This window comes from Leuresthes tenuis, unplaced genomic scaffold (assembly GCF_036924035.1).
Source record: "Leuresthes tenuis unplaced genomic scaffold, fLeuTen1.0.hap1 SCAF_12, whole genome shotgun sequence".
Classification (NCBI taxonomy): domain Eukaryota; kingdom Metazoa; phylum Chordata; class Actinopteri; order Atheriniformes; family Atherinopsidae; genus Leuresthes; species Leuresthes tenuis.
The window spans coordinates 25,074,170-25,146,258 of NW_027325366.1; the positions used below are offsets into that span (position 1 = coordinate 25,074,170).

Consider the following 72,089-nt stretch of genomic DNA (forward strand, 5'->3'; position numbering starts at 1 on the left):
GACTAAACTATATGGCATCCATCTTTGAAAGTCGAGGAAGCATTTTGAGATGTTTCTGCTTTGTCAGCCTACTTGTGTTGACTAAATTCTAAATCTGTTGCTTGTAGACTGCAGAGGCATAATTATTCAATCTCGCTGCAGCTTGAGTAAATCTGTTAATATTAGATAATATAGAGGCTGTTAATTTTTACTTCGTAGCGCCAGTGGCTCACTTATCTTATCACATCCTATCCACAATGAGCAGATAATGAACTGTGAAAATAATGTAGCAACACAAAAAAAACAAACTAGAAAGCTGAGTCAGTGAATGAAACTGCTTTTACAGCTTGCTGAATCCATGTAAAACACAATTTCTTAAGAATAAGGCTGATCAGGAAAGACCGTATTCATGCTGCCTCAATGGAGCTTATCTTCAGATGGCCTTGAGCTGAAAAGCTGTGGTTTAGAACATTTCAGAACGAAAGCAGATGATTTCTTTTTTGAACATAGTGAAAGCCTGACACTATTGAATACATCAATCTCTGCATATACATACTTGGCCACACCGAGACAAACTAAAGAACATTGCCCATACCGTTTGTCTGATACACATTTTTGCACAATCATAGAGAAAAGCTTTTTTTCTGATACACAGCTGAGAACACATCAGTGCAGCGGTAATTATCATTTATCTTTCTTCACAAAGTAATCTGCATACTGTTAGTTTATCTTCCAAGCTCATTCAAGGATAAGGAATGTAGAACTGCATTTTAATTTTAATTCTCTTTAAAGACTATAATCATACGAAATGAGGACACAACACGGTTCTCTGGTTTACTTGACAGTATAATTTGTTCAGGATTAGATTTCTGGTTTAAGTCTATTTTTCAGTCATTGCAGCATTATGTCTCTTTTTAGCATTGAGCCAGCTGCACCACTATTGTTATAAGTAGTGAAAATGAACTCTCTGAAGTAAGTCTTGTATAACAGCTGTTTTCAACTCCAGTTCTGGCATTGTCACCAGTGCATAGGAAAAGTTATGCCTTCAGTTTTTGTGTACAGTAAATATAAGGGATTTCTTCCCAAAAATATATATTCACTTCATCTTTGTTTCTGCATTTTTGTTTTTACATGAATTATTAACAGTAAAAACATTATTTCCCTCATACAGCAAAGGCTTTGCACCAAGCAAAAAAGATCCAGGTGACTCAATGTGACTAAGAGATGGCCAGCACCCACGTCATGATTAAAGTAGTAAAACAAGATTCATCATATACCTCTGCACTTATCTTTTCAGATTGCCTGACATATAATTTAACTGTAATGATCTCACCAAGTTTTATCATCTTCTGCCTGAAACTCTTTAATATCAGACACAATATCACACCAGTAAGCAACAACTATGGACCAGCAGTTCTCTTAACTCATTCATCTGTGATGTGGCCTTGTTGCCCTACCCACTCACCCACATTGACCCCAAACTGCCTCCTTGGAATTGAACATTATCAATAGAAAACTTTTCTTGGAGTTTGGATGCCTCTGCCACATTAAATAAAATCACTGCACTTCTTGGGTTTCTATAGCAACAGTTTGCTCTCATGTCTTCAGGATATTGAACAATGCAGAGGGAAGGAGAGCTGCAGTGACAGTCATATCTGTGTGGTTTTATTAGAACACAGTGACTGTATGAATTAATGTACAACCATTAGCTACACTTAAAAAACATAGGTGTGAATGGTGACTTTTTTAGATTTGGTCTGCTGGAATTGGACGTAGATTAAGGTTAACAGATTTATAATACTCTTATGTCAGTTATTTAATTTAGCATTTATTTTGACGAACTGATGTAAAAAGCTTAATTATTATACTGAAAAAGAAATTAGAGATACAGTGCTGCTGAAAATGTAGGTGAACCAACCTAAACTCACCAACCTAAAGTCACACAAATTAAACGTGTTTAAAGACAAAACAACATACAATCACCAGCTCAACTGCATGTGCAGTGATGCCTTTTTATAAAGATACAGCTGAGACAGTATATCATAAATGCCTTTTGTATTTTCACATGAATAATTGATGTTTTTTGTGTGTGTGCGTGCGTGTGTGTGTGTGTGCGTGGTGTGTAAGTACTAAATAAATTCAGAGAAAGTGCACAGTCATGGGAGTTTTACTTTTGCTTGGAAAACACTCTTTCGGGACTTGATGAATTGTCATATTGCCAGTCAATGTTGTCTTCTCCACAAATGTACATCAAGTGAGATATTAGTATAATGTTTTTCGATAGAGGCGTTTGTATGCGTCAAGCAAGGAATGAATAGCAGTCTCCAAATCAACCATTTATTACCAATCATGGGAGACTAGACTAATTAAAACCAGACCTTAAACATACAAGAACTAAAACAAAGTCTTTAAGACAGAGGTTTTAAGTGAGGTATGTAAGCGATATAAAGCTGAACACTAAAACGTGTGAAACCTTTCTGTCAGAGCGCCAAAATACATTTCTGAACTTGTAAGAAACTTGAGTAAATAAATATGAAATGGAACAGTTAAGTAGGTATTGTTTTTTTTTCTTCAATCTTCTTCATCTTCCCTTTACTCACTCCCTTTCTAACAGTTTCCCTCTCACTTTACCTTTGTCCCAGGTGCTGAGTGACAGAGTTGAAGTAATGGCAGATCTGGCAGGCAGTACAGATCTGAGGAGACGGTCTGCTGCACACTGAACCAACCGGGTGCAAAGGCACCTTCAAGTGTAGATAGGTAGGACAGGATTACTACATTCTTACTTTCTGGTTTCTGGCAATTTGATGATATCCATCCATACATTATCTTTTGCTTATTTGAGTTGGGTCAGAGAGGCAACAGATCTAAGAGGGAAACCTAGACATCCCTGTCCCCAGCGAGGCTCTCCAGCTCCTCCAGGGAGATCCTGAGATGCTCACTGGACAGAAGGGATAAATGATCCCTCCAGCCAGTTCAGGTCTCCTCCAAATTGGACGTGCCTGTTTAAAAGGATTGAGTCTCTAAATTTCATGACAGATTATGACCAGATAACTAAACATGCCATACACACATATGTTCACACATCTGTCCATTAAGCGGAAAGGGAATTTTGGAAAATAAAACTTTTTCCTGACCTAACTTTATGTCTAATTCACAACCGTCTTTCCATTTTCTTTGCAGAATGGATTTCTCCAATTGGACTGAAGGAGCATTTGCCACAAATGGCAGCAATTATGACTCATTTAACACAGCTAAACTCCCTCCCAGTAAAATCCTTCTTACCCTCACCCTGTCTGTGGTCGCCATCCTAACTACATTCTTCAACTGCCTGGTGATCACAGCTATTGCCGTTACCCGCAAGTTACACCACCCAGCCAACTACCTCATTTGCTCATTAGCAGTGACCGACCTGCTGGTGTCTGTCTTGGTTATGCCCTTCAGTATCATCTACATCCAGAAGGAGAAATGGGTCATGGGTGAAGTGGTGTGCACCATCTGGTTAAGTGTGGATATCACCTGTTGCACGTGCTCCATCCTACACCTTGCTGCAATTGCCATTGACCGTTACAGGGCAATTACAGATGCAGTGGAGTACTCTCGCAAACGCACAGGGGCCAGGGCTGGTGCAATGGTGGCAGTAGTGTGGCTCTTGTCCATCCTCATCTCACTTCCTCCTCTACTGTGGCGGCACTACAGTGAGGATGCAGAACATGAAGACCAATGCATCATCATCCACCACCACATGGCCTTCACGCTTTATTCAACCCTTGGAGCATTTTACATTCCCCTGCTGCTCATTCTCATTCTCTACTATAAAATATACCAGGCCGCTCAGACCCTCTATATGCGCAGGGAGGCCAGCAGAGCCAGCCGTCACTCATGCATGACCAATGGAAGCATGATCCCTTCATCCTACCCTGCTGGAGACAGTGAAGTTGATGGTGGGCCTCGGAGTCCGGAGCCCATAAGCCCAGCTGACAAGTCATTCTCTGAAGGCTCCACTGAGGAAACGCCACGTGAACGGATACGTGTATCAAGAAAGGCTTTGCAAAACAAGTCACACAGCGAGTCTCGTCGAAGCCAGTTTTACCAAGGACCTCGGATCTCAGGCTCACGGGAGCGAAAGGCGGCATCAACGTTGGGGTTGATAATAGGGGCCTTTGTCATCTGTTGGCTACCATTTTTTGTCAAGGAAGTGATTGTCAACACCTGTAGCTCTTGCAATACTTCAGTGGAAATGGCAGACTTTCTGACGTGGTTGGGCTACCTTAACTCTCTGATTAACCCCCTTATCTACACAATCTTTAATGAAGACTTTAAAAAAGCTTTCCAAAGACTTGTTAGGTGCAGCCATTACCTCTGATAGCAAATTGTGTATGATCAAACCCTCTCGCCATTTAACTTAAGTATGGAACAAAAGATGGACAAAAGCAAGGGGCTTAAGGTCAAATAATGCATAATGAATACTGACCTAATGTGTCTGAGAAAGAATGCTCTCAAAGAGGAACAGACTGGTGCCCATTTTCAGACACTCTGTCAGACATTTCAACAGCCTAAATGGCATAAGCTCAGCAGTGATCTTTGCACCAAAGTTCCATGTTGAAATCTAAGCTCTACTATTAATAGAAGAGCCTAAGATCTCCTTGATGTTAATTGGTGTATTTGAAGGGAGACTGGCTTGTTAATTTTGAGGAAATAGGCCAGTGCTGATCTTTTTGAGCTATGAGTTCTGAGCACGAGTGATCAACCCCATTTAAAGGTATTGAAATAGCTGACCAATATGTCTGTTTCATCTAATGACTTCCATTCTGTCAGGTCAATATTGCTGACTAAAATATGGATCATGTGTAAAATACTATAGTCGTGTGTAAAATACTATAGTCATTATTTTATGACTTCTGACTGTTCTATTAATCATTAAGAGTAAAACAAAAAAGAAAGAAATATAACATAAGTCCTATCAATGTTATCTATCAAAAATACAAGAGAGACAAGCATTTGTTGGTGCTTAAGATGGTTGTCAGCTTGTTTTATAAGGCCTCAGAATAACCCTATCAGGGGCAAATCTTAGCATCCATCTTGGAAACAACTCCAGACAGTTATTTCAAGTTAACAAAACCTGATTTTCATATGAAAGAAATGAGAGAGAACCAAAGGTCACAAGAGCATAAAATCACCAGTCAGATATGATTCTAAATGTTCAGAAACTTTATGATTTTGTCCTTTTATACTTCAACAGCACTGGTACAAGTTTTCACAACCCCATTTTAGGGCTGAATTAAGTGGGATTTGTGTATGTATGTATAAGAGGAAGGTTAGGGAATTCATTTTAACGAGTAAAATTATGACTGTACAAAACTATACCAAGACCTGGACTGTACAGGGAACCCTCTGCTCTGAGTGGGGCAACGAGCGGATGACAATGAAATCTTTCAGTATCAAATAAAGAAAGGTGGGGTTAGGCTATATCACTAAAATAAGGCATGATAATGATATGCATGCATTGCTGTTCTTTGACCAGTCTTTTTTAATACCTACATTATGAGAAGTAGTAAATACACACCATTTAGAAAATATAAATAAACAATTATTGTATTTTAGCGAGGAAATTGTCAACACAGGTTTTCATTACTGATCTATGCTGGAATTTCAGTTGGTCTGTCAGTCATGTTCAAACTGCACCTGCTAGCTTGTCAGTTTAATCTTTAATTTGACCTTGCTGGTAAGCTCAGTATAATGAATTTTGTAACAAGCAGCTTTATATCTTGTTAAATCAATACATTAAAATGAAAATATAAATTGACATAATTTAAACAAAAAAGTAAGATCAATTTACATTAATGTTTGAAAAAAAATAGAGCCTTGAGTCACTTTCTGCCTTATTACCTTGCAATCCATCAATTTGTGCAATGTGTACTGTGACTGACAAATGAGCAGGTTGATCTGCAAGGTGGCTTTAAGGAAATCTGTTAATTGTATGAAGGGAGCACATGAGTTTTGCCAATTGCTTCATTTGATATACTTTACAGCTGCAATTAGTCTGAATCTATTAGATTTAAAAGTACAAGTGACAACATATTTTAGGCATTACATTAATTATATTACCAATGCATGTACCAGATAATACAGGCTTGTCACAGTACCACTGATGATGGAAAACAAGAGGATTAGGCTTGGGCAGTTACCTAACTCTTTAAGGCAAAGAACTGAAAAAGATTCCAAACATTAACTCAGCACTTACTTGACTGTCTTGGTCTTGACACAGCTTTACTTTGGTTACAAGCAGTTTACACAACCAAGTTTGACATAAACTGTACCAACTGCCTGTATGCTGCAACTGGAAAAGAACAGACAGACAAGCTCAAGCTGTGCTTTACTTAGCTTAATCATGGATGGTCAAAGCTGTTACAGCAAATGAACGTTATGGTACTGGGTTCATATCTTGTGAAAGCAAGAACAGATGTGCAATATACTTGTTATGAAATCAAAGAACATGTTCAGGAAAACTGTACCTGCGGCGATTTCTTAGAACAGTGAATCACCACTTGCCAGAAAATGCACATAACTGAAGAATGATGTGGAGGGGTTGAGTGATTCCCAATGACTCTGGAAGGTGAATGTCTGGGCTGAACTCTACACAGCCCTGGTGTCGTGTATCCCCGTAGCCCAGTGTAACTCCTGGCCATTGCCAAATGCTAATCTTCCATGGCAATCCTTTACATATGAGTAATATCCTCGTTGCATGCGTGTCATAACTTCTGCCGTGCATGTACACAGTCTACTTAGCTGACACTGACATGAGCTGTGTACATGTGTCAGTACATAATTGGCATAATTGACAAAAGCATGTTTGGCCAGACATAAACATTTCGGGGGCGAAGGCCTTCACATGTACCATGGCATAACAGAATTTAGATTTTTTTAAATACTGTAATGGGTCTCTCCCTTGTAACGTTCTAATGTCTGGATATGGAGAAATTCTTTTAAGATCCAGGGTTAACGGCTATATAAGATGCTGTCTTTTTTATTCAGTGTCCTAGACAATCGTTTATCTTTTTTTCAGCTATTTCTTAAGGTTTGTAGCTATCTATTTTTTTTTTACTATTAAAAACCCCATCCTTCTTCACTCTGCACCATAGGTAGCATTAGGTTAACTGAATGTAAGAGTCATTGGTGGAGAAATCCCCATTTTACTCCCACTCAAATACTTGGACTAGAACTCCTGTTTCTTTTCTGTCAAGAGAGCACATGGTATATTGATTGGAATACTGTAGTTGAGTCAACTGTGAAGGTGTAATGTATGTAACTGAAATAGTATAAGGTGTGTGATATACTTACACACATCTCTGACAGTGTGATCAGTAAACTCTGTCTAAATAATGATGAGATGTTACAGCTCTTCTCTGAGTTAAGTAAGTTGTTCATGAGATTATATCCGTATATCCCTGTATAAATGAAAACTGTGGTACTGTAACAGCAGAAATTATGTTTCACTGATAAGCCGACTTGATAGAGTATTTTTTTAATATTCTGATGCGACGGAGCCCTCTTGTGGTAAAAAGAAAGACTACATGCGTTCAAGTTGTGACGACCTGCTACACTCCGCTTCACAGCCACAGCAAAGAGATTCGTGAATCTGGATGTGTGATAATGTTAAATTAGCCTCATCAATCAAACAAATAAAATAAATGAAATGGTGTGTGTCCTCTCTGCCTCAAACATTCATTAAAAATAAACATTAAAATCACAAGAAATATCCTAATGCAAACATTTAACCAAGTTTTTTTTTTAAATGTCTTATATGGACATGACAGTATTAATGACTATAATAAGTCCATGTTAAAATGTCTCACCAGTATGGATTACACTAAAATATATATCTATATAAATTACATGTGTTCTCTGTGTCTTCCCCACTTTCTTCATAGAATCAGTCCTACAATTAGTTGTTTTCAGTTGCCATTGTTTGAAGCAGATTTGGAAACTTAAAAAAAGTAGCGTAGAAACCCTGCATCCACTTAGTAGCCAGTGACCAACTTTGTTAAAGGTGACTTTATAAAATGTGCATTATTCCCTTCATCCTACTACCTCAGACACGTGTCAGAAGAAAATCCTCCAGTTCTGCCAATTTCATTCTCTGATTCTTAAAACTATTGAATAGCTACCACTATCATGATTAGAGTCTGTCAAGGCGAGTAGCAATGTTGATGTCACACTTAGTGTGTAAAAATACAACATAATTTCCCATAGGAATAGTATAAAAAGTATAGGCATCAGACAGAAACAAGGAGGCTCTGAGTTGGCTTGTCTTTGACTTGCTGTACAAGTTAGCTTCTATAAAGCCTTCCCCTTTTATGGTCCTCTATTTTAAGGGCACCCCTAGAAGTCTATCCCCTCCTGTTCATTGTTCTAGCAACATAGACCCATAGCTTTCATACATACTTTTGGTAAAATATGTGAGGCCATAATTATTGCTATTGCAATGCTGAATATATTCACAAATGTTTCAAAAAGCCTAGTTCCACAGATGAGTGGAACCACATTGTACAGAAATACTGACTTTGTTCTGCTTTGATGAAATAAGACATTAGATTTTTTTATTTTTTTTATTTTGCTGCTCAATGACTTGAAAAGAGAGGTTTTCATAGTCATCTTGTCATCAGAAAAGCCAGGAGAAACAACATTAGTGTACTCTCCTCTCAATGCTTTATCTATTTTCTTTTTTTAAACACCCACATCCCATGAGTTATTTTTCTCTTAAAGTTGTCTTTTGATTTTCAGTACACTAATGTAGTCTTGCCATGCTTTAAGTAAATGGGAACCATGAGACATCTAACCAAAAGTAATATCTTCTTAGTGCTCTTAGAAAGGGTCATCTGTGCTTTTATCTCGTCTTAGCTTAAGTGCTGCAATTTCATTTTGCCAACAGGCGAAACATGAAGAGACTGCAGGTGATACAAAAACTGAGAGGTGTAAGAGAAGCAGTCAAATTGCACCCACTCTTTTAGCCCTTCACTGACAGCACATTTTCCCCCTCTTCTTCTTCTTTCTTAAACATTAAATCTTGTTTTTTTTTCTTACTTCATAATCCTTTATATTTGTCCTTATTTGTGAGTGTGCATGCCTGATTGTTTTTAATCTCACATTTCAAGTTCATAGTTCTCAATTAGTACTGCATGGACAATACAAATCTGCTCAAGTCTGAAGAGAAATAGACTGAGCGGCGTTCCATCTGGTTCTTACCTCATTTGGCTGTGCACAGTCCATCACAGCGGTTGCCATTTCACAGAGAGTTCACCTTTACTGTTGAAATGACTGTTGTACATTGTGAAAGGGGTAATAAAAATAAAACTGAAAAAGAAAATTGTAAATAACCGTAACTATCAAGTTGCCAGGTTGATATTGTCTGCTCATGGGGGATAGGGGTACACCATGGAACAAACCTGGCAACCGTGACTATGCGCTGGATACAGCAGACAGTATGGCGGACAACGACAGTGATTTGGAAACAGACGGGCTTGAATTAGCTCTGGACACCCTGTGTCTTAAATACTGCAGCGATGCGTCCTCTCTGAACAGCAAAGACTATTGCACGGAGTTTTGTGAGGTAAGTTAGATCAATTTTGTGTGCTGATCCACCGAATTGGTGTCTGTTTATTGCTAAAGCTACTAGCTTCAGTAGCTAACGTTAGCCTCCACACTTGCTCTGTTTATGCCGTTATGTCGGCACAGCCTGTCCGAAAGTCATCATGAATAGTCGACCAGATTTTAAGAGCTTCAAACCAGGCTCCTGGCTGGGTAGCTTGAAGTAGAAACTGTGTTCTCTGCCTCACATTTGAAAACGTTTAGCTTTATGGCTACTCAGTTAAGCTAAGCTAATTAACCCGATAGTATGAGGTTAAACAAGGTTTCATGAATGTTGTTCATACTGCACACTTTGCTTCAAAGTATTAAGAGTTTAGATCAACGATCTGGTTTGGAAACAACATAAAGGCTTTGAAGAGCTTGCTTTAACCGCCAACTTCAGTAACGTTTCTTTTCTTCTTTTGTGTACATGTGTGTTTAAAGGTGCACTAGGTGCTCTGAACAAATATTTGACAGCGCTTAAATATTATTTTCCTGGCTGATTCTTGAAGCTTTCCGCAACAATTGCGTCCAGCGCAATATTAGTAGTGGTTATGATAATTAAGCTGCATTAGTAGGGGTGCTCAGTATCATCCTTTGATCACTTCATAGTTTACCTACCAATTTATGATGCACCTGGGTTTTTGAGGATGTTTCAACTTTTTCTTGTAATAATCGTGACAAGACAAGATTGGCTATAGCAGTATTTAGATATTTAAATGAGATATTTTAATGTTATTTGACTACCCTAATGTTCTTTGTCCTTCTTGCACAGCTGGTTGAGGAGTACACAGGACAGTGGCAAGTTCCTCTCCCTCAGCTCAAGGTGCTGAGGACTGCACTCAGCAGTTTTACCAAAGCCACTGCTGCCTTCCCAGATGACTGTCAGCACATCCAGTATGTTCTCAGCAGTCTTGCCTTGTGAGTACTTTGTTTCTTGGGAACCACTTATTATTTTTTGATGAAGAGGGTTCTCCATTTTGCTCTCTTATTTTAGGGAGAAAACATGTTAGATGTCACCTTCAACGAGGGAAATACCGCTGCCACCTAGAGCTATGTGTTTTGTAGCTGTTGCAATATGAAGTCCTCATCTACATTTTGCAAGTAGCAAGGTTGTAAGGAATAGAAGTGAGTGTCTTACTGACAGCAGTCAGAGTGCTCTTAGTTTGGAAAAAGAGGTTTTATGGGGAATGAGCTGAAGCTGAAAGTCACCCTGAAGAAGCTTCTAGTTCTCCAAACTAAGAGGGTTCTGATTGATGTTTAATCGTAAGTACTTCACACAAACCTGCTTCAAAAAGAACTCCAAATGGCCTGATAATCTGAATTTACTGATCAAAGCTTAATTTTATGCTTGCACGTCAAAACGGCCCAGAACCCATGGCATAGCCATGTACTCTACGTTGTACTCTCTGTTGTAACTAAGTAGACTGATGCGTGCCTTCCAGAAATGTAGCTTTATGTCTTCTCTTGTTTTCTAATCTCTGCCAGTCTTGGCGTAGTCTCAGTCTGTTCAACGGTTGTACGCATCATCTACTCCACTGTCTTCCCCCTTTTTTTCATTGATTCGGTTTTGAGTCACCATTGTTTGCAGCAGATTTGGCAGCTCAAAACGTTGGGATAGAAACCCTGCAGCTAAACAACATAATTGGAGGTCTAACCAGACATCTGTGCAGACACACCATTGCTCAATTGTTAGTTCTCACAACGGCAGTTGCCACTTTAGTTCACATCACTTCAAGCTTTGCTTTGATCTAAGAAGGAATTAAGCTAAAAATTCTGAAAGAATCATTAATAAATATGTGTTCTAAGTTTGTCACATCACGATAAAATGTGTTATTACACACTCAGCCAAACACAAAAAATATAAGTCAGTAAGTATATAAATCACAGAAGAAATGTGTCATGTTCTCTGCTCTGAGATGCAGTTTTTTTGTCCTGACTGAACCCAACAGCTCTGACGTAACATTATTTAAGCAATGATGTTCTAAGTGTAATTGTTACAGGAAAACCTGTGAATAAGCTCTACAAAGACCTTAAGTTCTTGTTTCAATTATTGACAGACTTATGTCCCTCCTATTGTCTTACAGGAGCTTCTTCGAACTGATGCTGTTTTTCAGCAAGGAAGAATTTGTCGAAGAGCCTTTAAAAGACATCCTTGATTCTTTTCAGGTGACAACAAATAAGCAGCCGTCCCATTCCTTATTTTCATTATTTACACATCACACTAAGAAGACCCAGTTGCTGTAAGTGCCATTAGTAAAATGTGCTCAGTTGGTTATATTAATCAACATCAAACTGAAAATAGAAGAACAGTTTGGTCTCACACTTATGTTTTATGATTTAAAATACCAAATACTACTCTCAGTTGTTGCTGTTAAAAGGCCATTTTGGACCAGCCCATCTTCAGGTGATTTGTTCTTAATGGAGGTTTTGAATGAATGACTTCTTTGCAGGGCTGCCACTCTCAACTCCTGAGACATAAAAACATCTACCTTCAGCACGTGAAGCAGATTATCAAAGGAGGAGGTCCATGGGAGAATCCAGTCCTGCAAGGAATTCTAAAGGAAGCAGATTTGCCTCCCAGTGAAGGTAGGCATGTGTCGCCTAAACTGGCTAAACTGGCTTTCACACAGGATGCATGGTGGAAGTAAAGTGCACCTGCGCAAATGGTGTCCAAGTTCTGTGTCAGCTAAGCAGGAACTGAAAAGATGTCCTGGATGTAGTTATCTTTTCCAACTTTCTGTCTTGGATGTGGGATGTATTCAGCATGTATGCTTCAGTTTTACCGATGCTGAGGAGGAAGAGATGAGCGGCTGCCAAGACAGTGTGGGTTTATGATATCCTCAGGGCAAGACATGACTTTTTTTTTTTTAAAGCTCATTCATGAGCTACACTCACTGACCGCTTACAGGGCTACTTCAAGTTGAGTTTAGGCAGCAGTTTGACAGCCGCATGGGGAGAGTCCTACCGAGTCACAGAAGCAGCTTCAGGCAGCTGAACGCAGCACGTTATACCATATATCTGACATGGGTGATATGTTGAGATCTGCCAGGTTTTGGTTGGAAGCGTCGGCTTGTTTGAGTGGAACTTGTTTCAACTTCACTAACAACGTCCGACCTTTGGCACTGCACAGATCCGTTTTCTCACCGCGAAACACATAGATGTGAATGGGTTGAGTAGCAGAGCACAGTGCTCACCGTGTAAAACAGGGATGTGAAACTCCAGTCCTCGAGGGCCGCTGTCCTGGAGGTTTTAGTTGCTTCCCTGCTTCAACACACCTGATTTAGACTAAATGGATCTCTTCGGAAGATTGTTAAGTTCTGCATAAGCCTGCCATTGATGCATTGATCTGAATCAGGTGCGTTGAAGCAGGGTAACATCTAAAACCTGCAGGACAGCGGCCCTCGAGGACCGGAGTTTGACATCCCTGGTGTAAAAGCTCCGTAACGCAGCATACGCACAGAGAACATCGCGTGGTCAAGCTGGAAACTCCAATTTATGTAATCAGACTTAACTATTCATAAGACCCATGTAGATTTGGTCATTTATTTAGCTTTTTACTCATTGGTTACAGGTTGAAGAGGAGTGGTGAGAGCACACAGCTCTGTGGGGGCTTCAGTGATAGAAACTGGCACGAAATGCCCTCACTTTGTGTTGATTACTATTGAACTATCAGACGACACTCCTATGTCTAATACAAATGTGGTCTGCAGACATGTTACTACGATGATTGGATTAAATCATTTTATTTGTCGTTCACCATAGTTTTAAAATTCCACTGCAGTAAGGTTTTCTGTGTTCCCAGAATCAGTTTTCAGGCTGTTAATGATTCCCCGAATCTAACACATCCTCTTTCCTCCAATACAGTTGACGATTACTTGAGTACAGAATTGCCAATATTTTTGGAGCTGCGGGTTCGATATCTGCAAGCCTGTGAACGAATGCAGGAGGCCATGGCCATGGCTAAAAGTTGCCTGGAAAATCATGAGGCTGGAAAGCATCTGTACTTTCATCAGGCCTACCTGACCTGCCTCTTCAAGGCCTCATTGTATGAAAACCTTCACAAAGAGGTAAGGTGTGAAGGAGAGAGCATGCAAAGTGGAAAGCATCAGTGACATGTGGTGCTTTGTATGATTGTGTTTGCCTATGAGATCATGAAAAGGAAGGCGCTATGTTTATATATCTGTACAGAAATCAAGTCAAAAACAGTAAAATGGCTGAGGTATTATAAAAGCAAAATTTAAATTCAACACATGGTTGAAATTGTCCTTCAAATGTCATACATTAATTTCAACCAATTTCAGTAGACTGTTATTGCACTGTTAATTCTATTCCGATAATCTTTAGATGGCAGAAATTGATGGCCGTGATGCCGTGGAGATAATCTGCAACACGGAGAGTGTGGAAAAAGATGAGCTTTTGCTGTCGCTGTGTAAAGCTTTCCTCACCCGGCAGCTGCAAAACGGAGATATGTATTACATATGGTAAGTTTGACATTCTTATGTGTGCAGTGCATGCATGAATGCTTACTATGTGTTAAATCCAGAGATTTTTTTCCACCGTACATCACAGTTCCATTACTTATGCTACTTTCATGTTCTGTATGTGATGCCATGTTTTCTTCCATATGTGACGTTTTTTTCATGAACATGACAGTAAGACGCACCCCACGAGTGGGAAATTGTTGGCCATATAAGCACCTGTCCAGATGAATATAACAAAAAAACAAAAAACCAATCAGTCCAGGCCTCTTACCTCCATTGCAGTAATGTCTAGTTCTGACACGTGTTCCCGTTGTTGGCACTTTCAGTGGTGCTGTGATGCTCTGCTTGTTCAACATGTGCGATTGTAAGGGGTGACCTGTAAGTTGTTTTTAGTGTTATGGCTGATGGATGTGTGCCTGAGTTTCCCACTATTTGACTTTCTTTACCCTCATGCAGGGACCTGGTTTTCATCTGGAGCAGGTTGTATCTTAGGGCTCATCCCTCCCGACAAGGCTTCCTGGCTGAGTGCTTGCAGCTGGCTTCCTCTGCTACTAATGTCAGAGCCATATTCTCTTTCATCAAACTGGTCACTACTGAGGTGAGACTCCCAGCACAGCATCACCTGAGACCCCAGCGATGGCTCCTCGAGACAAATAAGAAAAGACACATTTTCTAAAACTTTAATCTTTCAAGGTTACGCTCATCTCTATGTTTACACAAAGTTGAAACCAAACTGTTTGTTTTGCACTGAAATTTGGTAATTGTTTAATAGATTTGTTGTTTTTTTTTGTCTTCTATTGAATAATTTGATTCTGTCAGACACCACTTGACTTGCTTTTATTCACAAATGGTTGTCTTGTCTTGAATAGCTGGGTGCTGAAGGAGTCCAGGTCTGCGTGGAGCTCTGTGCCAGGGCCTTGCAGCTATGTGACATGCAGGCTGACACTGTAACCCAGTCTCTTGTCTGCAAGACCATCGCCTTCCTGCTGCCTCATGACCTGGAGATCTGTCGAGCGTGTGCCCTGCTTGTCTTTTGTCAGGAACGGAGCCTGGAGGCGTACCGAACTGTCTGCCTGCTTTACATGCATCCCGATCAGGAGCCACATCCCCACAATGACCCTGTTCGGACCAACGTTCGCTTCCATATTCTGCAGGTTGGAGGACCTATTTTAACATTCTGCGAATGAATATTGTTGTGGATATGATCGTGTTATGATTTGTAACTGCTATGTTTTACATTTTCCAGATGCTCAAGGAGCGCCTGTGTTTTGACCCTGAATTTTGGAACTTTCTCACTCTCAGGACTCATTGCTTAGAGTTAATGAGCGACAATGTCATGAAGGATGCTGTGCTTAGTGAAATGAAGGAGGAAGAGGAAAAGCAATGCGGCGTAGAGCTATTATCAAATAACTGTGTAAATGGCTCATGCATTCTAGGTATTAACTCCTGCCACTGCACTCAAGCGACATTTGCGAACCAAGACATGCCAGAAAAGCAAAATGTGGATGACGCAGGAAGAAAGTATGTTACACCAAATAATGGTCCTCTAAAGAGGAGGAATTGGAGGAGAAGACTCAGAAAGGAAACGCGGTCTCTGTCTGATGATGAGTGTGAGCTCGGTGAAGATCCAGAGATCAAATACAATTTCAAATCTGCCTCTGCGGGTAATAATAAGCCCACTTATTCACTAAGACGCAATCACACTAACATGGAGAATTCTGCCTCCGTTAAGCTTCCTCTGAACCGCAAAAGAGAGTACCTGTCTCGGTGTGTTAAGAGCCAAATTTTAAAAAGGAAAGGTCGGAAGAAGAGGTGGTTGCAAGGCCTTCCGAAGTTGGAGCAGGTGCAGACAGTTAAAGAGAAAAAGATGAAAATCAAAGTTAAAGGGAAGAAACGGGGAAGGAAGCCTTTATCAAAACTGGAGCTCTCTTACCCTGATAATGAAATGTACCTTACAGAGGAAGAGGCTGCTACTGAGAAGAAAATGGACAGGGAAGATGAGGAGCAGGATATGCCTTGTATAGATGGTGAACTTGAAAACAAGCAAGAACAAAAAGGAAATGAACTCGAGCATCTGAGTGAACCTTCAAGAGAAAATGGATTCACAAGCTCAGTCTGTGGTAGCAGTTCCAGTGAAAAAACCCAAGAAGAATCTCAAACACAGATTGAGACGAAGCTTTCTGAAAACCAGGCAGATGTCGCTGCTATCGAAGCTAATCCCGAGCTTGACGGTCCATTGTTGGAGTTAATGGATTGTCCAGTAGAACTGCTACACAGTTATTCCCTTAATTCCAAAAAGCTTGACGGTGAAAAACCTCCATCTCCAGAATCTCAGCCACCCGAGGAGGTTAATGGCAATGCAGAACAGGAGCCTCAGCCACAAGTGGAAACCGAAGTCCCAAAAACCGAGGTCAGTCGTTTTTTCTTCACCTATCCTAATGGGTATCATATTATCATATGTATAGAAGAAATGTACCAGTTAACAGGATCAGCTGAAGCATAAAGGGCATAGCACAAATTCAGACTTCAGTAACTCAAGAGAAATGTTGGCAAAGCACTAAATATGCCTCCACCCAAATTGTATCTGTCCATTAATCTATTTCAGCTCGCAGGAATGTGGCCACATCTTTGTGTGGGTTCCCCCTCAATAGGAATATTTGGTGCATTTGTTTTAAGTTTGGATAATTATGACCGCACTGTGTCATTATGTGCTTAAAGGTAATTTCCTTGTAAGTAAAATCTATTCTGAGGTACAAAGTCACCATTTCAGTCACACAAGTCCTCTTGTAGACACATTGTCATCTATGCCGTAACTCTTGTTGACTTGAAATGTTGAGTTTATGCTAATTTTCCCTTCAGTGTTTGAACTGTGTGCCATCCTTATTCTCAGTATTATTGTCTGTTTGACGGCCTAACTTTATTTAAGGAAAGAAAAGGAAAGTGAACTATTCCCTGTCGTTATTTTTTTCCTTCATGTGACTCAGCCATTCAGTAAGGGTGTCAAATTGCTGCAACCAATTGGTTTATCAAAACAGGCCTTGGTGCAAGCTGCAAGTAACCGAGGAAGCATCTACAAAGAACATGGATGCAGATCCAACATTTAAAAACTGTTATCTGTCATGTTACATAAAGAGAAACATGCAGCAGTTTTTTTCCCTTATCTTAATGATACTCAGTTGATGTTTTCTGTCTACTTGTTGCATAGATTGAGCTTTTTTCCCCCCCTCAGATGAAAGCCAAGAGAACGTGGAAGGACAGACTACTCCGCAGCCAACAATATGGACATTTGACACATCACTGCAACTTCTGCCGCAAAAGCTACAAGGGTTTGAATGTAATGAGGCATGCGCTCTCGCACCTTAAGAGCAGAAAACTAAGATGCATACTCTGTGGGAAGCGTTTTAAGCAGCTTCCTTTGGCCAAAAAGCATGTTTTGGAACACATTGATGAAATGTGCAAACAGAAACCCCCCGATAAGGAGCCTTGTGCAGAAAACACTCCAGCTGCTAATGGAATAATGGATAATGTGGTGACTCTGTGCCAGCCTCAAGATGAAAGTCAGGCTTCTGTTTCCGAAGATGAAACTCCCGAACAGAAGGTCAAAGGCAAAATTAAAGTGTCGAGCCTCAAGAGGGAAGAACGCATCATCAGGAACGTTCGCACCCTCCTGAAAAAGACTTCTGCGCTTCACAAAAAGTCTAAAAACCCGGACGCACACGTGGTCAAGCGGACAGACTTCAAGGACGAGCAGGTGGTCATTGCAGATGGGGTGGTGATCATAAAAGACTTATCTTTGGTGAAGACAAAGGAAGAAGGAGAGGGGAAGGAAACGCCAGCAGGAGAAAATGGCTGCAGTGCGGACCTCAAATACCACCTGTGCCCATCAGAGTCCTGTGATCGAGTGTTCCTGAGGATCAGCTCCACGCTGACGAGGCATGCTATCAAATGCCACAGCAATGAAGATAAGGTGCTGGAGAAGACTTTTGTTTGGACCAAGCGCAAGTGCAGCTTTTGCCTCAGGTAAGAACTAGAATTATCTGGAGTTTTAAATGCCCTGTGACTCTAATGGAGTATGAGTACACTATGGCTGAATTGATTTAATGTAAATCATTTTAAAAGATCTTTCAGGTTGTACTCATTTTTAACAAATTCACAAAGTGAAGAGAAAAGGATTGTGATTGTGCTTTCCTCCAACAGGCAGATCCAGTTTCTTCAGCATTATAAGGACCACATGAAGCTTCACAATGATCCACTACCACACTTCTGCTTCCATCTAGAGTGCACAGAGCGCTTCTTAACACAACAGGAATTAAAGGACCACATTGCTTCCCACAAGCCTTTCCGACCTCAGTGTCCATTCCCAAACTGTGAGAAGCTGTTCCCGAGTTTCCAGGGTCTCTATGACCATGAATGGAGACACTACATTCCAGCGCCGCAGAAAGACGAGCTGGAGCTGGGACCCACCAAACCGGTGCAGCCGAGCGCTGAAGCTCCCTGGAAGCAGAGGGTCAAAGTGGAGGAGATTTGGCTGCAGAATAAAAAGGGCCCGCGGGAGGGTGAAAACGAGGCCTTTGAAATCTCTCCAGACAATAGTCAAAATCTGTCTAGATTAGAAAATTGTTCTGCAAAAACTGTAAACGAAGAGCACATTGCAGCTAGTAAACCCGTCATCAACGGGTATGAGGACATACTGAGAGTGACTGAGGAGCTGATGTCCACTTCCTGCACTGCTTCTGCAACCCCTCCCTGCAAGAAAAGTAAAAAACCCAACGACTGGGATGTCATAAATGTCCGAGATATGGAAGATATGTCCACTCTGGCTGAGGGATTCCAGAAGAATATGGGAGAGCCACACATCACCGAGCACAAAACCTTCAAGCCTGAAGATCCCTCTTACGCGCCTTTTGTCAAAGCCCCCTTCGTCCGGCCACCGCCCTCCACTTACCTGGATGAATCTTTACTTTCAATGCGCAAAAGGAGAGCTGCTGATCTCCCCGCGCCCCCTCCTAAGAAATTTGCTTATTACAATAATAAGAAAAAGAAACAGCCTCAGGCAGAGAAGGAGCAGCAGGTGGGGGCGGGGGCATCGGAGCAGAAGATCAGACATCGATGTGACAAGTGTCTTTCCTCCTTCAGCAGTCTGGAGGAATTACAGAAGCATCAGGCCCTGAACACCTGCTCTTCACTCTTTGGCTTTGATTCAGACGATGAAAGTTAGCTTACTTGACTCACTGATTGAACCGTTACTGAATAAACTTCGAACCACTGGTAACCTTCATCGTTCCTATAGAGAGAAGCTGCTACCGCAACAACTTATTCCCACCACACTTTCTTCATGTTTGTTTAAAATACTAAGGGACTTGTGCCAAAAAAAAAAGTCTAATTGGTTATTAATATAACTTTTCAAAGCAATAATCGTTACGCCTGTAACCGCAGTATTCTTTAACCATCGCAGGTATTCGGATTGTCTCGTAGCACCTTCGGCGTCAAATGTTTTGGCATCAATCTGATTTAATTTATTTTATACTTCCTTGAAATTGGTATAATTTTATAAGCTATTTATTTTTAAATTCTGTTGGGAGTTAAGTGGGCTGGCATTCTGTATAGGGTTTTATAATGTTGTCAAAGACTCTTATTGGCAGACAGCTCTTCCACATTTGGCCCAGCTCAACCATAAAGTTAAAAATGATGCCAGAAATACTTACCAGGCAATTATGGAGTCTATGTACATCACTGGCACTTTGCAGTGTCTTATGTCCTGTCTGCTCAACAATTAGTCTTCCAAATGAATGATGATGTCCGGTTGTTGTGTCCTTACATGCTCTGCAATGTCAGAAATTGATCTGAATTCTGAAGAAATCTTCCGAATCTTCTGCCGCGCAGTAAACTCCGTCAGAATACGAGCCGTTGAAGCATAATGTGGACGCAGGCTGCTGTTCCTGTAGTTCGGCACGCTTGTCAGAGTTGGGTTTGTCTTCTTATCGCTGAATGACAGCATTCAATCGTGAGGATTTTTAACCAAATTATGTGAAATACGTACGTCTCCCTTCATACTGTCAAACATATTCTCTGTATAGCACATAAATTGTTCTTTTTTTTAAATTTTTTTTTTATTTGTGCCAAACCTGGGTCTGACGGTATACAGATGACACTCGACTTGTGTTGAATTTCAAATTGCATTGCAGTATGTAGAATATTCCACATTGGTATTTATGTACATACGTCTCAGATGCTTGATCAGTTTTGGAACTTTACTATCTTTTTATGGAACTGTGCACTTGAACCTGCTTATTTATATGTCCAAACGTTAGTAGACTGGTTTTGTAAAAGGTAAGGATAATTGCCCATCTATTTTTCTTAAAGAAAAAGTGATTAAACTTGTTTGAATAAACAAATAATGAAGAAACGTCTTTGTCATGGACATTCGTGCGAATGGTTCATACTTTTTTTTGTTACATTATTATCTTTAAAGAGGTTGATACGTTTAATTTAGGAGCTCCACATGATACACCACATTGCAGAACCTCTCGTTATCACCCATATCTTAAAGGTTTCATCGGCTTCAACTCATCAGGTTTGAGGCTTATGTGACATGGCGAAACAGACAAGTGAGGGAATAAAGAACCAGATCCCAAAGATAGAAAATATTTCTGTTAGTCAATGTCTTCCGTGTCCTCTGGGAGAGAATAATTCCCTTTAGTGTGGATTTTATAGCTGCAGATCTTTACATTTACAATGTGTGACACATGTAGGTTTACATGTAATACAAAAAATATGAATTATTGTGTTAAGACTGAGCAAAACTGCACTTTCACAATGCATTTAAACATGTTTCCCAGAAGTTGAGCTGGACTGACAGACCCAGATAATGCTGTTAGATGTGTGTAAACTCAACTGGGTCCAGGTTCTGCACATGCTCCGTAGTTCCATCTTTTAAAACAAACAGTACAGTGTAAATGTATAGGAATACAACCTAATTTCCAAGAAACTGCTCTCATTCAAATTTTGACAAAAAAAAAAGTAAAAATTGGCGCATTAAAGCATTTCCAAAGAGTCACTGCTCTAACAAAATCCTGATATTATAACTGCAGCATCTTCTGACAGAATTACCATTCAAATAACTTTAAGACAATATCTATGCCATGAATAAGACTAAACCTTCTACACCAATTAAAAGGTCAGGCTGACTAACCGTAGTTGATCTGAACTGGGCGTGTGACTGCAAAGCTAGAAAAGGAGAAGTTTTAAAAAGCCAAACATGGCCATTTTAAAGAAGCTTTCATGCAAGGAAACAGTAGATTAAAAAACATTAATACATACATGTAGTTCAGCATTGCATATTTACTGTTCAACATATTGCTTCACTGTTCACTTGAGGAAAAAGGAATAATAAAACTATTGGAACAACTTGTTTAAAAAAGTTTTTGCATCACATTTTCCTGATACATGAGGTAATTCTCTGAAAAAGAAGCACAGGGAACATCGAAAAATGCAAATAAAATCCCTTTCCTCTGTTCATGTTACCAACACAGTGTCTTTACCCTTTGTGATCAGCTCCATATTAAAGGTGAAGTTTAGCGAAACCAAGGTTTGAATTCAAAGAGAAATATACAGTGTATTGTAAAGACACGCCTCCAATATAATCCAGGCTTCAGTTCAACTATGACTGACTTTTCTAACAGTGTACTGGTACAATAGCATTCTAATACTGGGTCTAAATGACACATTAGGTCCATCTTGCTCTTATGGCTAAGCTTACAGGTTTTGAACAAAGCCACATAGGGTTTACCACAGTTCCATGCTCCGACACATGCTGATGCCACCATTTGCTTTGGTGCTGCTTGTAGCTTTAAGAAAAAAAAAAAAAACCTTCCTTTCAAACATACGATACTCTGTTTTACACAGACAGACACACTGCACAAAATAAGCAGACATTTTAAGACTAGAAAACATGCAGCATTCAGTCCATTGGTGACATTAAATAACCTGGATACATTAATTTTCACTGACCTGAGAGAATGTAAAATCATTCAAATGAACAAAATGGATGTATACACAATGAATCGTGATATATTAAGTGAAGAGTAGCCGTAAAAACATTGAACATTGGTCTGGTAAAAATCCAACAATATTAAATCTATTTTCTTCAACGATGTTCTGTAAACTTTTTCAGGTGGAGACACTTTGACGATCTCCAAAAGCAAGAAATAAATTGATGCCCAGATGATTAGAATAATGTGTTCTCATTTTGTCAACAGACATGCTGGAATAAATAGCTGAATAAACGCAGCTCAATATCGACATAAAAGACCAACGGCGAACATTTGTCTTTCTGAAAACAAAGAAAGCAGAAATATGTCTCGATGGTATTCAAAGCTGGCAATAACCATGCAAAGTGTCAAGAGTGCATTCCAAATATTGTGACTGTGCCAAAAACACAGCCGTAGCACTTCTCCAATTTCTAATGGAAGACCTGGATCAGGAAAAAAAAATGAATAAAATAAAGGTTGAGCATGCAGGCGTACAAGAGAGAACAGAATTACTTCTGGGGATAGGTGCCTCATCATAGGCCTATCAGCTGCGAGGGTAAGTTATAGCAGCAGTGTCCACAGAAAGACAGCTTACTACCAGTTATCTACACGCATACCTGGATCATTAGATGTGCAGAGAAGGAAGAGTTTAAAATGTTTTCTACAAAAGTGCCCTCGAGCCACACGCAAAGTTGTTTTTACATTAACATCCATTTTATGTTGGATACAAGACGTATATTCAATTTTCATTTGGTGTTCCAATCAAAAAGGCCATCACTTTCTTTTCCACAGAAAGCCGGATTAAGCCTTTGACATCTGCTGGCTGAAAACGTTGCTGAAATGAGGGACAGTATTTGTGGAAAAACTTCAGTCCGCTACACATAAAGCTCAAAGAGTATTGATATGGCTTGTCAAGGCAGCATCTGCGTTAATTAAATGTGCCACAGGAAAAACCCGACCAGTGTTGATCTGGGCGAGAACATCAGTAGTCTACTACTCCTGAGCTGCAGACAGGGAAACGCAAAGCCCGTAAAGTCACAAAATAATAACTTGGTGTGATTTTTTAAGCTGTCTATCAAGCTGCAGGAGCACAAACTTCTTTGTGTGCAATTTGATCTGTTATTATTACTATCACCCCTTAAGACGTGATGTACAGTTCATGCGTATGACATCCAATATGTGGTGCAGGAGCTTTCGATAAAACCTTGGAGTAGAAAGTGGACAGATGCAGCGATACAACAGTGAGCATGCTCAGTGGGAGCTGTTGGAGCCCCAGTCGTAAGGGAGGAAGCTGACTTTGGTCTTCCCAGCAGAAAGGACGCCCTGCAGGCTTGTCTTCTTCGGGGAGTCGCTCATGTGATCCAGCACCCATTTCAGCAGCTATGAAAAGAAATTAGAAAGACGTTTTTGCTGCCACAAGAAAATAAAAACTGAATCGGATAGATGTTTATTCAATATCTGTCTGCAAATGCACAACTACCTTCTCATCGGTGCCTCCAAAGTCAGCCTTGTACCACTTGAATATCTGACTGAGTCGCACCTCTCTCTTCCCAGAATCAACCACGCAGGCATCATCGTTCTCCAGGAAGGCTTCAGCTGCTGTGCGGAGCTGGCTGTCGATATCCTGAAGGGGTTCAGTAAATAATGATTTCTGACTAATAAAGCTGCTAGTATTACCTTATATGTCGTACAATGCATGTCAAGCTCGATAACAGCTTGATATGTTCCCTGTACTTATGAAGAATTCCATAACATAAATAAGACAACACAAGAACTGATATGTACTCACCTGTGGGGTGTATGTTTTGATAGGTGGGCAGCCCTTTGCACCGCAGTTCAAGGCAAAGTGAATGAGGGGCTCAGCGTCTGGAAGCGCCATCTTGTGGACAGAAAAAAATAAGGATGCCATTTAGTTCCTCTGAAGCACCCCCCATCACTGAGTGAGTGAAATGGTCCGGTGCGACTGAGCAGCATGTCTGAGCACCTGAAGCCGTGGGTCTGTTTTGGAGAAGGGCCTTCGTAGCTGTGCCACACCCTTTCTGTTCCCTCTGAGGACGCCGTTCTCAATGTCCTGCAATGTGAAAACTTCTCCTCCAATTAGGTAGCTCACGTAGTTGAAGAACTACAACAGGAAACAGAAACAAATCATTTTGATTTTATGCAATCCACTCATGTCGTTTAGCATCAACTGTGAAAATGCCATTTAAAAAAAATAAAACATCATGTGGGTTCGTGGATCGTAAAATAACAAGATGCTGTAATTGGCGTAAATTAGCACACATAAAACATTTTTTGGATGCCCAGCAACTAAATACTGTATCACTGGGACTGGTTAGGGAGTGTAGCATATCAAAGTGCAGCTGTGTTGTCCTACTCTGTATCTCTGCCACATGTTGGTGGGGGCCCCCATGCGTAGGTACCCGTGGATGACTAAGGCATTGTAGATGTTGATGAAGAAGGCCAGCTTCTCCTCCCGGCTCAGCGACATCAGCTCTACCCTCTGCAGCTGAATAGCCAGCTCACAGTATCGCTCAAACGCAGGGTTTGCAGACATGCCCTTGTAGTCCACAGACTGCAGGAGCAAGGACAACATGCAGAGTACACGCTACTTATTTTCTCCTTACATACACAAAGGCAGTAATCACAGAACCAAAAAGTCCTCTCTGAAGTCACGAAAGGCTTCAGAAATGTCAAAAAATGCACAAGCTAAACGGGTGTGTACTGAATTTGCAAAACAGCCACAAGCATAGACAAAAACCCACAGTGAACCAGGAGCCTCGTTTCACTGAGGACATACCTTGCCATCAGCCGACAGATGCTCCGAGAACAATTTCAGAATCATCTCTCGGAGAAGCAAAGAGAGGTCAGCAGCTGATAGAGAGACAGAGAGAGACACGGTTAATGTCACCAACTGTTTACTGAGACAAACCAATCCAACACCTTCAAGGGTCTTAAAGGTCAGAACACGAATATGTTAGCATAGCCCAAAACCGAATCCCTCACTAATACTACTAAGAAAGGAAGGAAAGGACTGTAGGCTACTGTTGCAAACAAACACCAAAAAATAAACATATATCAATTAATCATAATGCGGTCATAGATGAGTGATAGATGCGCTGCTTTTTAAACTACATGTTCCTCGTTTTGCTTCAATACAACATCAGAGCAGGTCACTGCCAAGAGTATGAACCTTTACACTGAGTAGTGCAGCAAATCAGGTTAAGTGCATCCTTCAAGTAGCCGAGGAAAGGTAAGCCCATGGAAACAACCTACATAAAGCAATCTGAATCAGGCTAACTTTGCTGTAGCACAAATCAGATCGTGGTAAGAAAATGCGAAGGAGAATCGCTGATCACTGCCAGAAGAAAATGACAACGAACAGGACGAACATAAACCCTGTGATTATGCTCGTTGTGTTGTCGTACGGCTAAGAAAAAGCGTTAGTCTGCTTAAAAGTCATGTCCAACACTCAGCTACAAACACAGCATCACAAAGCCAGGCAATACTGCTCACCAGCACAAAAATAAAAAAAAGGAAAAGAATTTGAAAAAAAAGTTAGAATTTGTTAAACGACACCAAACCTGCAGCAAAGCAGAACAAGATTTTGAAACAGGGGTTCAAATATATAGCCCTCAACCTTTTCTTTATTATTTTTATCTTTAAACTCTGAATGAGCTTATATGTTGTGCCAATATGACATGTAATTACATTAGGGGAGCAGAACAAGGTAAGAAGCTACAAGCATAGTAACAAAAAAGGTTCAAACTGAAGTGCATGAAACCCACGGTTTTGCCTCAAAACTCATTTCTATAACTACGGATTCATTTCATATCACAGGGCTTTTTTAATATTTGTCTTACAAAAATACTGAATTATCATGCAAACTGTTTAGTGATTGATGCCTTGAAGACCTAAAGCTCCAGTTATTCACTTTTTCTGGACCTTTCAGAGGGGTGTTAATCTGCTGATGGACCTAAAAATAAAGACTATCAATTACAACAAAAAGCTCTGCGAATAAGGGTAGTAAGTGAGCCTCGAGTTACTCATTCTTTTGGAAATGCTACAGGAATATTCGAGGTCAAGAGTAAACTTTGCTCCGCTGCAGTAAAGCTTTCATAAAAGAGTGTCAACATGTTTTTTCCCCTGAAAGGCCAAATCAAATCAAACTATGACATATACCATCAACCCCTACTTCAGCCTCTAACATTCCAAACTTCTATGACACCATAAACCAACCAAAATGAACCCAAAAGGACAATAAACCAAGCCAGAAGCCAAGAAAGAACAGGGGTTAGAGCGCTGAAGGACATTGCTCAGCATGAAGCTGGAAAGTGATGGCTGTGTGTGTGCTCTGAGTCTGTTCCCCTCCTGACCTACCCTGTATAGGACTGCAGGCTGCAGTCTGTCCTGAGTTGAGAGCTGAATGAGGGTCGTCCTCCAGCAGCCTGAACAGTGAGTCCATGGTGTCTTTTCCCTCGCCAAAACCGCCATCCTTCTGCCCACAGTCATGCACACTGACCATGTACTTCTTCTGCAACAATGCCTGGCTTGTCTTACAGGCCTCAGCCCTGGCTAGCACACACATGGCCACAGTCAAGTGCTGACACAGCTGGATTGGACTACGTGTTACATGGACTTAAGACAGTCCAGTGAGTTTTCACGATTCACGCAAGAAGGCGTCACAGCTCTACTTACCCATGCCCTTCTCTTTTTGCAGCCAGTCAACCAGCTGACCGCCCGAGAAGCTCTTTTTGTATAAAGTGAGCCCCCTCCTATGACTGCCAATCACACCGCCATGCTTGAGGTCCTCTACCAGGTCTGCCAACTCATCTCTCTCACACTTAAACTCTGCGAGGGCAGGAATCATTCCAAATCATGAACAAACACACAGAAATGCAAATGTTCAACCAACATATAGGAAACAATATGGGCAACTATACAGTCCAGCAAATGAACTGACACGGCGTGCTGCTGCGAAAGGCATCGCCTCAACTGCCTTCCATGCCTTTTGCCTTCTTCTTTTCTGTCTAAATTTTTCTCAAAATCCTTTTGAAAGTACTGAGATGAACAACATAGGATGTGCTATTCAGAAAACGGTGTATGGACATTTTAAGATTCTATGTGCCTCTTGTTAGTCTTGACCATTGGACTAAAACGCAAGTTTATCACAGGAAATTATGAAAAAAAATGAAAAAAATCTCCCACAGTTAAAGAAATTATTTGTTTACCCAAAAACAGTAATCTGAAATTGATAGTTAACAAGCATTTCTATGCAAAATATTAAGTAATCAAACATTTCCATGTGAATAGATTATTATAGTGGAACTGTGTTGCCACCAATTTCCCAAAAAGATTCAATTTCTGATTCACCAAGACCAGTTTTGACTCTCTTTAATTCTGATGTGATACTACATGTTTCTGTTAAAACACCAATACTGGATGGAAACAGAAGACCCAAATGGCTTGCACTGCAACACAGGGCTAATGATGAGACGGCTGCACACATTCACAGGAAGGGGCATCCACTGACACCTTCTAGTCAGTCTTAGCTTGTTCACATTCATGTACCTCAATCTAAAATCTAACTATCTTATTATGTGATAAAGTTCATACCCCACAAGCTTTGAATATTTGTTCTCCAATACATTAACATTAAGCCACAAGGCAGTATAATATGGGCTTTTACACAAATAAGATCCGGAGCGGCATCATACATCCTACTGCTGAAAAGATGAGGACCGGTGAAACAAAAGCCTAAACTTTACAATGCATCTATAACTCAGCTTGCTGCTTTGATAACTGTGTGACGATACTGCAAGTACCACATTGAAATTAACACTAAATCCAAATAATATTTTTCTAATAACATATATCTTTGCATGTGCCCTGGGGAAAAGACTGTTTTGCACTGTAGAGTGCTTAGTAATCACAGATAATGAGGTCCTGTGAGGCAGCCTGGTGCTGCTGGGCTCATCAACTTCCTGTTTCTACTGTCTGTGCTGGCCGTCGCAACTGGAGATAAGTGTGCACTCATGCACGCACGCACACCCACACAAACATTTACTGTTACCTAAACATACCAACGTGTCCACATCAGCCAGCACTATTTCATAACCCCTCATAGTTTTTGGCCGATCCTCAAACAAAGATGACTCTGCAAAAGCAACCCTGCTGATATTGCTGGCCTCTTCTTTCCATACTTGAAGAAACTTGTTTTAGGCACAGTTACTCTTAAAGTCCTTCCTTTAAGGATGCATTCCCTCAGTGAGGTCCATTTCATCATTTCACAACCTGCTCCAGAGGAAGTCGAACAAGTCTGACACAGACGTTGTTTCAAAAATATTTCTTCAACTTTGAAAATTAAGAAACATGGTCATGACAAAGTGTGCATTCAAGACAAAGAAACGTGTTCCTGTTGAATTGCATCAGTTAAGCAGAAGTTATGAATACCAAGTAGCTCACCTCCATCATTTTCCCCAGCTCCATCCTGTGATGAATTACTCTGTGGCAACGGTGGAGCGTCTGCTGGAAGAGGCTCCTCTTTGACCAGAGTCACCAGCCTCTGAAGCTCGTCAGGAGCCTGAGATCGTAAAACTCATCAGCAAGTTGTGCAATTTGGACCTTTTGTGGTTTATTTAAAATAAAAATTATATATATATATATATATATATATTGTGATTAACAATACACAATATCAAATTTTTGGACAGCTTTAAAATATATATTTGTTCAGTTCCCTGGTCAAAAGTAGATTTGGTGTCTATAAGACTCCTCCTTCCTTCTCACCAGTTTCTGCAGGTCATCATTACCCCCAATATGGACGTTGTTAAAGAAGATCTGAGGTACTGTGCTGCGCCCTGTCAGCTCCTTCAACTTCACCCTTAGCTCCGAATGGCTGCCCATGTCCACATCACACACTGGTACTCCCAACTGCTTGAGAGTGGCCTTTGCCTGCACACAGTGCGGGCAGCCTTGGATGGAATATACCGTTACCCGGCCAGGAAGACTGTTATTAAACTCTTCCATCTGCGGCAGTAATGAAGAGAGATGCAGTTTGAGAAAATCATACAAATAAATAACAAGTCAATCATTCATTTGTTTCTGCTCTCGTCTACTGAGCTAGCAATGATACCACAGTAGGGGCCTTATCCTACCAAGGCCCCTTCAAAACACAGTGAGATAGATTTTGATTTTGATCATGAGTCCAGTCTTTAGCTGGTGCCTTTTTCTTGGCTGGATAAAGTGGATTTATGTTCATCTTATGTTCATAGCAGTTCACCACTTTGATTTCTTGGTTTATTGAGTTTAAAGTTGCTGCTTCAGTCAAGGCAAGTCTTTGGTTTCCTTCATACTGTTTTTCGGAACATATCCTTAAAGCGGGTCAATATGACATGTTTCCTGTATTTAAAACTCTGCAAGGTGAAATCATGCAAAAAAGAACTGGCTTTGGATGAAGTAAGACAAAGTTCCTCATTCATTCAAGCACAGCCGAAGCTGGTCTGTCAATGTTGTATCAAATACCAGATAACAAATACCAGCTAAAGTCTAGGTTTTGCCTTTAGATACTACAAATCAGGATAATTGAATACTTATACCCAACAAATCATTCAATGTGAATTAGACCTCAAGTAAGTGCTGTTGTCTACTTGGATTTCTGTGAATATATACATATACATACATTTTAAGAATAACAGCTCTGATTTTAATGCAACACGTCTGACGGCGAAGAAAGTATTTACATAAAAAAATAAAAGAAAGAAAAAAAAATCAATGCGAGGTTTTCTTGCATCACTTTTTGTACTAAATAAGCGTTTTTCATCTATCGTTAACAAAATCAACTAAAGTGATCACATTATATTTCGTTGACCTGTCAGCTGCATTGTCGTGTTCGATGGTCACAGCGATAAGCTACATGAGAAACTGAGGATATATCAACAATCGAAGACAATACCTTACCTTTTGGAGTTCGTCTCTCTCCTTGCCACAGGTATACAATATGTAACAGCAGAACTGATCCTTTTAGACTCGTTGTTTAAAACGTGCGTATTAAGAAGTCGGTGTAACGCAAGCTATGAGTTTGTAGTACAGGTAAACAGTCCTGCTGACGGTGCATCGCCACTGCGCAGGCTAGCTCACATTAGCTGCCAGCCAGAGCAGCTAGCCAGACTGCCTCTGATGATGCCTTCAAATGCTCTCTCGTAAATTTTGAAATTCTTCCGCAATTCACTGTAATCGAAATAGTCAAAGTTATAATAACAACAGTTTTCAGAACAATCAGTGAGGTTGATCACAACAATTTTTTCTTCTTGTGGTGGTGAATGAATAATGGCAACAACAACAGCAAAGTTATTTGGAAATACGGTGGATAAATGTTACAGTAATAATGATGCGGCATTGAAACCATGGCAACCACTGCTTTGAGGGCACCAGTTACTCGCTGACATTTGTTTCTGTACGGACGGATTTTCAGCAGGACACAAACGGAAGAAGTAATTTAAATATTTTTGCAAACATGTCAGGACTATTGGAAACGGAGCGTGTTGGATTTAAAAAGATATTGAGTTCAATGACAACAGCCGACTTGATATCACTTAGTGACACGGTCACAAATAAGTTGATAGTTGTGGATAATGTTTCAGGTAAGATTTCAGTTTTATATCAGATATCAAGGGGGAAGTAAGCTAAACAAAGTGCCAACATCGCTGTTGTGCTAAAAAAGTGAATGCCAGTCAGGAAGTGTTTGTACGACCTCAGTGAATGTTCTCATTAAAAGAGCTACGACATTTCTGGCATACCTTTATGGAAATTAATTGTACGTACTTTGGCAGTAGCGAACACCAAATACATTTCATTTATGGCATTAATACACGTCTGCACGGTTATCGCGTGTTCCGTTCCAATAATTAAAACATTCAAATTTCTCCCACTTTACATTCTCTCAATGTAGAGGCTACGGAAGCAATTCTTTCCTTCTCTAAAAATGCCGAGGAGCTCCTTAGAAGAAAAAAGGTTAATCGTGACCTAATATTTAAGTACTTGGCCAGTGAAGGGGTGGCAATGTCTCCGAATAGCGAGAAACATCAGCTGGTGAAGAGGACGCTGGAGCTCTGGTCGTCTGTGAAGGTAAGGGACGGGAAGGCACATGGTCTTACCCTGTTGCTATGGTTCAATAATGAAGAAAATGTATATTACCAGCTTCAGTTGCATGTGTTGTTAAAATGAGTTACCATGGACAATTTTAGTGTTTTTATCAAATACAGCAATTTCACTGGAGACTTACGTTTTGTAATTTTGGTGCATTTGTCTTTATTTTGGATGGGAGTCAAATAGTTTGTTGTTTTATATTGCTTTTATTCTTTTTTTGCATATGATTCTTAAGAACCTGTTTGTAAACCAAATTTCCCAGTAGACAATAAAGTGACTGAACTTAATGGAACTAGAAAAGTTAAAGGACAGCTCAAAGGCCGTTTGAAATCATCTAAGGACTGAGGTATATACAAATTTTATCACTTATTATCTGTAGAAAAGAAGTGCAGCATTTGATGCAATGAGGAAAGATTAATAAAAGCAGTGTTTTAGAGGTGGGCTGACCATGCTGTTTGTCCACAGAAAAGAAAGTGTTAGGTTCGGTAACTTTATTCATACTCGAAGGTAGATTTGGTACGTGTGTGTGTGTGTATTTGGATATGTATGTCAGTCATGTGTTTCTTGATCGTGGCCCTTCAACACTTCTTTCCCTCCTCTAAGGCGGATGGGACCAGGTTGCGACAGCCCACAGCATCTGATTCCAAGGATATGAAAAGTGAGGTGGGTTTTGATCCACTGGTTCTGGGCCAGCAGTTCTGCCAGTGGTTCTTCCAGCTCTTGAACAGTCAGAACCCTTCACTGAGCCAGCAGCCTCTAGATTGGGGACCACAACATTTCTGGCCAGATGTGAGGCTACACCTCATATCCAGGTAAGAGGAAGAAAAATCTAATGCTCAGTTTTTCTTTCAGCAGAGTTTATTATATAAACTATTATTTCTTGTGTCTTTCTCAGAGTTGCTTTTGAACAGATGGATGAGATTCTGGGCGCTGAAATGGTCAGCAAACGTCTCTTGGCCCTGACTAATGGAGAGCACCTACTCCTCAGCCCCAACCTCGAGCCTCATGGCCTCAAGGCCCTGGCCTCCCCCCACGGCTTGGTGCTGATAGCTGTGGCTGGGACCATCCACAGAGATGCAGCTTGTCTTGGTGTCTTTGAGCAAATTTTTGGCCTTATCCGCTCACCGCTGGATGACAGCTGGAAGATAAAGTTTGTCAACCTAAAGATCAGAGGACAGGATGCGGTGGGTGGGATGGAATTGGCAGCACCTGCTCTGAGCTACACCTCCAGTGAACTGCAGCGTCTTTGTAACTGATGCCGACAAAATAGAGACTTTTTTTCCTTAATTTATTTTCCCAGGGATGGTTTTACTGATTGCTCACTTTTACTCTTCTCTTATCTAAACTGCCTTTGAGGCTAGATATTGTATGTGGCAACTTTACAGGCACAAATCCATTTTCTGCTTTACTGTCTGTTAATTGGTAAGTGGACACTTGCATTTCAGTTAATTATTGCATTATTAATGCAACTGGAATGCTTTCCTTTTTTCAGCTTTTCAGAAAATGGCTTTTTGGTCGCCCCTTGTCATGGAAACCTTTTAGAAATGCCTTTCATATACTGTATGATGTTGCTGGAAAGTATGCTATCCTGTCGCACCTTGTGCCTTATGCAATATATAATAGAGATGTTGCCATGAATAGGCTTTTGTAAATATGTAATATAGAAAGATTTAAGGGTTGGACATTTCTACTGTAATTCTAATCGTGTATCGCTCATTGGAAAAACAAAAAGTGTCTTCATATGACAATATAAAGTCAAATTAAATAGATTAATAATACCATGGATGTTTCATGTGCTGCTACCAGATGAATAGAAGTTTCCCCATGGTGTTTACTAGTTTATTATTGGCATTCTTTCCACCAAGCAAACAAATTAAGTGCACCAGTGCAAATATCCGTGGTTGGTATGCTACATGTATAACCAAATGAATGTTCCTTTTTGGCTTTAAAAAACTGATGTTTTAAAACATCAGTCTTGAATAACTTCTCTTGACTAGAGACTATAACTAGAGTTGACTGTTTCACTGTCATCATTACTATGTTATGCATACTGCTAAATCAGCTGCAGTGTTTCCATTAACCTGAGATTTGGAGTTAGGGATGCCTTTCCTTTATTATCTCTTTTAGCACAAGAAACACTGGAGTGTTATTTATGAAAGGTGAGGAAATAATGCTCATTTAGTGGGCAAAATGTCTGACACAAGTTTTGTCTTTCTCTGGAGACGTTACAAGTTCCTGCAACCAGTGTTTGGTCATTTTTTACGAAAGGACACGGAAGGTCATTTTTTGATGGTTCGACCTTTAGTAAGTTTTCTTTTTCAAACTTCCCCTTCAGGCACTCAAAAGCAGCAAGTTTACATAATTTGGAACATCAATGTTTGAGGAATGTTGCCGACAAAACTGTGTGTGGGGGCAAGGTAGCGTCTTGTTTTTGAGTCTTGTGTCTTAATTGAGTTTTCAGAGCATCTGTGATTACTTCATACAGTCAGTGAATAAAGACAGACTTTGAGCACTCGACGCGGATTCCCATACGAGAACAGTCTGCCATTCTTCCCAGTGGGAGCTGTGCGCATCAACAACTGCTAATTGTGGGGTGCTGTTGTCGTACATTTCAGCTGAAGTCCTCCCATGTGGTGACACCTTATTTGAACTGTCTTTTAAAGCTTCAACGTGCTTTTTAGTTCCTCTTTCATTTTGATTTGCTAATGTTCTTGTACTCCTCTTTTGTGCAGTGAATGTTTTCTTTCTTGTGGTGACGTAAGCATCTGGAAGGCCTGAGATGACAAGTTAAGTAATGTAAATTAAATTAAGTTAAATGAAATATAAATGAATAACTCTTCAGTCAAAAGTCAATTAAACTTCACAGACATCACCTCATCATTCTAATGGGCCATATATGAATCCCCCTTTAAGTAGAAGGGCACTGATTAAATTGTTGGAAAAATAAAATGACAGGAAAGAGTGTATCCTGTATCTAAATGTATCCTCTTATTCTTAGCGGTTATCTGAGCATAACCTTTTTTATATTCTGACATAACCATGCAGCTGTGGAAAAAAAAGCACATTCTGTGGTTTTTAAGTGTATGTTTGTTTGTGTTTGGCGTTCTCTTTATTCTGGGCGCTGTATAATTTGGCACAAAATTTGCATGATGAATGTAAGACTTATTTTGCTCAAGCTGAAACATAAAAAGGACTATTTTGAATTACTCTCCTTTGCCGTACAGCTTCCAGATGTTGCCCCATGTTGTTTTTTTTTGTCTTTTGTTTGTCTGTTTGATTTTTACGAGGCCCAGTATGTGTGCAATGAAATAATACACTTTGATCAGTCAGATGACCAATTTATGTGCCATATCTGTTTTTGGTTTTTAGTCTTCACCCACAAAATTGATATATTAAGATATTTAGCATTAGCAGGGTTGATACAGGATATTTGTGTTCCTTCATTTTGTAATTGTCATGCCCTCTAGGTATTCTTGATTGCAGATGGCATAGAATGTCAGTCTGCCACACTACACTGGAATGATTTCACTTTTTGGTCAGACATGTAAAGTAAAAATACACATTCACCAGCTGAAGTTGGAAAGACGATCTCTGATGTATCAGACATGACATTCTTTATGGGCCACAGTGCCATGTGACATGAATATTTATGATGAAGCATGACTCCAGACAGCTAAAGGTCTTAATCTTGAAGTAGGATACGAATATATCATGTCTGTCCTTCTCCCAACGTGCCTGTTTACAATATAGGGCGTTTAGACTCATCTGCTCTATAGGACAAATATATGTTGTAGAGCAGGGAGAGGGCCTGGTAATAAATTCATCCTTGCCATCTCAGTAGTCCGTGCAAACCGCTCCAATACCACAATGCAAATTAGTCAGGTGGGGTCGTCTGGCTCGTCAACCCATGTGGTGTGATCCAGATCATATCTGGGGTAAGTAGGATGTTCCATCCTCATCAGCATTAATACAGACTCAGTGTACAGAGTCAAATTACAACCAATAAACGGCTGATTGATTTAATTAATTTTAGAAAGGAAGAATTCATCCCCAGTGCAGCTTTGTCTTTCATTCCCTCGTATTCTTAATCCACATTTCAGCTGCACAAAACATTTACTCTGTGCTGATGCGAGGGACCTAATTTTTCATTGTTTCTACTGAGTCATCCCAGTGAAGGGTCTGATGGGGCACACAGAATGTCGGTATCACTCTGTGGGTTTGTGGGAAATGTTACATGTGGGAAATTATTCTTGGCAGCCTTTTTCAAAGGCTCCCTGGAATAGTTAATATCTGTGTCTATGTGGGTCGGAGCCGCGTGGCCCTTTGTGCTTTACAGTACCATAGTTGTGGTGAAGAGAAAACCACTGCAGGCATTGATCTCAGCCTGTTCACCTCTGAGAAAGAATAACAAGCTTCTTGCCTTCTGTCTTTATGGCACTTGGCTTCTCAGCGTTTTAATAAGCGGTTTGGGCACGGGCACAGCTCTGACGCACAGGTTCAAAAATACCGCTGCTGTGGCGTCTGGTGATGGTTTTCTCTCCAGAGGGCTTTTCTTTCTTTCTTTTTTCCTTTTCCTTCCTCTAATGGGGAAGTGTGTTTCTCATAAAGAAACATGTGAAAAACCTAGACCAATGACTCTTTGAAATAGTTTGTGTGTGGTGAGCCATGGAGAGAGCTGCTTTAATTTTAAATCCATATTTTCCACTTAGATTTCGGCTGGTTGGTTGTTGGTGGGTCCCCAAGAAAACCCCTCTTTAGTGATTTTGCTATTTTTTTTAGATCATTTTACTAACCAGTTCATGGTTTTACAGATCTATAGATTCATAGAGGATTCTTCTGAGATGACTGGATCAGTATTTCTAAAACACAGATCCATCTTGATAGTGTTTTAATTAAATTAAAAGATTTTTTGAACAGATAACATTCCCAACTATTCTTCTAAATTCAGATCTGGAATAACCCAAAGAGAAAATATTCATATTTATGTTAATTTCTTGTCTCTCATGAGTCAATATGTCTTGACCCTTTTGACAACGTGAGGCCAGAAGAGGGCAGACATGTTACACCGAAGAGAGGAGAAGCTTTGATCCCTGTCTGTGAAGAGGAGAAAAAAAAAAGCTCTTAACACTATTAAGGAAACTCATCAGTTAATAAGAGCAAAGTGAGTGAGCTGATGTTAGCAGGCAGTTTCTATATCTGGCTACATTTGTGAGGGAAACTGTAAATTTTTCATGCTTGAATTGTCCTCCATTAAAGTAATGGGGTTCTAAAAGAGAGACACGTTAAACTGTTGGCTTTCGTAAGCACAAGAGCACGTATTTCACAAGTTCCTGAAGTGTTGGTAATTTATCTGTGCTGATGAAGGAGTCAGAGGCAGCTTTAGCACAATATTATCTATAGTCTGTATTATATGCACAACAAAGAGCTGTATTTGTGGGTAGGAAGCAAATCCATCAACAGGCTATTATATTACTCCTACCAACAAAACAAAACATGTTAGAGGAGAATTCAATCGAAGTATGACAGAGTTGTTTTTGTCATTTTGTTCGACTTGCCCTCCAACCCAGCAGTGTTTCATAACCCAAACGCACTGAAACTCGGAAATGAGGTCAACAATCCACATTTCTCCAACCTAACACTTTATCTGCGTCTGAGGAGAGGTTTGTGTCTCTATTCTGTTTGGGTTATGGAGCTGTCAGACTGCTGTGATCTGTTGCAAAGGTTTTATTTGAACTGTTTCACTGCTGTGTTTCTACACGAGCCCAGTCAGCCTTGCAATATATATATATATATATATATATATTTATATTTATATATATATATACATATATACATATTGAGAGAGAGATACCTGTATATTATATCTAAAGAGACAGATTTGTCTTTTTCATGTCTTGCCTAAATGCCCTGGACATCTCCATTAGAGGAAATATCCATTAAAGCTCAAGATGCACTAAATTTTACATGCTATGGTCAGAAGATGAAAGGAGTTCAGAAACGTGGTGGCTGTGAAATCAAGTTTTACAGTTTTAACCTTTTGTCACTTGTTGCAAGTATGCATAACCGCCTATTGACTGTGAGCATCACACATTTACCCTCAGCATTTGTTTTCATTACACTCACCAGTGTCTAGGTTGACACAAATTCTCCATTTTAACACAAATTGTATTAGAGTGAGGAGACAGCCATCACAGTTCATATCAGGTCCTCTCTGGGCCTGGTGGTGTATCCTTACACGTGCATCATTATTTCATATAAATTTTGGAAATGCAAGACAGTCGGGGGAACAAAAACCACTCAAGGCAAATAAGCCAGGCTTGAGTGAAAAGATCCTGAGTGGCGACACTCTCGTTTGCTGTCAATTAAAGAAAACAACAGGCAGAGCTGTTTCCGAGGGTGGCTGCTTCTGATGTGTTTATTCATACTCAAGCAGATATGTGTGCTTGAAGGAATGCATGCATGCATGGATGTTTCAATCAGAAAACACGGAGGCAACGATAGGGGTTACAAAAACATCCCTCATATTGAGATGTACTTTAGTCGAGCTTGCTCACAGTTCTCTCCCCACTTCCCTCCTTATCTCTTTATTTTCCCCTATCTCTCTTTTTCACACATAGTAGCTCCACTGTGAAGCTTTGCAATGAGTCCCTTTCGTATGCAGCCCAAGGGCCCCTGTGAGTTCCGTCCCTTGGCTCTCAAACTAAACAGCAAAGATGGTGTTATCTGAATGCTGCCAGGAGGTTGTCAGCTTGCATTGGGCCGGGCTGACCAAGTGGCCGGTTGGCGGATGCCCATCCGTGCCAGGCTCCCATCGCCTTCCCTCCGTGGACATCTGCTGTGTGTGGAAAAGCTGTGGGGTTTGTCTGCGGTTGCATCTTAATCCTCCATCTCTTCAGCTCAGGCCATGCCTGGCCGAGCAAACCACCAGCTCTGCTCACTTTGCTTGTATTAATTGCCCTTGCATGGCTCGCTGTTTGCTTCTGATTACACTCATTAATTTCAATTCCCCTGGAAGCCACCACCACTGTAGATGCCTTTATGTATACACGTGTAGAAATATGCACTCATTCCCACGTACATGTGTTTTGTGAAGGGTGGCAAATGAAGTGTTAACTTTGACCGGCAAATGGAGGAAAGAGGAGCAGCAAAATTTGCAGTGTGATTAGTTGTTTTTAATACAGGTTGGAATACAGATTGTTGTCCCTTTTCCCTGAACAGCAGCTGTCTGATGCAGAGCTCAATTGTTGATGACTGCCTGAGATAATGAAAACCTTAATACTGTTTTTCTGCACATGCTTTTATTCCTTAGATTCTCTTCTAAAAACTGATGCTTAAAAGCTATTACTGATGCTTATAACAGTCATCAATCTGTCTTCAACCCTTCAAAACACTTTTGTTTCCTATTTCCTTTTTTGTCCACCTGCACACATCTGAAATCTGACTGGTCAAATTTGGCTGATCAATCAGCCATAACATGATGACCATACACCTTATACTGAATAGGCCACCTTTTTAGTGGCAAAACAGCTCTGACCAGTAAGGGTGTGAACAAGCAACAACTGTAAGTATCCTGGAGTATCTTTGAGGATTGGACTTGTTTCCCTAAGAAGCCTTCAAATCCCATCGGATTTGTATTTGGAGAGTTTGGAGACCGGGGAACTGCAAAAGTGCAGTGTCAAATTTGAAATTGTTTGGATGAGCATTTTTCGAGTCTTTTGTGTGCTCTGTGGTGCTTTTATAACTGTCAGCAAGTCTTTGGATTGCCTATGGTTGAAGCCAAGGTTTCCTCCGTTAAGGTAAATTGATGGTGCTATGGATCTAAGGTTTCCCTGGATCTACTTGGTGACAGCAGGTACTGTACTGTATTTGTATTTATTTATTTTTTTAAAGTTGAAATACACCTTCTGCATCATCTTACCACTGACAGAGACGAAAGGGCTTTAATAGTCAGATTATCATTTTGACTTTAGGTTTAAGAATCAGGTTGGCTAGTTTTTGTTACAAAAGTACAGTGATCATGTTCAAAGACACACCACATGGACAACACCACTATGTTTTTTTTATAGTTTGTCGTTTTTTATTAGCTGCTGTAATTATTATCTTTCTTTGTACACCTATTTGTTTAATTCTTTTTTTTTCTAGCCTCAGCTTCATTCATGGTGTAAGGCAGGGGATAAAGAAAAAAAGTCTCTCTCACCTGCTGGACATTAGTTAGTGTCCTCCTTCCAGCAGGTGGCCCACATCTGGTAAATTCTCAACATCTGGGCTGGTAAGGTGGGTTCATGAGTCCCCTATATTTGGCCCAAAATTGCTTGGAAAATATCACCTCATACATTTTTTTTAGCTGATATGCATATACTTATTTGTACCTAAATGTAGCATAATAAGCTAAGGAAGACCAGCTTTTTATGTAGTTTTCTCAGAAGTGGGCTGATAAATGAACACGAAATCCTCCATTCATAATACATACATTTGAAAGGTTAAATGATACAAACCATAATGCTGATATGTCACAACCTGGCCACAACAAAGTGATACCAAGACACGGGTTTGAGAAAATAAATAAATCAGTAGGAGTTATTTTAAGATTAAAAATGTGCTATGGAATACAAACATGAGCCTTAAGCACTGCAGCTCCTAGTCATGAAATCTTTCAAGCCTCACCTTATAGCCATATTTTCCAAGGTGCAGTCAATCGAGCTCATTTAGACACTGAAGTCCATGAACCACCCAAAGACCTATGTCAGGATTTAAGGTTTCTGTGTACATGAATGCCCAGAGTGAATTTAATCCACAGTACTATTATCAGCCTGTTATTTGTCTTGTAAAAGGAGAGTGATGTACCAAGTGTGGCTACCTCTCAGCAGCCACTAAGTGGATCTATAAGGAGCAGTAAAACTTTCCCATAATTCCAAGTTGTGTGGCCTCTTGCTTTCTGTCACCTTTTCACCTCAGAACCTGAGGTTTTTCTGGGAAAGTGGGGCTTCTGGATTGACTCATCAGACAGCTGTACCTTAAAGGGCCTCATGGGGGCATCACGATGAGGGTCACTGCTCTGGGCTGTGATTTGACGGCCAAGCACAAATAAAAGCCTCTGAAGCTTGACAACTTCCTTGCTGAGCCCACGTAACCCAATTAGTGAAGCAGTCCTCAGTTTGAGAAAATGAAAACATTCCGGACCCAATTTCCCAAGACGGTAATATTAGTTTATTAAACCCATTTCTTGTTTCACCCCCTTCCTGAGATTTTCAGGGACTGATTTTTATGGTTCACTAAGGAGTGACTTAACAACTTAAAGTCATGCCAGTGGGCTGTGTATATACTGTACTCCTGGCTGTGCTGAATCCTGCAGACAAGCGAAAGTGCTTTACATCCCTACCTGCTGAGATCTTTCTAAAGGACGCCCAGATAATGAGCACAGATTGCATCAGCTCGGTGGGTGCTTAAAGTCGTCATTACCCAGTGGGCTGTATAGACCATGGGGCTGTAGACGCTGGCGGGTGAAGGCAGAAGGGAAAAGAATGAGTGCTCTGGAAGGTCATATTGACTGATAAAGCACCCTGCGGATTGTGCTGTAGCTTGCTCAATCCCCAAAGCATGTTTGTTGTAGGATACTAGACAGCTGCCTGAAGGCCCTGAACAACACAGACGGACAGAGAAAGACAGTGAAATCAATGGCTGTCTCACAAAGGGCTCTTGTAAGTTCTTCCCAATCATCTAAAGTGGCTCTCTTGGCACATCTATTTGCACCTACCCTTGCTGGAAAAAAGCTTGATTCATTACAGTCCCCTCAGCATCAGAGTGTTCTTTCATTTGCACTTCTGCACAATAAGTAACAAATGGGGGCTGAAGAAAGATTCAGTTCTTTTAGAGGTGTGAGCATTCTCACATTATGGAGCAACTCACAGATGTGAGAATCACCACAAATCCCAGCTTGTGAAAGATGAGGATGATGAGAAATGCATGAGAGGAAGGCTATATTTGCCTGTTGAGACCAGGCCCCTGGTGTTTTCTCAATCCCTAGTGGGCTTCTGACAGAGCCAGATAGGCCTCCTCACTACTGACAGCCAAATGTCCCCATCCATCCTCATCCAAGAAGCCCGCAGGCATCATCAACCCCGTCTAAATTTCCCCCGATGAAACCCCAAAGCAGAAATCTCTTGCCCCAAGCCCAGCAAAGTGATAGAGCTGAGAGTATCCCCGTGGAGCCTCTGTCAATATGTCATCATCGTCATAGCTGCCACTTGGCAGCATAGTAACCCACTACAGATGTGTCAGCAAAACAGTATCCATTTTATTATCATTATTTCTTTCCACTGAATATCCCATTGCCGTATACTGTCTTTTCTGCATTCACACTGTTGGTCATAACTCAAGCAGCCCATGATCTGCTCCCCATTCTTGTGGTGGAGAGGCATTTGTGATGATGTACAGACACACGGGGGAGTTTGTTTAGTTTAAGAGAGAAGCTCTTAGCCGTATGGAGCTATATAAGCAGATATAAGCACTCCTTATCCAACCTAGTTGTGCTGACAAACCAATTTTAGTGTATTTGTAGAGTAAACTGACCATTGCAAAGGATTATACATATTCAATACAAATGTAGCATATGAATTATTTATTTATATCTATGTGTGTGTAGGTATAAAAGGAAAATGTAAGGGTTTGACTATGAAAAATGGCTTTATAAGTCTTCTTTTTGCCAAAGAAAATGTAGTCTTATTAAACCCTTCAAGAAAAACATGTAGAAGAGTAATAGAAACATACAGTCCATATGCCTCAAAAGAGAAACTAGTATTAATTGTGAAAGTATGCTGTGGCTGCCGTTTCAGTGTAATAACTGTTCTTTTAAAGCATGCTTTCTAAGCTACAGCGTTATATATATGTATATACATATACATATACACATATATGTACATATATGTTTATTCAAACCTGAAAGTAGTCTGTAGATATAGAATATTTTTTGCAAACACTTTGCTGAAAGCTAGGAAATCCCTAAAATGTCATAGCTATTTGGAAATTAGAAATTTGAACATGTCATCATTAGTGGAGGTAAAGAAGGGACAAAAATAAGGAGGAACAGCATAAACAGAACAAGTGAAGACCAACTTTTATGAAGGATGCATCGTTCTGGCATATTAAAGAAAATTGCAACTATGCAGCTATTGCAAGGAATCAATTCTGCTTATCGTGGAAAGGGAGATGAGCAAGTCTACACATGTTCATTTGACCTTCCCTTGGATGTAATGTAATGCATAGCTAATAGAAGGAAAGATGAATTTGGAATTTTATTTCAGGAGCAGCAGCAGTAATTGCAGATATGTTGATCAAGACTGCATGCAAATTGATTGAAATAATCTTTAATATATTTTGTTCACTTCCCCATGAGATGCAAATAAGAAAACAATTTAAAAGCTGCCTTTTGGTTGTGGGCAAACAAGAAACTTTAACTGCTTGCTGAGCATGTGCTGTCATGTTTGACACTGATTTTCGGTCCTTTACAGTATTGTATTACCAGTTAAAAATTTCTCGAGGTCAACATGGCACCACAACACTGGGTTGACAGAGTTGGAGGCTACTTGTGGGGTGATGTGTGACCTCTGACTGTGGAATGTTTTTCAAAGCCAGCTCATCCATCTTCATTTACCCCTGGTGGTTATTGTGCTTTACAGCATTAATTCAAACAGCTCGAGATGTTTGGATAGCTCGCTCCAGTCAAACCAAACACAGCCAAGTTGTCTGAAATGACATGCATCAGTCAATCAACTTTGTTTCAGTAAGGGATCATGTTAACTTTTGTTATCACTTGCTTTGATTGAGCTTTCCGGGATCGCATTTTTTACCTTTTTTTACAGGCTCTTCTACGTGAAGAAACAAACACTGACCCTTCATATTTTTATTGTAAAATTGGTAGAAAGTAATTAGGCTTTAGCAAAAAAAAAAGAATTGAATTCCTGTTTGATTTAAGTTTGTCTGTCTCTATTCCCATGAATCTATTTTACACGTATTGCCTTTAGTATTTGCATATAACTGTTCTAACCTTTTTGTAACCAGTTTATTTTAATTACAGGAGAGTGAATCATCCAAGGAAATGAAAAAATATAATCTAATTTTAGAGTCTGCATTTGGAAAGATATCTGCAAACAATAATGAGCATCCAAATCAGCTTGTTCAAGGAGCAGTCAATAGTAAGCCTCTCAAGGACAGTGATTGACATTTTATACACTGCTTGTGTTTTAATGGCATTGATGGCACTCAATTTTACAGCATAGTCTTTTAATAAGAATGCTGGCTAATGCCTGGTGCTTTTAAAGTGCTTTTCTGAAACACTGAGAGTCAGAGAGAAAGGCAGGGAGACACAAGAAACATAAAAATTAAGAGATGGGCCAAAATAATTTAAGATAGTAGCTTGTTTTCTCACTGGACAAATACAGGATTTGGACAGTATCGTATTATCCTGTGACTTTGAAAAGCATTAAAACTCTCACAAGGCGACTTTGTCTTCCTCTGACTCTCCAATCAGGTCTAGGACATGGCATCTATTCTCAGCCATGTTTTATTAATCCATCTGCATCTTCCAAAACTAGGCCAGTCACACGGAGTCTGGACTACCATCTTCTTTGTACAGACAGTATTATGTTTTTTCAAGTTCTTTTTTTTGTTGTTTTTAGTTAAATGCACACAACTGCACCTAATTTTTTAACTGAACTAAAGAACTGTCTCTGGATGACAAAGGTCAACAAGGAGAGGGCCACTTGTGGGTAATATGTCTTTAAATGTCTCTCTGTTTTATGAATTCCCATTGACAGTAGCACACAAATAAATTTGAAGTGAGTAAGAGAGGCTCTTGTGTCCATACAAGTGAAAAGCTGCTTTAATCCATAAGACTCTTTGCTGTCTTCCCCCGAGCCTTCTCCTCTGTAAATGCCACTTACAGTAGTCTAGACTTTTGACCACACAAGGCGACACTGTTTGCCTCCAGTCTTAGACACTGACATGTGTGTGTGCCGCTTAGTTTGTGTATTCAAGCTACTTTACTCAAAAAGAAAAAGAGCTTCATGTGGCACACATGTGTACCACGTGGCTCAGACAGACAGAGTGAGACACCCCCGGCCTGCCCCCACCCCCGAACGGGTACCAGAAATCTGTGGCAGACGTGTCACCCACCCTGTCCACTGCTTTAATTAAAGCCCTAATGATAGGCTTTCAACTGGGAAGCAACTTATCATCACACATAATCGCTCGGCGCTAGTCAGCGCTGGCAGAATTGCAACCATCTGCTCCGCTAGGAACACATTCTGAACATTCTTTATGTAGCAGACATGGTGAACATACAAGATTTATATTAGGAAACCCCCCCACCCACACCCACTTTTTGTTGTACAGCTAGAAATAAAACATATGTCACAAAAAATAAATCCTTGATCATCACTTTCGCTTGCGTACACTGTAAGGGATGGTTGTTCTGTTTGTTTCTTTTCAATGTGAATGTATCGCCACAAAATAAGTACAAAATAACCCTCTAAAAATGAGGAAAAAAAGTCAAACTTGTAATGGCATGGTGGTTAACAGAGTGATTGGATGCACAAATATATAACTAAACCGAAAGATAAAACTCAAAGAAAGATACAGTTAGACACTTTGCTTTTTTTTCAAAAGAAGAAAAATTCACATATTTACAAAGATAGTTTGGCTTGTGAAGTACATCTGCAAAACTAGATATTTGATTAATTTTCAGATTGAATAAGATGAACGCTGAGGTCATTAAAGAGGCTTTGATATAAACGAGCATTACGTGGCGTAGATAGACTTACAGTTTGATCCATAGTATGAGAGAAATGCTAATGTTATTCAATAATCTTTACTCATCACAAGGGGATTGCATACATTTATTTAAAAATGTACAAAGCTGGATAAATAATCTATTGTTTTAATGTTTAATTTGTGCTTATGTTTTATGTTCTTTTATGTTTGATTTGTTAGCCTAAGCTAACTAAGCAGGAACCGACTGTTTTCACACTTTGATTATGGTATTTCACTTTCTGCGCACACAGCAATGAGATTTATTTCCAGTGAATCAATCTCGGGTCAAATAAGGAGCACTTAAGGATTATTTACTAGCTCTGAGACACAGTCATAATCTAGCTGACAGAAAAGCTGCAGCCTTCGAGCTGATGTAATTCTCTTCAATGTCGAATGCCTCAAATGCTTTGCTGATAGAAAAAGCTTTGGCAAAGGAAAGTGATGAGAGCAGCTCGCTGCCACTCATGTAAATCCTGCCCCTGTTTATTAAGGTTTCCTGATCAAAGGATGAAGCGAGAGTTAGAGGGGGCTGTGGGGAGACATGAAATAAACAAAAAGCTGCAAAGCTGAGTCAATGTAGGAGTGTTTGAGATGCAGTCGTGTTAATATCTTAAGTTTAAGAGTGGCAGTTTAAATGTGGAGGTCTAAGGGTTCGCACTAAATTGAGAAGATTAAAATGTGTTGGCTTTTCATGCTAAGTCAATTGTCAAGGCCTGTTAGATATGCCGTAGAAGTAAGCAGGTGTTATTTGTACTCAGTACCTGGGAGGTCATAGTGAGACAAACCTTCCTTTTATGCTGCTTATTATTTCATCTTTTTTTTTTCCTTTTTCAAATGTGTCTGGTCTCCTTCAAGTTCATCCTGTGGGACAGCGTTGCCTTCCCTTTATGTTTTTCTCTTTGTATCTCCTACCCCCACCTGAAAGCCAGGAGGGTGACTTAAAAAGAAGAAGAAGTTTACTCTCTGCAGCTCTTGACAACCTTTCCCTGTGGGGCTCTTTAATCATTCATGCTTCATTAACTGGCTATCTGTTATCATTTTGCATCTCTCTTTTGAAGGGGATGAGAGAGGTGGAGAGCTATGTAGCAATAATCAATTTTCCTGTAACACAACAATGGCATTTTCATCAAGCAGAGTGTATTAATATCCAAAAAGGAAAACTTCTGTAACTTAAAGCAGGTCAGTGAGCCCCATTCTTTGAAGCAGTTCCTTTCAGCCATATTCACAACTCATAGTGGTGTTGTAAAGATCCCATGTAAGAGGTTTGTTGTAATTCTTTCCCAAATAGTTGTACAGTAGTTAGTACTATAGTGCTATAAGAAAAAAAACTGATGTGCTAATTAACAGGTCTCATACTGATTGATTGCTAAAGTGACAGATGTGACATATAGGAAGTTGGGTTGTAAAATGTAAAAATTGGGGGAAAAAACACAACACGCAAATCTTGTTTTCTCTGACTAGTTGTCAAAGCTATTTTACTTGTGATCTCATCAAACCTTAAAAACACTGATGCCAAGTTGAGAAATGTTTTGAATAGCACTAGATGACGATTGGTTCATGACCAAAAGATAACGATGACCAGGGGACTACTTCATATTGCAAGTTGTCCTTCTTGTTCAGTAATATATCACCTGTGCCAGTAAAAAAATGGCAGGGAAATGTTGTTCTACAGTGCTGCCTTATCAACTAGTAACAACAGATTTATTTGTTACTTTCTTTGCTCTACAACTGTACGACTTTGTTACGCATTAAAACTGGTCGGTTATATTTAATATATTTCAAACTGTCCTCATTTTTTTTGTGGACAATTTATTACTAACAATGTTATGTGTTTATTCTTAAAAATACATTGAAGGTATTTGTTAGATAGTTCTGTCTTTGTGTCTCTTTTGATTTTCACACTCTTAGCTTTCATCACTTTCTGATGCCATCGCTGCAATCTGTGGCTAAGCTACATGATGTCCACTTTTTGAAAACATCTCACTCTTTTGACTCTGGAGCTTACTGGTGAAGTCTGTCATCTCTGGTCGTCCACTTGTTTAGCTCATAAAGATATGCCCAATTTCTTTTTATTTACGACTCTGAAGCATGTTTATGCTTTTCACGCTTGCTACTCTGATTTCCTCTGACCATTTACCACAGGGTAACTCAGATTCAAATATGTGTTGCTTATGAGCCATGACAGACATTACAACCATTGGTCTTTTCACGGCTGGCTCTTAACCAATGTATCATGACAGGCAATTGACTCTGTGTGATCTCTCATGTTTCACGTACTGAACTGTACAGATATGATCAGAGCTTGGGTGCAGATGTGAGCCTGGGAAATTATGGCAGTTTACTAGAGTTGAATTGTGCCCCGGAGAGAGGGAAGTGTAGTTTTTCTATCAGATGGGAAGATCAGAGGAGACGGATAATTCAGTTATCACATCTGCAGTGATTAGGGGGACAGGACATAGTTTGGCGATAAGGATCTGCCAGTTTCTTGAAGGCTTTCTTCTCTTATTAGGCCACTTAAGGCACTATCTGAGTGAGCTGACTTGTTTTTGCCAGCTCTGTCTTTTTTATTTCACCTCTGTTAATCTTTTTCATTTGTTGTCATCTTTTTCTTACTTATTAAGGGATCAGTGGACAAGAGACATTTACAACAGTCAATATGTGGTCCTTTTCAGTTTCATTAATCCAGCCTCAATTTTCTTGAGTTGTCAGCTTTCATCTTGTCTAATTTTGTCTGACTTCACGCTTTTTTTCTTCCCTTCCCTTTCTCACAACTTGATAACAACTTGTCAGAGAACTTCTGGAGAAGAAAGAATGGGGCTAAATCCTCCATGTTTAATTTGATCACATCTTGACTCATTTTATCTCATGCGGTTTTGATTTTATATACAGTCAGAGACACAAAAGATCTCAAAGAGAGAACAAGCAAGCTAGATCCCAATTTCATTTGACCTGTGTTTACCGCCTTCTCATATATTGAAATCTGTGTGTGCCACATTTTAATGACACTTATCTAATGTTGTTTTATGTAAAAAAACAAAAAACATTTAGCTGATGACTCATGAGTTGGTGTTTATATCAAGTTGTTATTGGAAATCCAAAGTGTTTGTGAATGAGTTATCAAATTTGGTTATCAAAAGTGAATATTTCAACAGCAACTCAGTTCAAGTAATGGGACAAGGAGTAGCTGCCAAAGAATCACAGGCGATAGGCTTCACACTCACGCCATCTTCACACCTGCTGCAGAATGTGTGAGTTGCACGTGCATTGCTGAACTGCTGTGTTGTGGCTGAGTGTGTTTTCATGCCACCAACCTTGTTGTTGTAGCATAGCTTCTGTCTGTACAATGTTCTGCCCTTGAAAATGCATAATGTTTTTGTAATTGATTGTTGATATAGTATAGACAAGTATAGAAAAGTATAGACAGGAGGATGGACGAGTTGTGACCAGATCAATCATGTGTTCTGTTATAACTACGGTTAACATTGTCTTGTGGCCATGCTTTTAAACAACCAAAGTTAGTTCTGCTGCTTCCAGACTTCTGTCATCTTTGGTATCAGTTTGCTTTCAACATTACCACCAGTGATCACAAGTGTTTCCAAATTCCAAAGTTAGGACTGAAATCTTTGAGATGTTTATTTAAAAATCCTCAAAATGTAATTTTGCAAATATTTCAGAGAGTGGATGGGCTAGTTTTTTTTAGTTTGGGTTCATGGTTTTGCTTGATAACATTTCAAATCAAAATGCAATCACTGTTAGACGATGCTTTTCATAACGAAATGTTAGTGGGATCTGTGACCCCTGAACAAAAACAGGTTAAACTAGCATCTAATTAGGAACACACAGATATACACTCACATGCACTAACACACCTTTCATTGTATAATCACTTGATGAGCAATCCATATTCTGCCATGAAACCCTTGATATAAATCACTTACCATTGTCAAAGCCACCTTGGGGCTAATGGGAGAAACTTTGCTCTCATGCAAATCACAGTAATTAACCTTCTCTCCTGTCTGTCTCTGTTTGTGCACACACACACACAGACACCCTCTGACCATGAAAAAAGCCAACATTGTCTTTCTTTTCTTTTGTCTCTGTTCATTTTTCTCTGTCTTGTACTGCTCATAGTTGTCATTGCCCTGTCATACAGGCCCTGCCACATCTCATCACACACTGCTAAAGTACTGTTGAGAGCAGATAACACTGTAGTATGTGTAGGTTTATGTGTATGCAGGTATGAAGGGACATATTAGAGATATTACAGTGGTGTGTTATGTAGTTGCATATGCTGTCAGAAGATTCAACTAGGTTGGAATTTATATTTCATTTCAAGCCCTGATTAATCTAATGGCTGCACTGTGTTGGGGTGATGAATATCAATGCAAGCATATTCATTAAAGAAGGTTTTCTCAAGTACATATTCAGTTACATACAGTACTATCTTTTTGTTAAATTTTGCAAATAAAAAAGAGAAGTGCACAGATATGAGTTGCACAGCACCTAATGTTACATTGACTTCCAGCCTCAAAGGATATCAGAGCCCAGTGGACAGACTTTATTTTGAAAGCAAGCATTAACAGAAAACCTGTTAGTATGTGACAACCACTTTTTAGTGAGAATGTTTTACCAACTTGGACCCGTTCAACGTATGGCTCACAACACGATAGACCATCCATTTTAAGCACTTGAGAGATAATTCAGTTATACAATGTAAATTTACCATGTTAGCATGCAAGTTATAAATGCTTGCTCTATAATGCCAGCTTGGTTTTGGGAAAGTGTGAGCTCAGTTTGATTTGTGTGTCAGTGTGAGCTCTTGGGCTACATATTATTTTCTCCCTCATGAAATATAACATGCTATCACAGTGTGCCAATGATATCAAAAGAGGCACACCTTGTGGAAGAGTGGGTGAGAAGAGGCTGACACAATCACAATTAAACTATAACAGTGACAAACAGGTTTATGCAATGCACTACGTGTACTAAAAGAGTGTACTCAGACAAAAAGTTGAGGTAGAACCCTGTACTTTTCTTACCTGTGATGGTTGTCATCATAGTTGCATAGATATATGGGAGAGAATGTTGCTAACTAATGTGATTTGCTGCTTGGTAAGAGGGGCACATGCTCAGTATGTCTGTTGCACAGGTGCCATAGGATATAGGGTACTTACCCATCCATCCATTATCCATCCCTTACCCTCTATTGTTATATACAAAAGCTAAATACCTGGTCACTAATTGACAGCATTAACTGCTTAATTTGAATAACAACACTTTGTTTTTGCTTTGAATATGATAGCAGTTCAATCAGTAAACTAAAGATGAGTAAATTTCAGTTTACTCACTTTAAAAAGGATCTGGAAATGGCAGGCATGCACCCTAGTTTGGGAAGTGGAAGTTTACCTGGACCAATATTGCAATCAAATGTTGACATATTAATTTTCTGCATAGCAAGTCAACAACTACCTATGTTTTACTTTAGAAAGCACAGTCCCATAAAAATGTACATGTTAAGTACATGGTGTCAAATTACTTTGACAAGATTGGGATTGGTGATGCTGTTGAGCCTGAAGACATTCATTCAAGTCATTCTAAATGGGAACTGCTGGACATACACACATTCAGTGGGCTACTGCTTGACTTGAAAACATTTATTGCTACTGACAAAAATAGAAAAAAAAAAGATTAATAAGCGTAAATTATTGTGGCTACCAGATCCAACTCACCAAATTTGTTCAGAAGCCGCGGTGGGCTAAGCAGGGGGAAATCAAATGGTCTTATACGCACTGAATAATCCAATGTCCACACGCTTGCTCCGGTTTCTTTGGTTTATTGCTCTCCATATCAATCAGACTCCAATAGTCTTTCTAGACTCCAATAGTCTTAAGTGCAATATAGAGCAAAACAAGGCTTTTCAGTGAGTCCATGCAAAGTGCGAAGTGCAAAGTGCGAGTGCGGTACACTAAAGAATAGCCTTCCCCCGTGCACACCCCACGCCAAACTGAACTGAAGTGCAGGTGTCAGGTAGGACTAATTAAGACTTCCAATTGTGCACCACACACGCCCAGCGCCACACCCACGTCCCATAACAACCAATAAACAAAAAACACGGATCAAAATAAACCAGTGCCCATAAAATTTATCATAATGAAAAGCAAAAATATAAAGAAAATATTTATGGCTCCTACATAAATGAACAGATAATTGCTTGTTGTATAAAGACACTGAACAAATTACCGGTACTGGACAGTGGACATCCAAACACAGGTGACAAAAGAAGTGCAAATGAATAAATCTGAAAATTAGTGTAACTTACACTGTACATACATTTTTTTTTACAGGTATCTCTTATTTTTCTCATAGTCCTATGAGACAGAGGAGGAAAGCAGGAGTTTTTTCAGTATGAAACTGCAATGCAAAAAAGCTTGTGCAACACTGACATACAGTACAGCCACCAGCAAAACTGTTTAAAATGGGCAAATGTAACATGTTTGTCCATCTCTTCTGCTTAAAACTTCTAAAGAAAAAGTCCACCTTCGAATAAAGTCAGTCAGATAAATTTGAAATCTGTGAGCTGTGATTTGTGATGAGAATATCCATGGTCATGCTGCTTCAGAGATACATAAGCCTTTTACGGGATCTCTGCTAGTTTCATATTTCTCCAGTGTACAGATATACGTGCCAGAAACACTTTAAAACAGAATAGAGTGGAAGGTATTGGTGGGAAATGATACCTGGTAGACCAGTGTCCAAATAGTCAATACCTGGCTATTTAAGTTTGAGCTTCATTTCATGCCGACTGAACAATCCAAAACCGTTGGCAGTGCAATTTTAGCAGGTACAGAAAAACTCAGTTCGGGCAGCATTATATTTTCTACAAAATGTACTTTGTAAATGCAGATCCTCTGCTTATATGTGAAATTTGATGAAGTAATGATTGGATTTCAGCTCACTCCGCTGCTTGGTTGCCCCTCTCACTCTCACTTGTCCCACCCCTGCTCTTTCCTGTATGTTTGGGTTCTTTGCAACCATTTCCCAGCAAACCAAACAGGAATTTCTCATTATGATAGTTGCTCACTGAAAACTGAAGCCTATGACAATAAATAAACTGTTCACACTCAAGGGGGAGTGGCAGTCAGTGAGTTGGTTGTACATTGGAGTGGTGATGACGACTGAGCTCAGCATTGTTGGGGCTCTGGTGTAATTTGCTGGAGCTGCAGCAGCACACACCTGCATGTCTATTGCGCAGATTTGGGCTGTTTTGGCTCACTAAGTAAGCGTTTGCATGCAAACCAGCAATATTTGACCCACTTCACGTGCTTCCATTACTTTAAAAATTGAAGAGGAGGCGGTTCTCTCGTGCCTCATAACTGGCAGTTTGATTCAGATTTTATTATCTGTGCCTTGTTCTATAATAAGCAGGAACTGTCCTGTCCGATTAGGCACGCTCGGCGGCGCTCTCTGCCACCCCCTGACTTGCTCCTCCCTCATAGGCCCCATCCGACTCCTTACTGAGAGGAGGAGGATGGGACTCCCAGCAATTTCCACTGCCTGTCACCCTCTCTTTCTTTCTGTGTGCTTGGGCAGGGAGCAGGAGGGGAGTTGGCCCTTGGACTTAACTCATTATTTGCCAACGTGTTCCTCATTTATTTATTTATCTATCTATTTTAGTCACCTAACTTTTTTCTGTTCTTGTTTTTGGCCTCAGCTAGGGCCTGTGTAAGGTGTTGGAGCAATTTGTATGTGATTTGCTAATATAACTGAAACTGAAAATATAAATATCTGAATATCAATATTGTAAGGTTGGATGGTGAAAAGGCTAAAGTAAAAAAAAAACAAAAAAAACATGCTGATTTAAAAAACAAGAACAGTTGATGTTTATTTTTCATATTTTTCACTGTGAGTCAGCCATATGATTGGTCATGCATATCTCAGTCAGCAGTTACCATGCTAAAGTTATGGGCAAGCACTGTGATGACATAGGATAAAAACATTAATAAATCAATAGTCATCATTGAGGAAGCACATATAAATGTATTTTAAAACTAAAAAGAACTGAAACAGCAGAGCAGATGTATTAATATTGTCTTGTAATATACACGTCCTGGAAAATCTAAAGTGATCACAGGGGTATTTGTTCTGTTGTTCAGTACAGAAATGAATCTCCATGGTGTCTTAATTCAGACAGCAGATGTCTATTTTCCTCTAAATCTTGCTCCAGGTCTTGGAGTCTCCAGACTTGACTCACTTTATGTATTATGTATTAAGCTAGAAAAAAGCTTAATTCTCGTTACATCATCTTGTGAATTAAGGTATTATTTTTTAAAGAAAAAAATGAATATGTAAAGTCACAAGTGTTGTTACATTTGAGGTGAGTCAGTTAAATTTGTCATATTAATCAGTTGATGAGAATATATCACAAGCAAGTCTGTATTGATAGTTTCAATCAGCTTAGATTGAAACTCTTTTAAGGAAAATATTTTTTTGTGGACAAAATCATAAACCTGATCTATTCAAACAGGGACCTGACAAAAAAATGTTGATGCGGTCCAGAGGTGTGTCTTTCAGTGTTTAGTAAAAATAATATATGTAGAATCTTCCCTCAGCAGTGTGAGGATGTTTTGCTTGAGGCAACCAGCCAGAATTCAGATCTTTGTATCTGAAGGCTATTCACACCGACTCATTGACGAATTCATACAGGGCCAAATCTAATGAAACAACAGACAAAGCATGTCTTACAAAATTTAGAATACAGAGGTTACCGTTCAAGCAGTTTATTTCCATATTTTTTTCATGGCACCAGAAAATTGACCCAGCGCTTCTTTCCAGTAAATAGGACAAGCGTTGCATATGCTGTCTGCACATTTTGTCGTTCTTGGGTAGGGTGGGTTATGCAAGCCCTCTTTCACTGCTAATTCCATCAAAGCTTTGGGAACAGTTCTAATTGGGCGTCTCTATTTTTGGTTGTCTTCCAGCCCTGTTTTGCTGCCTTTGAGAACAGGCAGCGCAGCAAATGTAAAGCTGTGTGATAACAGGGCCATTCGCCACAGTACTGAGTTTGACCCTGCAACCAGCCTCCATGACGGATGTGAGATGATTCCTAGCCCTCCAGCTCAGCACGACACACTCAACACATCTCAAATACACTTCAAATCCCACATTTTCTCGTCCTCCCCATCTTAGTCTTAGTCTTCCACTCCCCCACTCCCCCACTCCCCACTCCCTCGGTCTCTGTTACTCTACTGATTGACTCCGTGCTGTATGATTTCTATTTAAAGCTGCTGCCATAACCACCCACTGCTGCTTTAAGAAGTGGTGACTCACCTAAACAGATCAGCTCAGTAGACTGTATGAGTGTGAGAGGGGGAATGTTATATCATCGTAGCTTTAGGTGTACTTTTCTGGGGCCTTTTCTGTTCGGTGACAAGTACAGCTGCTCTCTTATGACAACACATTTTGCCAAAATGGTATCTGCAGGATCTCTAGACTTCATGTAACACCAAGTGCACAGATTGTGTTGGTTATCTGTTCTTACGGTTAAATCAGGGGGTGCCCAGTTAGTGGGAGAGGCAAAAAAGCAATATGTTTACATTTTAAATCAAATATGTTCTCATTTTTTCTGCTCTGCTCTGTGATGGGACATATGCAAGAGACTACATAAGTGCAAAATTAAGAGTGGATGAAGGTCTGGAAGGAGTAAGGATGACTGCAAATTAGAGAGAAACAGGGCATTACATATGGTGTGATCTGTATGTGTGGCAGGAGCTTGCAGGCAGCCAGGCTGAGTAGTTTTCACTGCCATGGTTTTGAGTCTTCCCTTCACTTCTCTGCATTATTAAATAAACACTGAATAATTCACTGCCTTCCGTATCAAACAAATATTTTTGCAACTCGCACCAACAAATAGGTGCTGCTCAGACAACTGCTGAACATAATTTAGTGGAGGATGAATTCTTGTCAGGTGCTTATGTTTGTGTGCCATTTCAACATGAACTGCTTTGCTGCTGAATGTCATTAGTCATACCTTGATCGAGAACTTCCACTCTCCTAATTATAAACTGTAACACAATTTTCTACACTCTACTGTTTATGTGTATGAATTCATTTGTTTAGGTTTGGGAATGTATGTGTTATGTTTCTCAATTTTCAGTCCAATATTTGAATGTAATGTCTGTGTGATACATTTATTCTGCTGGCTTGCTCTACCTTTGAGTTATATTGTTGCACAAAGTGTGTGTATTATTTGGATGTGAGACAAACATGGTTTGACTTGAGCTTGCCAGCTGCTGTGATGAATTATCTCATCAGCACAAGCAATACTAACGGTGGATTTCTGCATGTATGATATTGTGTAAAACTGAGTGGTGAAGATTTTCAGACCTCGCCTGAGCGATGGTGGGCGATGTCTAAATCCCAGCGATGACGTCGCAATGTCATGGCGGGGAAGGACTGACTTGTGTGCTGACTTGTTAGTCATGCTTTGATGCACAGTATAAAGAGGACTCCGGGAAGCCCATCCCATGCGCATGCGCACAGCCCGCACATATGAGAAAGCCATTTTTTTGCACATTTGCACAAAAGAACACACAGCCCCAGAGTGCATGAAAAGGAACTCCATAATGTCTGTAGTCTGTCATGAAACAGTAGTAAAGTGTTTCTATGAGATGACCTCAGAGCGGAATTCTTACTTGTTTATTCTATACAAAACCAGATAATAGCATTAAATGAAACAGCATGAGTTATATCTCATCATACTGACATACTCTTTTTTTAATAATCCAGCTTTTAAAATGTGTTGCACTGTAAACTGTTACTGTAAGATGCCATCACATGATTTTTATTTACTGCTTTGCTCCTAAAAAGTTTATTGAAATTGTGAGCCTATTAAGTTTAACCAAATTTTCATTTTTTCTTAAATTTTCAAAGAGTCTCCCATCAAAGTGATGATAAAAGAATTAGGCCTGTAGTCTATTAAAGACCTCGGTGAAATTTGGTCCTTGTGCTGGTACTTATTAAAGTCATACATGAGGAGCACAAATGCATACGTTTTTTAATGGCATTTTGTTAAAAATAGAGTACATTGCATTTTGTTAAGAAAAAAAGAAACAAAAAGAAAAGAAACAAATGAAACTCAAGAAACTCTTGATAAATTGATGATTATTGACTAGGAACAATACCCCATGATGATTCTACATGGAACATTTTTCATTTTATAGAGAAAATAGTATTTTTGTTATAGATCAATTAAGTAACACAACAGACATTGTTTTTGTGAAAGCAGATGGAAACCAGAAAATTGGGAAAAGCTATATAATCAGATTGAGTGATGTCAAGCATTTTATAATAGCTGTTATTATCTGTTGCATTATTGCTCTTTTATGTGGAAACATTCCTAATTTAATTTCCTCAGCCACAGCTCTGTCGTAATGCAGAACCTCTGTTAACTTATTACTTTGTTTGAAGATGTTGATAATGCAATGTGAAAAAATTATTCTGAAAAAAGACAGTTAATTGCCAGCAAAATTATCGGAAACATTGGCAGAGTTTATCAAGCAGAACTCCCTTTTCTTTGTACAAGACAAAAAAAGAAAGTACAAATAGCCCACATTTATTTTCAGCATAAAAATCCCACAACACCTAATTTACTTACATGATTTTTGTGAGATGTCTGTATATGGTTTTCAATAGTATTTGATTTCACTTTTATGTTTTTGAATTGCAAGTTTTTTGAAAATGATTGATTGTATGTTAAATTCTATTGATCACCGTGAAGAAAGTTATTTATGAGATCAGTGGACTCAACCACACTCTGACATTTGACCTTCTTTTCCTAATAAAAATAGATGACTAAAAAAAATCATTATTTTGGCCTCTAAATGTTTTTTTTAAAAATTAATTGAAAGGATTGTTAAACATTCCAACAATCCTTTTTTTTTTTTCCAGGCCGGTCACTACAGGAACTATGCTGGCTTTATGCCAAAAATTTGCAAGCGGAGCTTTACATGGTCTATTTATTAGAAAGGTGTTGGCTCATTATTTTGCAAGACGGATTGAAGGAACTCCAGCGAGCCCTCTGCAGCTGTCACTGCTCTGTCTTCACATGCAATAAAGTTTGTTGCCTCATGTGGGGGATCTCTCCCTCTTTTTGAAGCTGACTTTTTTTGGTCCATAATTTATACATTTACCTTACTTGCTTCTGCGTGCATTGGCCTCCTGCATTTTTTAAAGGCCGGGTATTGAGGGATTTTCTGTCATGCTCTCTTGCTTTGTTCTGATCACGCAAGCTGCTGCTATCCCACATGCAGGAACACTGGCAAACGCAGAGGCCTAACTCATGCCACCGAGATGAAACTGAAACAAATGCACATACATGCTGGAGCAACGTTTTGCTTACGAATAGCAAGTACACACTGATAAGGGAAAGGCACTCCCTTCTGCAAAGACTCTGGGACAGACTGTCTTGTTCCATTGCGTGAGGGGTTTTCACACAACACACTCCAAACTAAGCCATCCCTTCACTTGTGTGTTTCAGCAAGTGAAAGGGTGTTGAATCTTCCTCTCACACCCATGCATGCGGAAGCAGTCCACCTCCTTTGCTCCCTGTGGAGAACACATGGCAGTCAAAAATAGAGAAAGAGGGAGAGTCCGAGATGAACAGATTAAGCAAAGCAAGTTTCTGGATAAAGTTCTCAAGTTCTGGGAGTTACAACACTACCACACACAACATACCTCAGACTAAAAAAAAAAGAAAAAAAATTAAACATTCATTACATAACAGAGACATTTATTTACACTCAATACATAAACATTTCAGACTCTGTGATTTAATATGATAAATGAAGAACAACTGGAAAATATTTCTGTACAAGGTCAAACTGCAAAGTTTCAGTTTATTAGTTAATCTGATGAAATTGAACCCATTTATGTTATGTTATGAGATCACATAGTTGGGATAATTATTTATCATGCTCATATAAATATATATCTTTATAATATATATCGGGCAGAAGAGCTTATTCACAAAGACATAAAGATTCACAAAAAAGTGGTTTGACTTCAGCCTGTTGACATCGAACTTGTTACCAATATGATTTTGAATGTGTTTCCAACCACTGCAACAGAAAAAAAAAGTTACAACATAACTTAAATTATCTTAATCATTATTAAGCCAATTATTTAACATATGAGTAATCCTGCTCCCTTAGGAATTAGAGGGTTAAGCCAGGGTTTTTCTAATTCTGAGACCATACGCCTCCCCAAAGGTATATTTTGGGAAAAAAAATCACAGTGGCATTCACGCCACCTTTGCTTACTTTTGCAAAATTCTTGGATGTCTACAGGATCATGATTATATACGCTTAGTCAGTAAATCAAGATTACTGAATTTTACAGTTTGAGATATCCTGTCTAGACTAAATACAAAACTAGACCATCCTATGGTATTTATTAGTTTTTGACAAAAATTGTCATTTTCCCCCAGAATGAATTAATTTGAGAATGTGAACCACATCACAAGAATTCAAGTTGTTCTTTTAATAACTAGTGTAATATTTCTTCACCTTTAATCCCTGAGGAGTTTCAGGCAAGGCCTGCCTCACTATGAAAATCTCTGTGTTAAAATATTGGGATGTAAGAAATGAATCGATTCATTTTGAATGGCTGTAAAATAAAATGTTTAAAACATATTTTTTTGCACCATATCTTTAGGGTCGTGCGGCGCCTTTCACAATGTCATCCATTCAAAATATTCCATATGCATATATCAGTAAGATACAAGATATTTTCTCATGTAGTGTGTACATAGAGACAAGCTTTATCTTATGATGTTGTTCTGCTCCAAAACTCTTCAAGATCCTCATGTTGTGGATTTTTTTTGCTATGCTAAATATTAGAAGAAGAACAAGAAAAACATTTTTTTGTTTGTTTTTTAAACTTTTTTCTGTGCTGTGGAGTGTTACCAACTTATCTTATCTACAAAGGTTATTGCACTGCCGTCGTTTTTCAAACATATTTGTGTGCATTCTTCATTTGTCTGAGTTGTGGAACCAATTTATCCGTTTTTAACTGTATATTTTGAAAACTAAAGCGAGTAAAATAAGTACAACGTCTAGGACTCTTGTCATTTATTCTATTGCAAACAAGGCTAAATAAAACTGCTTACATTTTTAAGAATTTATTTTTTAATCATATTGCTTCTGCATTAATAACTGTATAATCAGATGTGGTTATTTAAAAAAAAAGTGGTTCAGATAATTATCTCATAAGAACTTTAAGTAAAATTGCAGACATCACTTGGAACCAACCTATTTTTTTTACTTAAGAGGTTATCCATCTGAAGAAAACATTAATTAAACTTTTCTAACTGTCCAAAGAAAATCGCTGAACACCCACTCCTCATCTCTTCGTCTTTCTTTCTCTCCCTCCATGTGCTGTCATTTAGATTCTCTCCCTAACATGTAAATTTAGGTCAGGCTGCACTCTCCTCTCCAGGCTACACAGGAAAATGTGGAAATGGATCGTTTCACACCAGTTAATCTTATTGGGAGAGAGGGAGGGAGAGGCGAAAACAACAGGGTCTAATGTGGAGAACAAGGAAGGAAAGAGGAGGAAAAGCACTGAGCAGTGGAAATATAAAAAAGCAAGGGATGAGAATTCTATGGAAGATGGTTGAAAATTTAAGAAGAGGAAAGTACTGAGATGGCAAGCTGAAGAAGAGAAGATAATGGACAAGATGGAAGACAACAGGAGGAGAGAGGAGGAGCAGATGAAAAGACAACAAATGAAAGAGAGTAGAGGGAGAGAGGAGGGGAGGGTGAAGAAAGGAGATGACTTGAGAAGTGAAGAGGAAGAGTACAGGAGTATGCCCCTCACGTCTCATCTCTGTGCTTTTTGCCAGCGTCACAGCTCCCAGTGCTGGCAGCTTGCATACTAACAGACAGGCCATATGGCTTCATTATAAGACACACAAACACAAACTCCTCCATGGACACTATGCACCAGAACATATTAACAAAAACAAACCCAGAACCACACACACGCTCAGTCATATATATATATGACTATATATATATATATATATATATATACATATATGTAACACTACAAACACGCAGGTGCACGCACTTGGGGAAGAGGAGGTGTGTGACGGATCGGATGAAGGGAGCGAAGAAGACGATGTAATGGCACGTTGAGTTTTCTACCTCCAGGGCCTCCAAAGGAGAGCAGGGATGGCCCAATTACTGAGGCTTGCACGGACACACACTAACACAGATGCATGTTACACACTTGGTCACGCACACCTATTCTCAGTGTGGGAAAACTGAGAAATCATAATCAATGCTATCAGATACAGGGAGAGCAAATATTTGGAATAAAGAAGTGGAACTCACAGCAATTCTTCCAGCATACACACACAGACAAACACACAAACTGTACACAGACTCCAAATGATCTCCAAGAAGGAAAAGCCTTACAGCTGTGGAAGTGTTTTGGAGGAAGGGACTGCCTGGATAAGTTGCAGTTACTGCTGTGTAAACCGCTTGCCACACATTGCAGTCATTAGCATCATGATTGAGGAAATGAATGTTCCTGTTCATCAGTCCCCAAGGTTTAGGACTGCCACTCGGTTGGACACCTCCTCAGGGGTCCTGGGAGATATTCTGGAAGTGCACTTTGAGGAGTGTCAGGGTCAGGAAAACTGCAGTGTACAGCAAGAATGTATTCATTTGTATCAACATAATGCACAAACACGCTATTTTGATTTAGTTTTGCATTGTCGAAATTTAACATAATTAAAAAAAAACACACAAGCGTAAAATATCAAAATCAAAAATAGTTTAATAACCCTCATTACAGAGTTAGAAGCTAAACTGCTGTGTGTTGATTTATCCTCATTGCTATGGAAACCATTAAGTAGTTCCACCCTGGATCATTTTAATGATTATACAGAATTTTTATGTGTAAAAAAAAAAAGAAAGTTTTTTCTTAACTTGCAGCTGCTAGAGGACTAAAGGAAGCTGAATCATTCAGCAAACGTACTTTGAGTTGAATATTGTTGTAACATCTTTGACATTCACGCTATTTAAGTTTTAAAAAGGCAATATTTTATTGACCTATTAAAGAATTTCTAATCAATCTTTACATTTATGTTTCCATTTTTTCTAAATAAAAAACTTTAATAAAGTTTAACACGGGCTTAAGCTCTTATTTCGCCACTGAAATAATTGCCTAATTTGCTGTTGTCAGTTTTCAGTTTCACTGGTTATAGATGGAGCACAGCAGCTCCTTTCTGACCCATAGAAGACTCATCGAAGAGATTATTTAATGTCAAATGTGTGCGATCTTGCCAATGTGAAGTTTGTCTTGACGCACAAAATTTCCTACCCTTTGACTTTTACAGCCTTCTGTGTGGAAAGATCATTGAAACAAATGCTGCTGCTTTGTCTGTTTCTCCTATTTTTTGTCCCGTCAGACACTTTTAATGACCTGTAGTAAATTTTTTCTTTTTTTTTCTTTTCTGTTTGATGACTGCAAAAGGGTTTACCACTGTTGTCTGTTATTGCTCTTTTGTAATCAGCATATTATTTTGGAATTAGCGGAAAAACGAAGGTATTTGATAGATTTAACAGAGTCCTGCAGAGCAGCAAGCGGACATTTTTATCAGATGATGTGGTAAGTATGGATTTTTCTGTGGTTTCCTATTACACTATGCCACGGCTTATTGAACTCAACTGTGCATGTAATCCTGGAATAGCTGACTCCTCTTCATTTCAAATCACTTTGTAATTCACATGACATTATTAGATACCGGGACACATGTTATTGTAATATAATGGCTTATTTGGATGGCTTGAAAACACGTCACTGAGACTTTTTAATGGCACTGCATTGAATTGGCACAGTGGTCCTGTCTGAGAATGTAATAGTCCATAATGCAAAGAGGCTGCATTAAGTTCACTGACGTTAGGGTAACAAATTGCCGAGGAGACACACAAAAACACATATATCAAAGGTGTATCTGTTTGGCCAGTGTTATATTTCCCTGTACTCAGACAAAATTGGTTTCCAGAAAAGAAACGACAGTCAAACTTTCTTTTTTAAGCCATTGCAGCACAGCTTCACAAGAGTAGCCATTTAAACTGTTTTCACCCAAAACGGTACAAACTGAACACTTGGTTTAATTGCTCTCTGTGACAATGACGGACACTTTAGTGACCCTTTGTTTCTATTGTTCAAGTTAATTCATCTAGGCCAAATTATAAGAACAGATGAACTGAAGCTGATGAAAAGAGAATGGAGCCCCGCAGTCTCAATCACCACGGGATGGGTGCTCTCATGGTTCGGGTTGGTTGAGGAGGGGTGCCTGTTGCCAGGATACTGGCCGGATCCAGTCTGGAGGTCCCGCTGTTATATTGGACAACACGCTTGACCCTCTGGCAACCCCAAATTGGCCCCTGACCTGAGTAGTCACACCTAATCAATGCAGCCATGCAGATGCTGACTCAGGGAAAAGCTGTTGCTGCCTACCTGCTGGCAGAGACTCGAAGCACTGAGCGGTACCGTGTATCAATGTCATACAAAGTGACATCTGTAACCATTTAAAATCACATTTAGTGTAAGCACTCACTGATATGCTGTCATGAATGTGACAAGTGGCATCTGAAAAATTTTAAGTGGTTTCCCTCTTTGTTAACCATTTTGGGACCAGCAAAACAAATCAATGAAAAATGTATGCACACACCTTTATATTTACAGTCACACTCATTTATCTTTTTTTTCTATTTTCGTTAAACTGATCTAAAAGACTGAGTATAAAAATAGCACCTGAGAGAGGCAGAGTCTCTGAGATGTAAAGAGTAGAAGTTTAACAATCTGAAAAAAAAAAAAAAAAATCTAAACATTTAGATGCAATATGAGAATATTCCACAATAGAAAAAAAGATCTAAAAATTCAAAGATGTGAGTAAAATAGCATGTGCTAATAGTCAAAATCCAGCCCCTTTAAATATAATGCCTACAAACTGACTATCAAATCATCCAGGCATATTAGGCTTTAAGATATGTTGAGCAAAAGGGCAAAATCATTTTTTGACTTTGATGTGTCATGCGCTACACATAACTGCATTCAATTCTAAACACTTACAGTTCTATCTATCCACCTTGTCATTCATAAATTCACAGTCACAAAGAGTTTGGGGGGTTTTGATCACTGTTGACTCGAAATAACTGAGGGTATTAAAGTCTATGCTTTGTTTATATTCTGAAAGCTTTCATATGATACATGTCGGGTGTGGCAGAAACTCTGGCTCTCGCTCTGGCCTGTCACCGGTCTGTCGACAAATACAAACCCTACACTAATCCCAAGGATTTCTTCATTCTGTGGCTTGACACGAGAAGAAATATGACGACACGCCCAGTGATTTCTCAGATTGCTTGAGAGTGGCCAGCTGTCTCAGACATTTTAGTGTCAGAGGACAGAGAAGCTGGGCTTCGCAACCCAACACACATTTCTAAAAAAAAACACCCAACATAGAATAAACACAGAAAATAAAAAGAATTCAGGCAAGTGTTCATATCTTACATTTTATCCTGAAAAAAATTAAACTCGATTGCATTTTCAATTGATTTAAAGTATGGTAAGTGGATTATGAGTTACAAGGTGCACAAATGATTTTGGTAATTTTAATGGAGTCTTAAGTCTTCTGCAAAATATTTAAAAAAAACTGACGAAGGACTTTTTAAGAAATACTTAATCAACATGGGGTGATTGTTCATTGTTTATTATTAAGCTTTTCATTAAAGCTAAATCCACAATAGACCAACATATCATGTCGATTATATACTGACTCCTTCTAAAATTTGTATATTCTACTTGAAAGTTGATGTTTAATCTTTAGATGCTGTTGCTGCAGTGTTGACATCCCTTCTGACTATACAACTTTTAGGTGCTTTGTCCGCAGTGCTGGAGTGCTGTTTGTTTTAGAAAAATCCCCCTTTTGAATTTTTTTTTTTGTAATTAATGAGAGGCTTATTGAGTCTTTATGGTTTCATTTCTTGTCTATAATAATCACAAAATGTGCACATGGGGTTATAATAAACCCTTCAGAGTTTTAATTTGATTATTCACTTGTGGTGAAGAATCATTTACTGGTGCAGTAAAAAGCCTTTTTGTTGTGGGTCCACACAAATTATGGGGCCGTTCCTTGGCCAGGGATGGGATAATTTCCTGTACAAAGAAGTTCTTAGTTATTCTGGCTGGAAAACAAAGGACAGAATAAGAGCGGAGGATCTGGCAGGGAACCTCTGGCAGAAATCAGATCTGTTTGGAGAAACACTGCATATGCCACAGACAACGGTATATTGACTTCATAGAAAATGGCACAGAATTCTAAGGGTCTGGTCAACATCCAGCTTGGCCACATTTTATTGTTAACATTCAGGACAGCTGAGTACAAGTTCAAGGTCCCATTTCTTTATATATTTAAAAAAAACTTAGTCGCAAAAATCATAGTCAGAAAAAAACCCTATTTTGTTGTTTGTGTTTTTTCCTTTATTTCATGCTGAATCTTTATACTTTAAAAACAGTTTTTCAGATGCTGCTGGACAACTTCATTTTTCACTTTATATTTTCTTATCAGTAATACATGATTCTGCCACCCATTGATTGTTATTGTTTTGTTGTAGAAATGATATCCTTATGATAGTTTGTGGTTCCTACTTTTGCTTAAATAAAGTAAATACAGATGAAGAGAAGAACAGAATGAGGAGTAGGTGAGAAATGACATGGCATTGTAGAGGAAAGAGAACATACAGATGATATTATTTTAAAAAAAAAAACTGGTAACAAAACTCATGATCTTCCAAATGTATAAAAGATTAAAATGTTAATTACGCACAACGTTTAGTACTACACCTTGGTAGCTTTTTATTGATAAGAAAACTTTATTTTGTTCCTCATTTGTTTATCAGGTATTGTGAGAAGATTCAAAACTTTAATGTTGACATACCCTGGTACGGCAACTGTTATTGAGACTGGACTCCACATCCAGACATAATTTATCAACATAAATCAGCCAGCCTATTGGAAAGATTAGAAGGTTTGTCTTGGCCACTGATGCTGCAGAACCCACCCACCTTGCCAGCTAACCAATTTATTCACCTGACCACTGGCCCTCTCTTCACATAAATCTCTGCTTCTGCCTTCTGGCTCGTTTTACTGTGTGTGTCCCTCTGTGCAGTTTTGTGTTCATGTATATTTGCAAGAAAGCAACTTTGTGTGTGTAAGTGTGTGTGTATATCACCCAGTTAGCCATTTCCGTATTTAAGCATTTCCTCGTGGAGACGGATAGTGGGTTTTCTGATCCGGGGCGTGCCGTGTTCATCCATCACGACGGCAGTCTGGTTTTCCAGTGATTTAGGACACAACGAAGTGGCCCGGTTGGCCACTGCACTCTGACCACAGCCACTCCATCACCCACCCATCTCCCAGTCTTAATTTCACTGAACAGCCAGGAGCCCAGCTCATGTCTCTGTTTTACTTTATAGGTGTTATACTTTAACTGTAATGCTATTAAATACTGATAAATCCATAATTCTAAGATAATACGATTAAGAGATTATGAGAAGTTTTTAATGAGAATTATATTGCATTATCAGCTCTGTTTACAGTCTACAAAGCAGGGTTGAAAAAAAAAAGTACAAAAAACTTTTCTGGGTCTCCAACAAGCAAAGATAACATAAATGTAATTTAGAAATGCGAATATATTGTATAACACTTGTATTAGAAAATGTTCTGTTCAACTTCTTTCCTTTTAAAAATCTCTCTTGGTGGTGATGATGAAATTTGATATGCTTCCTTTTTTTAATCAAATTTAAAGTTGGAGTGAATATGCCTACACAAAGTGTTTGAGTCTTTTTCAAGTAATATCAGCGCATTGAGAGTACAGTCAAATCGTCCTCCGCTCTGGGTTCGGATTTTATTTTTTGGAGTGCTGGCAGTCCATTTGCACAAAGCGGATTTTGCGTCAGCCAGCTTAGATGTGAGCATTGCTTTGAAGTGCTCTAATCCTTCCTCTACCTTCAGACAACCTTTCCTGATCCACGGCAGAGTCACAGTGCCTGCTAACTGCACTGATTGGATGTTCCATACCACTTAGTCTCAGAAACACATGCACACATTAAAGTATGTATATACTTAAGCTAGATGTACGGATGTATTACTGTGGTATAATACTTAAAAATGCAGACACCAGCACATAATTACACAGACTTCTTCCAATGTACACTATAAATAATCTGTTGTTTGACAATACTAAGAAAATTATTTGGTGAATAATATTTATAAATATTAGTTTTATTCAATTTAGGAAAACTTGATGACATGTAACTATTTTGAGGAAAGCCACTTATTCATACATTATTTGAATATTTTTGTAGGAGAAAGTATCATAAAAAATTTGATTTCATACAAAATGTATTTTAGGGAAGGGTTTATTGTGTCATCCCAGCGTTTTATGCACAAAAAGGTTCATTTAAGATAAATCCGCATTTGCTTTAAGTTGTATTTATGTTGCCAGGCATAGAACCACAGGCCCAAACAAAGAAGCAATGAAGGGGACGAATTTACACAACACCATACAGAAGAAACCTCCTCACATACATACGCATCCACATGTGGGCACAGCAAGGCAGTCACAACTCTCACATCTGATCCAGTCGAAGGCCTCAAAATCAGTTTCAGTCTCAGTCCTGTACTCCACTGAAAAGGCAGAACTGTCAGAGTGGGTGGCATAACCAAGATGACACCCTGCTGTAGACTGCTGCTCTTTATTTGCCAGACAGAGATCAGCAATTTTCAATTTCCTCTTTGCCGCATGCTCAAGCCTACACACTTCCAAAACACCCTTCAACAACAAAGGCCAAGTTCTTCGTCTGAGGATGACGACTAACATTTGAGAAGAACAGTGAAGCATCCAATCAGAGTTGTTGTTGCTGGTGGGTAGTTCATATCTTTTCATACGCCTTGCTCTTTGGCCCAGAGTTTTAACCAATCCTCTGCCAGATGGGGTCACTAAAGTCTCACCAACAGCACCCCTATTGGCCAGGGTTGTCCAAGGAGTTATGGTGCTGAGGGGAGAACAGCGAATTACATCAATAATACAAGAGGCTGAAACTGTGTGTCTGTGTTCTGGTCAATATGTTCCAGTCCAGCTGTTCAGGAATATTTAAGACTCTTAAAAAATCCACATTCCTCTTTTGTTTTGCTTGCCCGCTATTTTAAGTGTGTATATATGTGTGTTTTACCGTGCTTGCGTGTGCTCATTACCTACTCTGGTGCTGGAACTAGACAGTGTACGTTGGCTGCCTCTCTCTCTGCTCTTCTGTGCGCCAGTTCCCCTTCTGAAAGGAATCTCAGGCTTTCAAGGCTCTTTTTGTGAACGGCTCATCAAAGCCTGTGCAAATGCTCTACTACTGGTTTTGAAGTGAATATCCCATTTTTTTTACTTTGGAATACATATTCTGGTTATGGCAATGTCATTCTCTTTAGTCATCTGAACAAAAAAATAAAATAAATAAATAATATCTATATATATTATTTTATTAATGCATATACTTCAATATTGTAAATATATGACTTACTTCATTACATCATTAGACAACAAAATATTTAGCACAACATTTTGCACAATAATTTTTATTGACAAATTGCTCTCAGACATAATTACTGACTATTCAAACATAAAAACGTCTTACATCTTTTCAGAAGTAGATCCATGTCCACTCCCCGACTGTTCAGAATCTTCCTTTGAATCAAACTCCCTGCATTCATTACCCGCAGAGGAATATTCAATATGGTTGAGCTATCCTCTTTTGTTGGGCTCTCTGAAGTCCTGGCCAGGCAACCAGTGGAAAATTGGAAAGTGAAATTTTGGGGCGGTCAAAAGAAAACTACTTGTGGAACGACAGGATATGATGGAACTAGCTTATCTCCATAAACAGACAAGAGGTAAGATAACACTTCCCCCTCCCGCTGAAATGATGAAGATTCCTTTGTCATTTCGTTAATGGATGTGATTATATTATACTATGTCTGGGCAGGAATGATTCTACTTGATTGAAGTGGGTGCTTTTTCTGTCCACAAACTACCTCTTATTGAATTAATTTCTTTGAGAAAAACTTGGCAATGACTCTGCCTTTTCAGCATCAAATAGCATCATGTCATAGTTGGACACAACTTTGGTGTGTGGGTGGGATGATTTGCTGTTCACAAAATTACTACAACAGAGAGTGTAACTGATACTGACCTAAAATTAAGCAAAATTCCTATGTCTTCATTAACTAAGAAGAGTATTTGAGCTGTTTCTCAGAGAGGCAGCTTTTGTTATTTGCAATCTAGTCAGTAATACTCTCCATTCCTGATGTTAAACTTCCATCAGTTACTGCCGTTACTATGCATGACACACACAGTCTTTCCCTCATGGTCAGTGTTGCCTGATAACGGACATTCTTCTTGTTTTCGTTCAGGTATTACACAAAAACCCCATAAGGACCTCTACCCATTATAATTGATTAGTGACAGGCTTACTCATTTTACATGGTTCTGTACTCATCAGAATCCTCTGTTGACAAAGCTTTTTTTAGCCGCTCAAAGAGACCCAATTAGACTGTTAAATATACAATATCTGAACCTTAGAAATAAAGCCAAACACTATTTGCTGTTTAAAGATAAAATAGTATAATGGCTTCCTAGCCAGAGAATTAAGTTACTCTGCCTGCGTGAGTGTTGTAATCTAAACTTCTCTGGGTACTGCCAGCCATAGCAACTGTAAGTGTATATTAGTGCATGCTGTTCTGTAACATCTAAACTGGAGTAATCAGCTTCTAAACTTTAATTTACTGAGTATACCATTTTCAGCTAAAAGGCCTGCGATGCAGACAACAATAAGATCAGAATTAACATTGCTCTGGCTTTGTTAAGAACCCAACAAGTAGTGCCTGCACATTAGATTATTTTTGGTAGAGATTCTGTCATCCATTGATGTAGTTTTTCATGGTCATAATTGTCCTTGTGGCTTATAATATGTACAGATAAGTGGATAAAATGTACAACGTAAAAACATCTGGCTAAATTAAGTTATTGTTTAGTCAAGTAAGGTCAATTCAATACATATGATATTTAAAACAACAGTCGACCAAAATGCTGCAAAAAATATCAATACAACTACAATAAGATACACAATGAAAACAACAAATATGAATTGTGAAATATATTAAAATTGCAATAAAAAGCCTGAGCTTAACTTTTTCACTCCTTGAGACCCCTGCTCTGGGTCTGGATATGTATTACAGATAACTGATACAGTTTTCTAAGTTCTCTGAAAATGGAATGATGGTGAAATGGCTGTCCTTGTTTGGTTGACCTGCAGATCTGAAAATTTTGCTACAAGTCTCTGTAGTGCAGGATGATTTACACTAATGTATAGTTTTGATTAAGTGGAAGAACAAAAATGTGTGGGAGTTTTGCAAAACTCTTGCTGGCTTGGTGATAAGGATAAGTGGACTTACTGGACTTTAGAAATCATCCAGGGTTGTTTGGACATACAGCTATTAAACATGTTACCATCTTAATTTTAAGATGCTTTTTGGGTGGTAGTTTCAAATACTCTGTTTCTTTTCTAGAAATAAATACTGTGTCTATAGGTTACAGACTGTACATCAGTTTTACTACAGATGTAACTCACATGCATGTTTCTGTACACACCATTACGCTTTATATCACAGCTCTCTTAGTTTTATTACAGGTGACAGTTTTAAACTCATCGAGAAGGCTGAGTGGTCATGACTTACCACTAGAAGGAAACAATAGCGTATTTCTCAAATTTTATTCATTCATTAAATGTATGATGAACTACCTTAATCACTTATGAGCATTAAAAATATAGATTACAGTACTTATTTGCAGAAATACATTATCCAACAACATCCTATTACCTGATATTATCTGACTATACAAAGACATATAAATATCTATATATTTACATATATTAGTATAAAAAAAATATTCAAAATTTATATAATTATAACCTTTCTAACCTACAGTGGCACCATTTTTACAGTTCACAAGCTGTTGCTCTTATGACCACTTTAGGTTACATTCCCATTAATTATTCAGTGATAATTATGATAATAAATCTCCATAATTATAGGTTATTTTGGCTTGCATGAACAGGCACTTCATGGGGTTATACTTCAAAGAGGGCAGTCTCCCACACAGTGTTACTCAGATAAGTGATATATATTTGCTTGTCAAGTGCAAACGGTCTACTTTGGCGGTTATTGGTAGGTCAGAAGGAGGAGCCTCAGCCTTCTGATTCTAAGTGTTGAAGTGTCCTCAAACAAGACACTGAACCCCTCTTTGCCTTTGACTTTTTCATTGGAGTTCGAGTGTGTGTACAATTGAGAAAAAAACAGTATTGACAAAAAACTGTGGCATGTAGTGTAAAAGCACTTTGAGTGGTCAGCAAGACTAGAAATATACTATATGAATTCAGTCAACTTACTTTTTTCTATTTACTACAACAATATTACACCACAGACACATGTAGGTTGTAAGAAGTTCCCCTAACAAGACAGAGCAGTACATGACATTCACTTGTGAAGCTTTGAGTAAACACTATACTGGTCTACAAGCTGATTTGAAAAAGCAAACAAAATTAATCTTAATCCTGAAAATGTTATTGAAATCTTAAGCAAAATGTATTGAATTTCCCTAAGACAAACTGGCCCCATTAACTTGCTCCGGTCGATCCATCAGTACACAAAGCTCTTAAATGTCTAAATAGTGCAAGTAGGCACCATCACTTACTATCATACTTAAGCTGTCATTGTAAACCCTCAACTCTTTTCCTGACGATTAAAAGAAAGTGTTGGATGCATCTGTTAGAGGCAATTTTCTCATCTGTTGTAATAGATAAAAAGAGGTTGAAAGACAGGAAGTGAAAGTATCAGGTAAGCAATTAAACTCAATCGTCCTCCTGTCATCCTCAGTTCATCATCTTCCCTTCCTCTTCCTCCTTCTCCTCCTCTTCTTCTTCCTTTGGGCTGCTCAGCATTCATTAGACCTTACTTCCCCAAACACTGTTTTATCTACAGGAAACTTTACAGTGTTGAACTCCTGATCACCCTGATAAACCGCCAGGCTAATTAAACAGAGACTCACACAATGTGCTTCTGCGTGTGTATATATGCATATTTGTGTGTGTGTGTAATCCATGGAGTGTGTCTCTTTATCTCCTCTTCAGTTCTCCTCAGTCTTCTCTCTCCTTGTCTGTCATGCTCAAGGAAATGATGCTGAATCCTGAATGCTGGAAATATGGCACAAGCTGAAAGCAGCATTCAAATCTTGACAGTGGCTGGGATTAGCTAGGTAACAAGTAGGACAGCTTTGGAAAAGCAAGCCAGTGAGGTGAACTCGAGGACAGGGAGACGGAAGAGAACGATTCTGGATTCTTTGTTCGCAAGGATAGAAATGGGACAAATCTCAGCCCTAACTTTCGTAATTACTCCTAAAACTATCTTGAAGTTTTTTTTAACCACTTTTAATGATTGTCACACTTTTTTCAACATCCTCCTACAAAAGACTTCAATCGGAATGGCCTGAAGTTTTAAACTCTTCTCATGGTCTTTTTGTGTGTCATCATTATCTTAGAAGAAGACACCAAAGTAACTTGCTGCCTTTTATGTACTACTTTTTCCTCATGTTTTTATTCAGCTCAATGTGTTATGTGAAAAGCAAACATGATCATGGACATGTCCTCTCTTTCCTGCTATCGCCTTCGGACTGTGGTCTAATAAATCGCAATCCCTCCCCTTATGAGTCCTCTGAAAACCTTGGTTTGATGAACATGTGCTGAAGTCACTCTGTGGGCTTCCTCTTTGGTCTGGAGGGAAGATGAGGTAGAGGGAGAAAATGTGACTGGAAGTAAGATTGAGACAGCGAGACAGAAAAAAGAAAAAAAAA

The 72,089-nt window shown here is 39.2% G+C and overlaps 4 protein-coding genes across 5 annotated transcripts in view; 3 read left to right on the forward strand and 1 right to left on the reverse strand.

Moving 5' to 3' along the window:
- Positions 1–7,670, forward strand: part of htr1fa (5-hydroxytryptamine (serotonin) receptor 1Fa) — an 18,596-nt gene extending 10,926 nt beyond the window's left edge. The window contains exons 2-3 of the mRNA XM_072397706.1: positions 2,622–2,736; positions 3,160–7,670. Coding sequence (XP_072253807.1) covers positions 3,161–4,342 — 1,182 coding nt within the window. The 5' untranslated portion in view covers positions 2,622–2,736; position 3,160 and the 3' untranslated portion in view covers positions 4,343–7,670. The remainder of the gene's footprint in view (positions 1–2,621; positions 2,737–3,159) is intronic.
- A 1,767-nt stretch (positions 7,671–9,437) lies between these two features.
- Positions 9,438–20,493, forward strand: LOC140319568 (zinc finger protein 654-like). Its single transcript, XM_072397247.1, has 11 exons — positions 9,438–9,586; positions 10,379–10,524; positions 11,691–11,772; positions 12,057–12,192; positions 13,471–13,673; positions 13,951–14,087; positions 14,544–14,685; positions 14,957–15,241; positions 15,334–16,497; positions 17,317–18,107; positions 18,285–20,493. Exons 1-11 carry the CDS (start codon positions 9,461–9,463, stop codon positions 19,303–19,305), a joined length of 4,233 nt encoding a protein of 1,410 aa, XP_072253348.1. The 5' UTR covers positions 9,438–9,460; the 3' UTR covers positions 19,306–20,493.
- A 915-nt stretch (positions 20,494–21,408) lies between these two features.
- On the reverse strand, positions 21,409–30,290 carry LOC140319571 (uncharacterized). 2 transcript variants are annotated; one of them, XM_072397250.1, is made up of 11 exons: positions 30,074–30,289; positions 28,904–29,143; positions 28,580–28,697; positions 26,813–26,965; positions 26,495–26,689; positions 24,915–24,988; positions 24,492–24,689; positions 24,102–24,239; positions 23,907–23,996; positions 23,598–23,741; positions 21,409–23,497 (listed from the first exon to the last, which is right to left on the reverse strand). In XM_072397250.1, the coding sequence occupies exons 2-11, from the start codon at positions 29,141–29,143 to the stop codon at positions 23,369–23,371; spliced, it is 1,479 nt and encodes a 492-aa protein (XP_072253351.1). In that variant the 5' UTR covers positions 30,074–30,289; the 3' UTR covers positions 21,409–23,368. The 2 variants fall into 2 exon arrangements, with proteins under 2 accessions (XP_072253351.1, XP_072253352.1); XM_072397251.1 differs by lacking the exons at positions 26,495–26,689; positions 26,813–26,965 and having other exon boundaries at positions 30,074–30,290.
- Positions 30,291–30,554: 264 nt separating this feature from the next.
- cunh3orf38 (chromosome unknown C3orf38 homolog) lies at positions 30,555–33,626 on the forward strand. Its single transcript, XM_072397255.1, has 4 exons — positions 30,555–30,756; positions 31,065–31,240; positions 31,865–32,073; positions 32,157–33,626. Exons 1-4 carry the CDS (start codon positions 30,630–30,632, stop codon positions 32,515–32,517), a joined length of 873 nt encoding a protein of 290 aa, XP_072253356.1. The 5' UTR covers positions 30,555–30,629; the 3' UTR covers positions 32,518–33,626.
- The last annotated feature ends 38,463 nt before the right edge of the window (positions 33,627–72,089 follow it).

Coding starts and splice junctions, on each gene's coding strand:
- LOC140319568 (XM_072397247.1), top strand. CDS start 9,461: ATGGCGGACAACGACAGTGATTTGGAAACAGACGGGCTTGAATTAGCT. Junction 16,498..17,316: donor CCGAAGTCCCAAAAACCGAG/GTCAGTCGTTTT, acceptor TCCCCCCCTCAG/ATGAAAGCCAAGAGAACGTG. Junction 18,108..18,284: donor AAGTGCAGCTTTTGCCTCAG/GTAAGAACTAGA, acceptor TTCCTCCAACAG/GCAGATCCAGTTTCTTCAGC.
- LOC140319571 (XM_072397250.1), bottom strand. CDS start 29,143: ATGGAAGAGTTTAATAACAGTCTTCCTGGCCGGGTAACGGTATATTCC. Junction 24,989..26,494: donor AGCCTGCAGTCCTATACAGG/GTAGGTCAGGAG, acceptor TCTCTCTATCAG/CTGCTGACCTCTCTTTGCTT. Junction 24,240..24,491: donor ACATGTGGCAGAGATACAGA/GTAGGACAACAC, acceptor TTCCTGTTGTAG/TTCTTCAACTACGTGAGCTA.
- cunh3orf38 (XM_072397255.1), top strand. CDS start 30,630: ATGTCAGGACTATTGGAAACGGAGCGTGTTGGATTTAAAAAGATATTG. Junction 30,757..31,064: donor AGTTGTGGATAATGTTTCAG/GTAAGATTTCAG, acceptor CTCTCAATGTAG/AGGCTACGGAAGCAATTCTT. Junction 32,074..32,156: donor AGGCTACACCTCATATCCAG/GTAAGAGGAAGA, acceptor TGTCTTTCTCAG/AGTTGCTTTTGAACAGATGG.